This window comes from Spea bombifrons, chromosome 4 (genome assembly GCF_027358695.1).
Source record: "Spea bombifrons isolate aSpeBom1 chromosome 4, aSpeBom1.2.pri, whole genome shotgun sequence".
Taxonomy (NCBI): Eukaryota; Metazoa; Chordata; class Amphibia; order Anura; family Pelobatidae; genus Spea; species Spea bombifrons.
In genome coordinates, this window is record NC_071090.1 from 33,383,178 (window position 1) to 33,455,266 (window position 72,089).

General features: G+C 39.9%; 2 protein-coding genes across 6 annotated transcripts in view; one reads left to right on the forward strand and one right to left on the reverse strand.

The window, feature by feature from the left end:
* Nucleotides 1–16,827, reverse strand: part of LOC128491858 (toll-like receptor 13) — a 19,025-nt gene extending 2,198 nt beyond the window's left edge. Inside the window, exons 1-3 of one of the 4 annotated variants that reach the window (XM_053464216.1) lie at nucleotides 16,651–16,827; nucleotides 5,519–5,681; nucleotides 1–1,192 (exon numbers count right to left, since the gene is read on the reverse strand). The exon at nucleotides 1–1,192 is cut by the window's left edge and continues 2,198 nt beyond it. In XM_053464216.1, the coding sequence (XP_053320191.1) occupies nucleotides 1–826 (826 nt within the window). In that variant the 5' untranslated portion in view covers nucleotides 827–1,192; nucleotides 5,519–5,681; nucleotides 16,651–16,827. Of the gene's footprint in view, nucleotides 1,193–2,561; nucleotides 2,801–5,518; nucleotides 5,682–7,796; nucleotides 7,931–16,650 lie in introns of those variants that run through there. The other 3 variants (XM_053464215.1, XM_053464214.1, XM_053464217.1) reach the window with 3 other exon arrangements.
* Nucleotides 16,828–21,034: 4,207 nt separating this feature from the next.
* ARHGEF37 (Rho guanine nucleotide exchange factor 37) lies at nucleotides 21,035–46,268 on the forward strand. Of its 2 annotated transcripts, none has more exons than XM_053463357.1 (14): nucleotides 21,035–21,093; nucleotides 33,118–33,336; nucleotides 33,662–34,659; nucleotides 36,372–36,495; nucleotides 36,712–36,856; nucleotides 37,447–37,649; nucleotides 38,552–38,682; nucleotides 39,383–39,487; nucleotides 41,089–41,199; nucleotides 41,721–42,050; nucleotides 42,298–42,423; nucleotides 43,699–43,894; nucleotides 44,187–44,368; nucleotides 45,204–46,268. In XM_053463357.1, the coding sequence occupies exons 3-14, from the start codon at nucleotides 34,486–34,488 to the stop codon at nucleotides 45,417–45,419; spliced, it is 2,043 nt and encodes a 680-aa protein (XP_053319332.1). In that variant the 5' UTR covers nucleotides 21,035–21,093; nucleotides 33,118–33,336; nucleotides 33,662–34,485; the 3' UTR covers nucleotides 45,420–46,268. The 2 variants fall into 2 exon arrangements, with proteins under 2 accessions (XP_053319332.1, XP_053319331.1); XM_053463356.1 differs by lacking the exon at nucleotides 21,035–21,093 and adding an exon at nucleotides 26,789–26,929.
* Nucleotides 46,269–72,089: the final 25,821 nt, after the last annotated feature.

Below are 72,089 nucleotides of genomic sequence, written 5' to 3' on the forward strand. Positions count from 1 at the left end.
TTTGTATAATGCCGGATACTGTAGCTGGTGTTAGGTGCATCCCCTCCATGTTTAATCGTTTTAACTCCTTCAAAAAGCAAGGCACTGGCAGCTTCCAAAATAGTTGTTGCCGGGTAAATGACATATCCATGTATGTTAGGTTTTGCAAAGCACTGGTTACAATACTGACAGTGGAAATTGGGTTATTTGAAACATCAATGGTGTGAAGAGTGGTTGAAATGTTTATGAGATCATTGGTTGAAAAATGTTGTAAACTTACATTTGCAATATGTATCTCTTTGAGTCCACCTATTCGAAAGGCAGCATGCATTGCGTCCAATGTATAAAGAGGGTTGGATGAAAGACTCAAGATCTCAAGGTTTTGCAATCCCGAGAAAGCACTAGACTCTATAGTTGTAATGTTGTTATTATCCAGTAACAATGTAGTGAGATTCTTCAGACCTGAAAACATGTGACTTTTTAGAGACTCTAATCTATTGCTGCTGAAGTTCAGCATCCTCAATGACTGCAAATTCTGAAAAGCACCATTGTCAATAAAACTTATTTGATTACTTGATATATTCATTTCTTGCAGCAGAGTAAGATTGTGAAAGTCTTTAATGTTTATCCTGTTGATTTTATTAAAGGAGATATCAAGGCTGAATGTTATGTTAGGAAGTTGTGCAGGGACGCTGCTCAAACCTTGTTTGTAGCAAAGGACCTTCGGATGGTAATGTCTATGCACTTCACATCCTTGAATTGCATAACTGTCCCCTTTTTTAAAAGAAGCAAGAAGTACTAGAATCAATCCTAGTAATGAAAGCATGGTCTTAGGACACAGGGTCATCCACTTAAAAACAAGAACAAAATGATGTATTAACCAGCCAACCACCAGGAATTCTTGCTTGGTTTCCTCCAGACCATGTACTTCTTTGTAAGGCTATGTTTAGTTATATAAGTTAGAACAATGTGGGATGTGAACACATTTCTTAGTTAACAAGGAAAAAAAGTAAGGTTGCATTGTCATTTTAATGTTCCGTTTTTTAATTTCCAGTCATGAGAATGTAGGGCTTACACAATCATTGTTTTTTTTTTTTTGTGTGCAATTGTGGTCAGACTGATGCTTGCAGCCTTACCCAGAGTGGTCAGTCGTCACCTTCTTGCCAGCTTTGTGAAAATATCTTTATTCCTTAAAGTCATGTTTGCAGAGCTTCTGTAAAGTAAACACATAAATAAATAAATAGAGAACACAATACTTAAAAATTAATATTTTATGAAATCAATTTGTCTCATCACCATCGCCCTTGACAAGTTTAATATAGCCTTGACACTTCTAACACTTTTTGGCTTTTGTAATTTTTGGTTTCTTTGAGAATAAGGCAGATTTCCTCTTGCATCACTCTAGCACCTGACCACATATGGTTCTTCTTTTGTTATGATGTAGAGAGAAATAGTTCCCCTGCATACTGTAACAGATGTTGATTGTGGATTTTACACCCTGACAAGAACCATTTTGGTGTTGGACAGGAGTTGATAGTGTGTTTGAGCCTGTTGCCAAAAATGTGTATCTTGTTAACAGAAAATATGAGGTGGATCCCCTATTTAAGCACAGAGATAATGAAAGCATTGGAGCTTGATCATTGATGTTGGAGAAAAACATCTCCACTACCACCTTGAGGTTTGGTACTTTGATGACATATTTTGAGAAGTATGGTAGTTTGCCTTACATTTTAACACAAAAGTGGTTATTGCCTTACTCATTCAAGAGATAGAAGCTCCTGATTTTAGTGGACCAACATTCATAGAGTCACCAAAGTTTTGAAGATTGCGAAGGCTATAAAATAACACACACACACACACACATATATATATATATATATATATATATAATTATATAATATTGTTTGGATGTTTTTTAACACATTTATTAATGATCCATAATATTAATTCTTTGCTCACATGCTAATTAGAAGAATTCTGAAATCCTGAGAAGAAGGGCAAATTTTATTGAACAGATGCTTTTCTCTAACATTTCTCTTTTCAGATTATTATAGCATGGAATGTCTGTGCTCATACCAGACCAACAAGCATATTACACATGCATGTAAACCTCCTCGGGTTTGACTATGGGTGCACTATATATTTATATATATAATATATCTATGGAGTCTTCAGTCGGAGGTGATCCTTATTAATGGGTCTCTTCAGCTGAAGCGTATGTAAATCAGCACCTTTTTTTGGTTGGGAAGACTTCCAAACTCAAAACATTACTTAGTTGTGAAACAAATCTTTTTTTATTTTAATGTATTTTTATACTTTTCTTTTTAATACAGTGCAAGCATTTAACATTTCATCAACATATAAATTGTCACAATTATCCTTACAGTTGCCGTTTTACACTAGTATACATTAGATTTTATGCAAAATGGTCCAAAAAATAAATTTTTGTTTTTGTTTTTGGTCCATTAATTTTCAGACAACAAATTTCGTTTCCTGACCTTTCGAAGGGCTTTTTCCATTCATATACTTTGATTCACGCTCTCTTACACTATCATTCACTCTATCACACACTCTTTCCCTACCCTCTCCGACGATCGCTTCTGTGTCCCTGTCTGCCTTTCCGCTGTTCCATTTCTTCTCTTGCCTCTTCTTGTTCTTCATTGTTCTTTTTTTTACGCTTCTCCCAGGTATCAGCTCCGCTAAACAGGCCTCCCAGAGAACATCTGCATAAAGGGAAAAGACAGCCTGTTCCTCGTCCCTCCAATCAGGGGAGAGGGTGTGCGCGGAGGCTTGGACCATTTGTGGAAGTGCTCTGGAAGGTTAATGGAACTGATATCTGGGAGAAGCAGATGAAGAAAAAGGACAGAAGAACAGGAAGAGGCAAGATAAGAAGCAGAGCTACAGAAAAGAAGACAGGGACATATTGAGTGTGAAAGAGCATGTGTATGTTCAGTCTCTTCCACCTAATTTGTTTTGATGTGAAATAAACTCACTAAAATTAAATCAACCCCTTCAGTCCCAGGGGTTTTTGGTACCTCAAAGCCCAGAGTAATTTTGCCATTTTTGCGATATGTCGGTTCAGCGATTATTCCCCTTTCCTGCAAATAGTGTACCCATGTAAACTATATATTCATTTTTCAAGGAGAGATAGAGCTTTCTTTTGATACCATTGATACTCCTTTTTATATATATATATATATTGTGCCAAGGTAGCGGGGTCTGTCTATATCAGTGGCAGGTTGGAACGCTCTATATTCCCAGCATGAGGGGGTATATTGCTGGAAGTCAGCAGGTGGATCCAAATAACCTGCACTGAGATGTTTAAAGGGCGGCTGTTAGAGGCATTAGTTGTCTGAAAACAGGGAGAGAGGCAGTTAAGCCAGAGGCCCTAAGACTTTATTAAAAGGTACAGTCCAAACAAACGTGTGTTGTGCTGTAACTACTTTATGACTGGGACTAGATCAGCTGGCCAGTTGGTTAGTGAGATAATCATTTTATATTTATAGTCTCCAAGATGGAGTAGGATTTGTTTTTTTGGACTGCTGCTCTGTTCATCTGTGGTAGTTTTTGAGAGTTGATGTACAATCTCTTTTAGGACAATCCTGTCCTCTTGCTGTGCTTCCATCACAGCTCCCATCTGAGCAGTTATCAGCCAGTTGGTTTCTTGTTGCACTGTAGTAGAACGCAGGAGGGCCTATAAAACATCCGCCATGTTGATGCAGGGTTCAAACAGCAAAATCCCACTTCTGACACCACTTGTGGCAGGATGGCCCGGTCACCAACAAGAAACTCCAAACACCAGCAGAATAAAAGCAAAATGTGGTTTATTGTAGCTTTCTTTAACCCCTTCGTTCCCCTATAGACGTACCGGGACGTCCAAAAAACGCCCACAAAGAAACCCCTATGGACGTCCCGGTACGTCCAGCCCTTCGTGCAGCGTCAGGGACACATCCCTGCCGCTGCACGGGAGACCAGGCTGTCGTTTGACAGCCTGGACTCTCCACTGACAGCAGAAGCCGGCTTTCAAACGCGCGATCGGGCATTCCCTTCCGGGTTGTGTCACTGCTGACGTAACCCGGAAGGTCATCGGAGGACAGGATATCCCCTGCGGGGATATCCTGCCCTCCGATGAGGCACAGAGACGCTACGATCTCTATGCAGGTCTGTGAGGACCTGCATAGAGATCACAGTGTGATCGGTGCAGGGGATCGCGGGGAGGGGGAGTGAGAGACCATCTACGGGTTTGGGAGTTGTGAAAGGGGGCAGGAGGGTTATACTTTTAAGATTATGGGATGTAAGTTTTTTTTAATTATTATTATTATTTTTAATTATTTTTTATATATATATATTTTTAATGCACTGTTATCAGTGCAGTATGGTTAGAGGTCCTCTTAGGGACCTCTTGAACATGTTATTAATGCCAGTGATGTCACAATGACATCACTTAGCTCCTTTTTTTTATTATTATTTATTGTATTATTTTAGTGATTTTTTTAATTGTTAAAAAAAAAAACACTAACATTTTTTTTTTTGTTTGTTTTGTGTTTCCGCATGTGAGGAGCGTGAGAAACATGGTTTCTCACTCTCCTCCCTGCGATCCCCTGCACCGATCACACTGTGATCTCTATGCAAGTCCCCACAGGGCTTCAAAAGTGCCGCCTGGAGCAATTGCCCCACTCTGCTCCATGGTAGGGCCGGCCCTGGGTGTGGTAGAGCCTGTCCTGGTGTGTGTGTTTGGGTGTCAGTGTGGCAGAGCCTGTCCTGGTGTGTATTTGGTCATCTTTATCTGCCTAGCACTGATGTCATCTTTATCTAGTACACATGGATGCCGAGGAGTTAAGATTCTGTCTATTTTATTTATTTCCATAAAAAGGTCCACCAAAATCCTCAGCACCAGGCCCATGATGCTCTTAATCCAGCCCATGTGCCTTTAGCTCTACTGGTCATCGTATCTACTACACTCTCAGCAAAGCAAAACTTATTTTCATTACATCTAAGACTGTTGTTAATAAAGAACTAATATGATGTTACTCCCTGCTTAGCACTTCTATTTATAGGGAACGTTATACTAGTTAATTATTATTGCACTCACTTATGACAAAGAATTATGCCTACAAATGTCAGCAAATACTATCTTTACATCTTCCAAAGTCCTGTCTCTGCAGAACTGAGCTGTAAAACATACGTGCGCTATTATGTAAAAAAGATATACAACTAGCAGAGGTGACACATTGGGATAATATAGAAAGATTTATGAAGATATTGCAACTTCCCAGTGTATGATAGGTAAAACGCCTGAAATCTTGCTTGCAGGATATTACTAGTCATTATATAGTGTATATATATGTATATATAAAGTATATATATAAAGTATATATATATATATATATACACACACACCGTATTTCCCCATGTATAAGACGCACCCTTTTTTAGAAAAATTTGAGGTCTAAAAACTGGGTGTGTCTTATACAGTAGTGGTAGATTTTATTTTATTTTTTTACCGTAAATAATCATCTGCAGGGGACCTGCTGCTTACCTCTGTGTTGCTCAGCAGCGTCTCTTGTTCCATCAAGGCGACACAGGAACCCAGTGGAGCACGTGAATGTACATCATCTAACATGACTCCGCTCCGTTCCTGTTCGAGCAACGCAGAGGGAAACAGCGGCCCCCACGGAAGTCTGCGAGCGGCACCAGAAGATCTGCAGTTCAGGTAAGGGTGGGGGAGTAAATGAATGAATATATGTGCGTGTGATAGCATGGATCTGTGTGTAGGGGCACAGGGAGGCTGAAAGTGATGCGCATGTACTGGCTGCCTGAGCATGATAGGAATGTGATTGCTAACAACTGCTAGCAGCTAACATCAATCACACGCATATCATGCCCAGGCAGCCAGTACAATAACTTTATGTGCGTCTTATACATGGGAGCGTCTTATACATGGGGAAATACAATATATATATATATATATATATATATATATATATATATATACACACACACACACACACCGGTACATACACACATATACATTTCAATAAGATATACCGTATTGGCCCGAATATAGGCCGCACTTTCCCCCCCCACTTTAAGTCTTTAAAGTGGGGGTGCGGCCTATATTCGGGGTCTAGTGCCCGACGCCTGGGACATGAAGTCCCGGGCGCTGGGCAGGCAGTGGGGTTAGGATACAGATCCCCCGCAGCGGTGCAGGGGACCTGCATCCTACTCTCTGATACGCTCAGACAGCCTCCCCTGCCAGCACTTCCCACGGGGGGAGTGCCGGCACGGGAGATTGTCTAAACGCATCGCGCAGACGTTCACCAGCAGCGGCGATGCGCGTAAACAGCCTCCGCTGCCGGCACGTCTGCACGATGTGCTTTAAAAATCTCCCTTGCCGGGAATTCCCACGGGGGGAGTCCCGGCAAGGGAGATTTTTAAAGCACATCTTGCGGAAGTGCCGGCACCGGAACTTGAATACGCATTATGCGTAGATGTCCCCCGCCGGCCCCGGGGGACATCTAACTTTTAGGGTGCGGCCTATATTCGGGTGCGGCCTATATCCGAGCCAATACGGTAATAGTTGGAAAAGTACAACCACCAGTTGGAGTCCTAACAAAAGTAGTAAGTATAAAACATAACTTTTAATAATAAATTCCCCTAAAATTGAAACAATACTCACAATAAATAGATGCAGGCAAAGGATAAAAAGGTCCACTGGCAGGTATTATTTATGAATCATGTCATTAACTAGATGAGGGCTAAACCACCTGTAGCTAGTGACAATAAGTTAAATATCAAAGAGAATTGGATTTCTACACTCTCTGTCTGTAAATGAATCAGGTGGGAGCCCATTCAAGTCAGAAAATAAACACATGACTAAATAAACCACCAGTGATTCATAAAACGCATGCCTGCTATAGAGGCACACCCTCCTGAAGAGAGAGGGGAGAGAGAGCGCTTGATGCAGCTACACTGCTTAGTGTGAGCTAAGTCTGGTAAATACACGGTTCGCATTAGGCATGACCATTAGACAGTCACTCCAATACGTCACACAGTGCGCCCGATGCGCTTTGCCGACCCCCCCTTAAATTTGTCTGGGGCAAATGGTAGCAGAAACCAACATTATTTGGGTAGAATAGTCATTATATATACATTATACCATAATGTCATAAGTACCTGCTGGTCTTCTCAGATTTTTTTTTTCTACTGCAACTATTTACACATGGGATGCACTCGTTTTTATGGCGTCTAACGATCCAAAAACCATTTGAGCACAATTTTAGGTTTGCACATTTTCCACATATTTCTGCTTGCGAATCGTTTATTAATCAACCCCATACTTTGTAACAGTCTCAGCATTTAGTAGAAGTGTACATACTAAGTTTGTAAAAAAAAAAAAGGTTTCTGAGCTATCGGTAGTAAAGGTCACTCTGTACTCTAGTTTAGGATGATGGGACACACAGACCTTTTAGTATTGTGCCTAATCCAGCATATAGTTCCAGAAAACCTTAAAGGCATGTCTTCTTGAGCTGGTGAAGCATGTCTTATTGATACTTTAAAAAACAGTACGCGTGCTGACATAATCAGAATTAGCAAAGTAGTAAATACGTTACCAATGACTTTACAATCCTGTCTAGGTAGCAAAGAGTATAAGACCTGCTGCACACAGCACTTGCCGAACTTCTTTGTTTATTAACTTAAATTCATATTTGCCATCACTGATTTCTAGATTGTTGAAACCGTGAATATGTCTGTGAGTTAAGAGTGAAAGCTGTGACTCAAATCACAAAACCTTATGGGTTGTAGGAAGAACTTACCTGCATGTTTACACCTTCAATGTCCTGACAGACTGTTTGCAGTCACTGCATAGTGAAGCCAATGTATGCACCCACAGGAATGCTGGAGCAACAAGAGGTGGAGACTGTGCCTCAACAATGGCATTCTCGTAACAATGCTCAGCAATCTTTGAAATATACGGTGAACGTTTCTTCACTTTTTTTTTCATTGACTGCAACCTTAGCTTCCTGTTTTTTTTATAATATGGGTCATTAATTTAGAGTGCAAATCTGCTTGGTAGAAATATGAGAATTTTATAGACCTTTGGTTATCGGGGTAGTTATACTAATATGGATTATTTTTACTATATGCTAAACAATTTAGTTATCACTGGACAGATGACAGGTCAATTTTAAACAACCTTGAGCCTATAATAAGTTACAAATTACTTATCATTAAGTTTTGGTTTTTCTTTGTTTTTCTTTGAGTTTTTGTTTCTTGTTTTATAAAGAATTGCTCGTCATATACCTTATGAAGTATAAAGAATGATACAAATATGTTTCAGTACAGAATTGCAGGAACGTACTTCAAGACAAAGCAAATACACAATTGGATCGAACATGTATTAGCAATTTAACATGAGTGAAATAAAAAAAGTACAGAACACCAGAACAGAACTGCATGAGTACATGAGTACAAAACGATGCCACTGATGTAATGGTACAGACAGCCTAAAAAAAAATTTGCAATGATGTCGAAGACCCAAGATTATACTATCCAAACGGAGACCTTGTCTTATCCTCCCCCAGCCTTCCACTCACCCCTCAGCCAGGTACAGGCCACAATACATTTCCTCAATGGAATGTGATGTATACAAGTAGAGGAACACCCCCCCCCAAAAAAAATAAATAAATAAATATATAGATACAGTATCTCACAAAAGTGAGTACACCCCTCACATTTTTGTAAATATTTTATTATATATTTTCATGAGACAACACTGAAGAAATGACTAGACTTGTGCATTCGTATTTGGGCGAACATGAAAACGAACACAAAGAGTGCGTTTTTATGTTCGTCCCGAAGAAGCGAAGATGGCGGCAGTAAAACGTACACGAAGACGAAGACGCACAAAAAGAATCTTCCCCATCTAGCCTATCTTTTCCATGCAGCATCGCAGGGGTTGACGGAAGTGGAAATCCGTAGGTTCGCCGTGAGGGGTTAAAGGGCCGTGTGAACGACTCTATTGGTCGTCTGCAGGGTTTTCCTCTGGCATTAACCAATTGGTTGATGCCAGATGAGGACCCTGCATGTTACCAATAGGCTCACTCGCACAGCCATATGTTCGCTGTCAGGTGTTAACTTGGTGCAACTTGGCCGGCAGAGACCACTGGTCTCCCTGCTCCAACAGTTAAAAGTACGCACGACCAATAAAGTTGCTTGTACAGACCTTTAACTGTTGGAGCAGGGAGACCAGTGGTCTCTGCTGGCCAAATTGCTGGACCAGGATTTTAAAAGTCTGTACGAGCGACTCTATTGGTCTTCAGAAGGGGGCTCGTCTGGCATCAACCAATTGGTTGATGCCAGAAGAGGACCCTGCAGGCGACAAAAAGGCTCATTCGCACTGCCTTTTTAACTCCTGATGGCGAACCTACGGATTTCCACTCCAGCTAACTTGGTGCAACTTGGCCGACAAAGACCACTGGTATCCCTGCTCCAACAGTTAAAAGTCCGTATGAACGACCAATAAAGTCGCTTGTACAGACCTAACTGTTGGAGCAGGGAGACCAGTGGTCTCTGCTGGACCAGGATTTTAAAAGTCTGTATGAACGACTCCATTGGTCGCTAGCAGGGGGCTTGTCTGCCATCAACCAATGAAATACAGGTGTACTTCATTCGTTGATGGCAGAGGAGGCAGACATTTAACATCCTGGCGCAAAAGCTGCTGCGTAGCCTATGCCGCGCTAACCCTAACACGAAGAACGTGCACAAAGAGTTGGCCGGTGCCCAAGTCTAGAAATTACACTCTGCGACAATGTGAGTGTACAGCCTATATAACACTACAAATTTGCTGTCCCCTCAAAATAACTCAACACACAGCCATTAATGTCTAAACCTTGGCAACAAAAGTGAGTACATCCCTAAGTGGAAATGTCAGGAATGATGCGGGATCATTAATGACAGGAAGAGCTGTCATTAATGACTAGGGCTGCAACAGCGAATCGATAAAATTGATAGTAATCAATTCTGAAAATGTTTTTTTCAAAGCAAATGCTCTGAAAAACTCCCCTCCTTCTATAATCCAACCTCACCAGAGGATAATCCAGGTGTCAGGAACCACTTTTTTGCTGCCTGAACCATGGCTTTTTTTTATACCTGTGGCATTTAAATCTGCTACCACTAGTGGCCACCCTCTGGAGCACTCAGAGCTCAATTACTAGGATCAGGTGTGCCTTGTTACCTGGGTTGAGCCCTAGTTAATACATACAGCTGGGCCTTGTTACCTGGATCACCCTGCTCTTATGAACCTGCCCTGCCTTTCAGCCAGGCCCTTTGTATTGAAGTCTATGGACCTTTGTGCTGTGGCTCTGCACCTGTACCCTTCCTAGTTACCTGCTTTGTGTCCTGATCAAGTGGATTCCCTGCTTTGTGTCCTTCCAAGTGGATTCCCTGCTTTGTGTCCTTCCAAGTGGATTCCCTGCTTTGTGTCCTTCCAATCGGGCTGTGTGCCTTTCGTACCCTTCCAAGCAGGGTGTGTGCCTTTCATGCCCTTCCAAGCAGGGTGAGTGCCTTTCGTGCCCTTCCAAGTGGGCTCTCTGCCTTTCGTGCCCTTCCAAGCTGGCTCTCTGCCTTTCGTGCCCTTCCAAGTGGGCTCTCTGCCTTTCGTGCCCTTCCAAGCGGGCTCTCTGCCTTTCGTGCCCTTCCAAGCGGGCTCTCTGCCTTTCGTGCCCTTCCAAGCGAGCTCTCTGCCTTTCGTGCCCTTCCAATCGGGCTCTCTGCCTTTCGTGCCCTTCCAATCGGGCTCTCTGCCTTTCGTGCCCTTCCAATCGGGCTCTCTGCCTTTCGTGCCCTTCCAATTGGGCTCTCTGCCTTTCAAACCCTTCCAATTGGGCTCTCTGCCTTTCGTGCCCTTCCAAGCAGGCTCCCTGCCAAAAGACTTATTACCGTTATTTTATTTTGCCATACGTCCGGTTTCTTGCTTAGACTGTATTACCCTTATTTGCTGGCCCTGTTATATACATAAAATACACTGCATTACCTGGATTTCTGCTTGTGGTGTCTTTGTTTGCATAATCATGCACCGTGGGTTACAGACCGAACCCCAAGTATCCCCTGCACATGGGCTCCTACCCGACCTGACCACCCAAGTCCGGACACCAGGTCTCCTGCAGTGCTGCGGGGGGTCTGGATTATCCTCTGTCAGTGCTGCAGGGGATTTGCGCGATGTGCGCAACCTCCGCTACTTCCCTTTACTTCCACTTCTACCTGCCCCACCAGTGGTTAATATATCAACAGAAAAAAAACAGGACAAATAAGCACCACTGGGTAAGCTAAGCCTGGGGTATTATCTTTACTTTTATGCTTATTTGCCCCGTGTTTCTTCTTTTGATATATTAACCCCTGGTGGGGCAGGTAGAATTTTTTTCTATTATCTATTAATTATGTGCATTCTTTAATTTGTGTTTTTTATTTTTTGATTGCTGTAATATTTGTTTTATTGTTTGTATTGTCCATACATTTATATGTATTTATATTGTATTGAGTGTTAGCTATTCTTTTTTTTGTCTATTTATTAAAGCATATTTTTATACCTATTTTAGCTCTGTCCGTTTTTCTTAGGGGGGTATAAGGCATATCAGGGGGCACAGTGACATATCGGGGGTATAAGGCATATCAGGGGGCACAGTGGCATATAGGGGGTAAAAGGCATATCAGGGGGCATTGTGGCATATAGGGGGGTATAAGGCATATCGGGGCACAGTGGCATATAGGGGGCTAAAAGGCATATCGGGGGCACAGTGGCATATGTGCCCGCTTTAATCAGCGGGCATTTGCCCAGGGCCCATTAACCTTCGGGGGCCCACTGGCAGTCATACTGCCGGTTTGGGGCTAGGGTGACCACATGTCCTGGATTGCCCGGGACAGTCCCGCAATGGGACTTTAAGTCCCGGGCAACCTCAATCGGGGACAATGCCTTGTCCTGGAATGAGGAGTCTGAGTGAAGGAGGTCTCAGCCAATCAGGAGAGACTTCTCAACTCTCCTGATTGCCTGAGAGTTCAGAAGCCTCCTGATAGGCTGAATGCCTCCTTCACACCAACTCAGAGTAAACTGCAGCCAGCACCAGGTATGTTTGACTATGTGTGTAACTGTGTTTGTCACAGTGTTTGTGTGACTGTGTTTGTTTGTCACTGTGTTTGTCTGTTTGTGTGACTATGTGTGTAATGTCTGGTAATAGAGGAGTTAATTCTCTGAATCTACAGCCTGGTATTAGAGGGGTTAACATTCCTTATCTACTCATGTCTGTAATGAGTGTATGTATATTATTAAATCTGAAATCAACATGGTTTCCAAGGCTTCTTAATAATTAATATATAATTGTGTATATATATATATGTGTATATTGTGACACAGTACCCCTTAACTTGGTACTCTGTCCGGGAATCTTTACTCACACACAGTCTTCCAGGCTGCAGAGACGGCTCAGACACGAGGAGGGTTAAATAAAAGGCTGGGCCTGTTTTTATTTTTCACGACAGGATAACAGAAAAAATAAACAAATCAAATCAAAAAGCCTTGCTCTTGTGAGCACTAACTTAACATATGAATTTTATAATCAACTCATTTTCCCTCAGCCCCTTTTCCCCCACTATATTTTTTATCCCCCCCATACAGCACCTATACCCTCCACTACACTACCTACCCCCCCACTACAGCACCTGTCCCCCCACAGTGTGGGGGGGCAGTGGCTGTAGTGGGAGGAATAGAGGCTAGTAGTGGGGGGAACTGTCCCCCCACTACAAGCCCCTGTCTGTCCCCCCACTACAAGCCCTGCCCTCCCACCTACAGCCCCTGTACTCCCCACTACAGCACCTGCCCCCCCCACTACAGGATGGGAGAGGGAGGCCCACTATTATATTGTTTTCCCAGGGCCCACCAGAGCCTTGAATCGGCCCTGCCTGTAACAGACTGCATCTAGAAAATGCATAGAACCATTAAGAAGAGGGGCCAACAGACCAAGTGGGCCCCCACAACAAGCACTGTGTTCATGCATTTTTTTATGCAAGTTTCAGACTTACTTGCCTGACTGAATGTTGCTGGCCCTAGTGATGTCCGGATCATGAACGAATCGTTCATTTGATCCGGTTCTTTTTAGTGATCCGGATGAATCGGTTCACTAGACTGAACGATTCATTTGTAGCGGTTCAGTCTGTGAATCATTCAGCTGTAACCTGATCCTAGAGCTGTGAGTCATCTGAAGAGCACTCAGACACAGACTCTGGGGTCAGGTTACAGCTCATTAATTCACACAGGAACGATGACACATAGAGTCAGAGACTTGTTCGAAGAGTCGAATGAACCGAAGAGTCGAATGAACCGAAGAGTCGAATGAACCGAAGAGTCGAATGATTCGAATCTTACAAGGATCCGAATCTTACAGAGATTCGAATCATTCAGAGAATATTACTGATACCATACTTTTATAAATAAATACATTAATAATGTTCACACTGCCCCCAGGATTTAGATTCCCCTGAGTTTGCCCCCATTTACCTATAACTGCACCTACAGTTAACTTTATTAAATTAATTAAATTAACCCTCAGTCATCAGCATAAAATTAACCCTTATACCCCATCAACCATAACTGCCCCTGAAATTAACCGTAAAGATCCCATTAACCATAACGGCCCCTGAAATTAACCCTAAAGACCCCATTAACCATAACGGCCCCTGAAATTAACCCTAAATACTCCATTAACCATAACTGCCCCTAAATTACCGTATTTGCTCGATTATAAGACGACCCTGATTATAAGACGACCCCCCAAAATCTGATTATTAACTTAGGAAAAAAAGAAAAAGCCTGAATATAAGACGACCCCAAAGGAAAAAAAAGTTTTACCAGTAAATGTTAATTCATGTAAACTATTTTTTAAATAAAAGCTATGATTGAGAAAAATATTTTTTTTGTTTTTATTTCTTGTATTTTCCAAACTGTCCCCCAGTTACGCACATCTGCCCCCAGGCTTGCCACTCCAATATGGCACTGTGGCCCATGATATGCCTTCTAACCCTCTATATGCCACTGTGCCCCATGGTATGCCTTTTGACCCCCTATGTGCCACTCTGCCTCCAGAAATGCCTTATACCCCTATATCCCATTCTGGCATTTAGGGGGTTAAAATGCATATTATGGGGCAGAGTGGCATATAGGGAGGTATAAGGCATTTCAGGAGGCAGAGTGGCATTAAGGGAGTTAAAAGGCATTGTATAGAGCACTCTGCCTCCAGAAATGCCTTATACCCCTATATGCCACTCTGGCATTTAGGGGGTTAAAAGGCATATTATGGGGCAGAGTGGCATATAGGGAGGTATAAGGCATTTCAGGAGGCAGAGTGCTCTATTAAATGCCCCCTTAACGCCAATCCAGAAATGCCCTATGCCCCCATTTAACACACACACACCCTATACCCCCATTTAACACACACACACTCACACTCACTCTCTCTCTCCCCCCCTCTCTCACCCCCCTTCCCTCTCTCTCACCCCCCTTCCCCCTCTCTCCCCTCTCAGCCCTCTCTTACCGGTGCTTCCAGCCGGGGCAGCGGGTTGACGTCGCCTTCCACAGCAGCCGGAAGGAGGTGGAGTTGGCAGCGGGGGTTTGTATGCGTCCGTTGCGTATACTTTCCCCGGCTCTGACAGTCGGGGAAGGTCTACGCGACAGACGCAGACAACCCCCGCTGCTAGCCACACCTCCTTCCGGCTGCAGCGGACGTTGTCTACGCGGATCGCGTAGACGTCAACCCGCTGCACCGGCAATAGAGCAGGAAGCACCGGTAAGTGTGTGTATGATGGGGGGGGATGAGACAGGAGGATCCAGGTCCCCTGCAGCGGTGCGGGGGATCTGGATCTTAGTCTCCTAATCAGACCTCTATTTGAGGTCTGATTAGAAGACGACCCCGATTAGAAGACGAGGGGTATTTTTCAGAGCATTTGCTGTGAAAAAAACCTTGTCTTATAATCGAGCAAATACGGTAATTGCATATACTCCAGATAAATTACCTAATAAATTGGTATGGTTGATGGGGTCTTTAGTGTTAATTTAGGGGCAGTTATGCTTAATGGGGTGTTTAGGGATAATTTAGGGGCAGTTATGCTTAATGGGGTCTTTAGTGTTAATTTAGGGGCAGTTATGCTTAATGAGGTGTTTAGGGTTAATTTGGGGGCAGTTATGCTTAATGGGGTCTTTAGTGTTAATTTAGGGGCAGTTATGCTTAATGAGGTGTTTAGGGTTAATTTGGGGCAGTTATGCTTAATGGGGTCTTTAGTGTTAATTTAGGGGCAGTTATGCTTAATGAGGTGTTTAGGGTTAATATGGGGGTAGTTATGCTTAATGGGGTCTTTAGTGTTAATTTAGGGGCAGTTATGCTTAATGAGGTGTTTAGGGTTAATTTGGGGGCAGTTATGCTTAATGGGGTGTTTAGGGTTAATTTGGGGGCAGTTATGGTTAATGGGGTGTTAAGGGTTAATTTTAGGGGCAGTCATGGTTGATGGGGTGTTAAGGGTTAATTTTAGGGGCAGTCATGGTTGATGGGGTGTTTAGGGTTAATTTAATGGTGAGGGTTAATTTAATTAATTTAATAAAGTTAGCTTAAGGTGCAGTTGCAGGTAAAGGGGAATGTAAATCCTGGGGGCAGTGATTATTAATGTATTTATTTATAACAGTATGGTGATATTCTCTGAATGATTAGAATGCCAATGAAGGCAGAGAGACGTTCAAAGATCCGGATCTTACAATGATCCGGATCTTACAGTGATCCGGATCACTGTAAGATTCGGATCCCTGTAAGATCCGAATCTTTGAACGACTCTCTGCCTTCATTGACATCACTGGAGGCAGGGGGGAGGATTCATAATGAAAGGGGCGGGGCCAATCGTTAGTGTGCCTGCACAGAGTTACTGGAAAACAGTAACTCCGTGCAGGCACACTGAGTGATCCGAAGATCCGGATCATGAATCGGATCATTTCAGTGAACGAATCGAAATGATCCGATTCACTTTAATGATCCGAACTTCCCATCACTAGCTGGCCCTAGTCTGCTTGCACGTGTTTGATTTTTAAATATAGATCAACGTACCTACCTACCTGCAAACACAGCCATACCAGAAAATGATATTGTGTTACATTTTGTGTGACATGGAATAACCTGTTTGACTTCATTGTTTGTTTGCATTGGAGCTTGTTTTACTTGAAGGAATGGTAATACAATATGTTTGTTTAAATGTTTTATTTTCTATGTTTCCCTCTGTGTGACAATTGACACCAGTGGAAGGGAATAACTGAAAACGAGAGCAATTGTGTCTCATCTGGATCGCTCCCTGTGACCTCTTTTGTTCAGTATGTTATATGTCCAAAGAGGGACTGGCCAGTTGTTTTACAACACAAGGTGGATTACATTTAATAACATAAAACAAAAGAAAGACTTTGTCAGTTGAAGTACACTCTCACCCCCAACAGAACCTGAATCAATGATTGTGGTGTTTAACCAAATATAAAAATATCTCACAAAGGTTCGTCTACTTTAACAGATATTTAATAAGAGACAAAAACACAGTAACATTCAATAAATGAGTGACAGCCCAACATACAATGCAACACTTTCAAAGACTAACCTGCAACCTAAAGGTCCAACATAACCCAGCACACCACCGATTACCCCATCCATGCAGGATGGTGGGCAGAGAGAGACTGAACTAAGATTTTGCATTCAACAGGCATATTGAATCACTGTAGGTGTGCCCTCGTTAACATATCAAAAGACATGTGATACAGGAAGAGTTCAACTGGCAAAAACAATCACAACAATACTTATGTCACCACAATGATATGGTAAATAGTCAACACCTATGTGAGACCATTCTTGTTTATAGACCAAAATACTATATTAGTGGTAAATCATTTACAACTAACCTCTTTTCAAGCCAACTGGAAAAAAAAATAAGACGTTCATATGAACACCTACTAGTGCTTTCCAGATAAAAACAAATATTTCATTAAAAGGCAAGTGACAGCTTCAAGGAAGGACAGGGCAGATAAATATTTAGCAAACAATATAAAAAGATGTGTGCTTGACATTTTAAATTTCTTCTTTTTAGAACCTGGCCAAAAAAAAGTTTGTAATGTGATCAGGATACCAGGTTTGATCTGGAGTCTCTGGGTAAAGTCCTACTTCCCCAGGTCACATGGGTAGTACAACATATTTTAGTACCCCCACTATTATCTCCCTAAATCCAGCCTCTTTCCAGCTTCTAACACTTTCCCTGCTTCTTGTCATGTCCTGGAAAACAAGTAAAATCTTGATGGTCTTTCAGAGGCATATTAATCCTGACAAGAGATTGTCCTTGTATAAAGGATAGTGGTCCCTAGGATTTTAATAAAATATTCACTCTGAAAATCTTGTCAACGACTCATTTCCATTATACATACACTACTGTTAAAAAGTTTAGGATTACTGAGCTGTTTTCATGGAAGACATGGAAATTTCTAGCTGTAACATAATTGCAAAAAGGGCTTTCTAATGAACAATTAACCTTTTAAACTTAAACTCAGATTAGCTAACACAATGTGCCATTGGAACACAGGAGTGATGGCGGCTGATATGCCTATGAAGATACTCCATTAAAAATCAGTCTTTTCCAGCTAAAATTGTCATTTACAACATTAACATCAGGCACAGCCACCATAGACTACCTTAAAGGGTGCTGCAGACCTAAAAGTCACAGAGCACCTGGATATCCCAGAGCTCTGTAGTAGAGGACTACATTGGGAGGCGGGTCCCGTGGGAGCGCGGGCGGTCTTGCTGGGGTTGCGGGCGATCAGACACTGTACCTGCGGGTCCCGGTAATCCCGCGCAGTCCCGCAAGGCTGCCTTCTCGCTGCTCCCTTACAGTGTCTCCTCTCTTGCTCCACCCAGGAACAAAACGGAGTCACATGATGTGACGTCACTTCCCGTTACTCTGCCTTGTTCCTGGGCGGAGCAAGAGAAGAGACGCTGCGAGGGAGCAACTCGAGGGCAGCCTTGCGGGACTGCGCGGGAAATCTGCAGTTCAGGTAAGGAGGTGGGCTTAATTGGCCACAAATGTGGAGTGGAACACCCACCTTGCGGGAGTGGGCGGGATTGGGCAAGAAATCAGCGGGAGCGAGCAGCAGTGGGATTAAAAAAGCAGTCCCGTGCAGGGCTCTACTCTGTAGTGAGGGCAGTCATATAGAAACACCTTGCATTACTGCTGCAAAACACCTCGCGTCTCCTTGCTTAGTACTTTCTCGGCAAAGATACATATCTTTTTGTTCACAAAGAGTTTCCTATATTTATTATATGTATTTCTCTTTAAACAAGATGTGCTTTTGATGATTTTTTTTACATTTTCATAATTTTCATCTCGAATAATATTTATTTATATTCTTTAGTTTGCAGAGCGCATATTTCCATTTGTATTATTTGAATTTACTATTGGGGAAATTTATTATACTCCTCTGGGATCCATCTTATGAACTGCTGCTGAAGAATTGTCTCCTCTACAGAAAATGTTTCGATCAACAGGCGCCCGAGTACGATACATTAATTGTTTGTTTTTTCTCACGTTGCTTTTTTAATTTTAGTGCAGTGCATCTAGTTTATATATATTGTATTAAAGTATGGAGGGTTATAACATAAAAAACAATAAAAATTGAAACACAAACACACAGAAGAAAGCCCTGCGCTCAAACTCCCATCATTCTTGGGCGGCAGCAACGGCTATAGTATTCATCAGCCCAAAATACATAGAACAAACACCGAAAAATAGTTACCTGCGCACTTTTTTCTGTGTGTTTGTGTTTCAATTTTGTATCTCACAGCCAGGTTGCTATTGCTGCCGCCCACCCCATGTGGTCCCTATTAAGGGCTAATACATGTGTAGGGGTTTAGAGAATACCCCTACAGCTGAAAAGGCCATCGAGGTGAAAATTCTTTATACTCTCACTCAAGGTTGCTTGGTACCCTCAAGTAAAACAGTTTATTCCCCAAATGTTGTTTCCAAAGAGATTTTTGATGTGTAAGAATCATCATCCCATCCACTGTGTCTGCAGTACCGTGGGCTTTATTATCTAGTAAACCTCTAAGTTTCAGTTGTAAGTTATACCGTATTTCCTCAATTATAAGACGACCCTGATTATAAGACGATGCCCCAAAATCTGAATATTAATTTATGAAAAAAAGAAAAAGCCTGAATATAAGACGACCCTATAGGAAAAAGGTTTTACCAGTAAATGTTAATTCACATAAACTATGTGAACATTTTTTTTTAATAAAAGCTATGATTGAGAAAAATATTTTGTTTTTATTTCCTTTTTTTTTTCAACCCCCCCCCCAGTTATGCACATCTGCCCCCTGGCTTGCCACTCTGCCCCAGAAATGCCTTATACCCCCTATATGTCACTGTGCCCCATGATACGCCTTTTAACCCTCTAAATGCCACTGTGCCCCATGATATGCCTTTTGACCCCCTATGTCCCACTCTGCCTCCAGAATTGGCACTCTGGCATTTAGGGGGTTAAAAGGCATATTATGGGGCAGAGTGGCATATAGGGAGGTATAAGGCATTTCATGAGGCAGAGTGGCATATAGAGGGTTAAACGGCATTTCTGGAGGCAGAGTGGCATTAAGGGGGCATTTCACAGAGCACTCTGCCTCCAGAAATGCCTTATGCCCCCCATTTAACACTCCCTCCCCCTCCCTCCTCCAAACTTACCGGAGCTTCTGAGTCCCCGGTGCAGAGATCCCAGGGAACGCTGATCTCTGACAGCCGGGGAAGGTCTGCGCGATGGATGCAGACAACCCCCGCTGCCAACCGCACCTCCTCCCGGCTGCAGCAAAAGTTGTGTAGGCGAATCGCGTAGAGCTCTACACTAAGCACCGGGACTCAGAAGTACCCGTAAGTTGGGGGAGGGGGGGCAGAAGGATCCAGGTCCCCTGCATCGCTGCGGGGGATCTGGATCTTAGTCTCATAGGCAGACCTAGTTGAGGTCTGATTATAAGACGACCCCGATTATAAGACGAAAAAACATCGTCTTATAAACGAGCAAATACGGTACTTACTTTGTCAGACTAGCCAAACTGTCATGGCCTCTTTTTGTTCCATATCATGGATGTAATAGATTATAACTGGTGGATAGGAATGTTCGCCACTAACTTACTGTCAAGAAGGCTGTGTGTGTAAGCAATGAGAGCAAACTTTTTATTGGCGGAGTTAGAACACAGGGCTGTAAGGAACAAGGCAAGGCTGGTGTTCCATTTCTTAAAAGAGAGAAAGACAGGATAGGGTAGAAAGACAAAACAAGTAAAGGTGTAATCAAATCACCTAAATTGGATTGGATATAGGACTGGTTATACATGGACATGGACAGTTTATTTAACACTCTTTTTAGAAAGACTCTCCTCACCTGTTTTTCTCTAAATTAAGTTTAATTGTTTTGTTATATACTACTAGTCATGGCCTGTTTACGCATTGTACAGCGCTATGGAATATGATGGTGCTATATATACAACAAATAATGATTTGTCTTTTATATTAATTACATTTTATTTATAGAGCAACAGCAGCTCCTTTAACTTTATATATTTTTTGGCTGTTTTGGGGTTTATTTTTAAGGGGAGCAACAGCAGCTGATAGGAGAACAAAGCACTAAAATTTCAACATGCTTTTTGTCTGCTAACGATTTTTATTTGTTAAATCCCAAAAGCTAAAGGAAATCACCTACATGCAAAAATATGAAACTGGGTTTTCCCCTTTGCATAATACTACCATTCCTCTCCAACACTTAAATATGTAGATGCTGGTATCCTACATGCTTCACTGTTGCCTCTATGACTTTACAAAAGGTTCTGACTATTCAGAAGGAATGCAGTCTAGCAGGTTTTATGGGATGCCTAGAATGAGGAAACCAATACTTACTGATGCTATTTCATAGCATGGTTTGTCACAAGGTACTCACATGAACCTGTTTAGTCTAAAGCACTAACTGACCATGGCTGTAATCCGAAAGCTCAGCATTCAAAACCTGTTAACAAGAGCCAGGTGAGTAGGAATGATGCACATAACATAACAGCACCTGTGAAAATGCTAAAGATGCTAAAGATAAGCTGGTTACTTGAGAACTAAATAATCTTTCTACACATATTGGATGATAAAGGGGCTGCAGAAATACCTTCACCAAGTGCCAATAACATGGAAACAACACTGCCATGATAACCATCTGTGTACATGATGTGTGTTGTGTAGAGTAGGTTGGTGTTAATATAACAATCTTATATTCTACTAACTTTGCAAAGCCAATATGTAATGGTCCAACGTCCTCTCTGCTTTAAACATCAACTTGATGTTGCTTTATGCCATTGCTTTTAGTGATTCTTCATAGAGGTCATTGGGTTAGTGAAGTTGGATCAATTAGATAGTGTCTTTAGTCTAAATGAGAAAAATACAAACCTTATATAATCAAGTCTAATATTGTTTAGTGTGACAGAAAATCCTTATAAAAACTAAGAACTCCAAAATGATTATCCTGATAGGATTGTAGCGTTGAAGAATTTAACTGGCAAAATTAAATGCAAAAATTCTTCTGATTTCGTTACATATCAATCAGTAAAATAAATTAGCTGTTTATGTAGTCTGTATGTCTGTCTGTTTGCTACCGTTGTCTGTTTTGCAGATGCATGTGGGAGGAGGGTCTGCAGAATCCTTCATAGGTATTTGTCCCATTCCCCACTGACCCATCTATTTTCCATTAAGGTGATGTGTTCGGACAAACACATCCCCTTGAAAGTGATATACTTACCAACAGTCAGCAGGGGTCTCTTGAGATCTCCATTTGCATGCACAGAAAGTGATCCCTTTGATTTCAATGGAAAACACTGTTGGACTAAGGCATCTGTAGGGCTGCAGCTTTTACTTTAGATACGTGCTTGTTTTGCTTTTGAAGAATGCAAATGGAAGTACTCACTGTACTCAACTGTTCATTTAACCCCTTGATGACAATTGTCATGCCAGGCACATCACAGAAATGCATCCCCTTGACTGCAATTAATGTACCTGATACCTCATGGGGTTAATCAGGCTTAGAAACTGTGTCGATAACTGCTGGAGGGGCCCTGTGTGATCTCTCCCAAATTAACAATGTGCACTTTTTAGCCCCCACAAGACCCCGCTCCCGTGACCTGGAGAAGCAGTGCTTCACCCGGCAGTCACCCAGATTGTTCCCAGGTATGCATATTGGAGTGTTGTTTGACAGCGACATTTACCAGGAGCTGTAAATTCATGCCTGAAGTACAATGTGTGTGGAAAACAACCACATAAAAATATTACCACAAACTTTGGTGGTAGCCTTAGTGCACGGAAAGAGTTAAAATTCCACCACTTGAATGCATGGGGTTTCTAAAAATATATGATTTGATGGGGTAATTTGAAGTGGCGGGCTTCAAAGATGTCCCAAAAAAGGACATGGGGGTAGGACTACCAGATTTGAAAAAAAGGGTTTTAAAACGCTACTTGTACTTGACTTGCAAAATAAACGTCATAAAAAGTGTTTTTGTTTTACATTTTTATGATTTGTTGTAGCAAATTTGATGACATGATCTAATGAAAACCCTTCTTGTCCTGAAAAAAAAATTTAATTTGTGCAGGTACACTAAATGAGAGAGAGAAGAAAATTACTGTTAAACAGCAACACCCCAAACATGTTAAAACATCCATTATCACAAAAGATACAAAAACAGAAAAAACAATTCTGTCTTTAAGAGGATAATACATACATGAATTTAACAAAGTACAAGGGGGAGTATATATATCAAAGGAGGTTTACTTTACACCTGTGTTGGTGTACGATACAGTTAACTGTCTCCCAATGGAAGTGGCGGAGGTTAATAGTGCGAGAATGTGCATTTAATATGCTTTCTTTGTTTAAAAACTGTCCCTTTTAAACATTCATGACAAAGGCATTTAGCTATCTTGAATACATGATTAAGGTTTTAGTCTTTACAGTAGAAATAGCAGGTAGACAAAATGACTGCATGTCATCTGCATGTTTCTATAGCTCCCTGTTGCTCTCACCTTTACATGCATAAATTAGAGATGTAACTGTCCTTGACAGGTGAGAACAACGTGGTCTAGGTATAATTCAAACCAATGTATGTAGAAGTAGTAGCATTTAATCTGGTTGGGGAGTATTGTTTTCTTCACTCACTCTCTGCCACTTTTGCCCCCATATATTCTGTCCAATCCTCTTAAATCTACCTCTACCCCTTACTTCTCTCAGGGAGATCTCCGAGGAACCAGTCCTGGAAAGTTCCGTGGTGTGCTTATATTTTACTGAACTAGTGATCTAGGGGGCAAAATGAAGGGTTTGCTACTAGCAGTTATTCAGAATAAGTTATATATTTGCGTGATACGTCCTATTATATTTGAAATCTCTGTCTATCAGGCCTGGACTGGCTATTGGGGAAGCGCCCAGCAGGCCTGTGCTATCCTATGCTCCTTTATTGACGCTTGTACAGCAGATCCTGTCTTTAATTGTCCCTTGCAGTATGAATAAACCTGACTTTATGCTCCAAAAATGTAAAAGCATATCACACGGCCATGCGTATCCAGCAGGTGGCCTCACATTTTTCATTTATCTGTTGCTGGCCTTAAAGTGCCACAACAGATTCCTGGTCTGACCCCGATTCGGCCCCTGTAGTTGCTTGTTGGGCCCCTTGTTGCTATCAATGTACTTATTTACCAGATTTGTGCAAGGTATCAGAGTATAAATGGCTTATTGCTGTAAAAAAGTGGCATGATGCATTTATTTACCACACAATATAACACATAAGCACGTACCCATTTTTCAGGCGCCATAACATGTTTGAGATACACAGGTTTAGATTCAATGCACGATACATACATACAGAGTGGGCTCTCAATACAGCTTGCAGAGGGACCCCAGAAAGTTACGTCCCTTAATAGGAAAACAAAGACTAGTTTGCTTATTAATTTCAGTTTACCTGCTGTTTAGATTTAAGTAACCGTCGGGCTCCAAATAATTCACAAAACTACTGTGCAGCCTAAATTTGGACTTTTACTTTACTATTAACCAGTTTTTTCCAAATGACTTAAGGGAATGACTTATGATTGAGGACCACAAAAATGGGCTACTATAGCATACCCCCACCAACATGTCTGGTGTCCAAAACAGGACACCTGTGTTGGGGTGTGTGGTAAGAGTCAGCAGTGGGTCAGAGTCATGACAACCTGCTGACCTTACCACTAGAATCACCTTATGGGCATACAGTACCTGGGAACTCTCCGGGTTTCGCCCAGAGTTTCCAGGAGAAGCATTGCTTCTCCAGGTCACCACCGGAAAATTCTGGGCTCCCGCGCACCACTCCTCACACATTTCCTCCTTAATCAGCGATGTTTCTGTCCCACAATCTGCAATGTCAGCTGGACCACCCACCGACGTCAGCGGGATCTCTCCAACTGGCCCAAGCGTTACAGCACCCCGGGTATGATTATATAGTATTTTCTACAGCCAAACATTTAAAAGAGGGCAACTTCTGTTCCCGGGGGTATGGTCAAGCATTTAGAAAAATAATTTTTTAAACCGTTTATTATCTCAATACATTTCTGTTGTTTCTATAAAGATTAATGTAGCTTTTAGGGTGATACACTTACATCCAGCAAACATTCAAAGTTCCTAAAACAGAGGGTCATCAGGGGAGGAAGAGAGGACAGAGAGTTTTTGCACGATGCTGAAGTTGGCATCTTATTCGAACGGCTTCTTATTCACTGAAGTTGGCTCCTTATTTGGCCAGGTTCTAATTCAAAACAGAAAATATTTTGCTTTATAAATAAATAGCAAAATACAGATACTACAACACATCCACGATACATATACACTGCATACATTGGTATGTTAACATAAAACATAAGGTTTGAATAAGTAACTGAAGACTCTGAGGGGTTAATATCCATTGGCCCACCAACATTATGCTATGGATATAAAGGGTTCACTCCCCTACATAAAAAAGTGCCATGTGTGCCAGCCCCCCAGGTAATCATTTTGAATAATTAATTAAGATTTTTGAGGGGTTAAAATCCATTGGGTCACTCAGACCGATACCAAACCGATACCAAGTGCCCAACCGATCCTACATTAAATTTAGCTGATCCCAGCCTGGCCCAAAAGCGGTTCTGCCCATAAAAAGGGTGTCTGGTTTGCAGCCCCGGGTTGTAAGCTTTTTGAATAAATCACAGAAGATTATAAAGGGTTAAAATCCATAGGGCCACCTACATTACTATACAGATTAGAATAGCCCATTCTTCTACATAAAACGCAGCTGATTACGGTCTGGCGCAAAAGCTGTTTTGCCCGTAAAAAGGGTGTCCAGGTTGTAAGCATTTTGAATATAAGTTACTGAAGATTATAAAGGGTTAAAATCAAAAGGGCCACTTACATTACCTTACAGATAAGAAGAGTCCATTCCCCTACATTAAACACAGCTGATTGCGGCCTGACCCAAAGGTTGTTTTGCGGGTAAAAAGGGTGCCCAGTTTAGCAGCCCTCAAATTTTTTTAACCCCTCAAAATCCACACTTAATCGAAATGCTTACAACCTGGGGCTGGCACACTGGGTACACTTATTCTGGGTAGAACTGGACCCTTTTTATGGGGAAAAACTGTTTTGGCCCAGGCTGGTATCAGCTGCGTTTAATGCATTGGTATTATCAGTATCATAATTTGGATGGCCCAATGGATTTTAACCCCTCCAAAATCCTCCGTTACAGATTTAAAATGCTTACAACCTGGGCCTGGTACACTGGGTTTTTCTTGGTAGAACTGCGTTTGGACCAGGCTGAAATGGGTTTTGTGTTGAGGCGTGTACTAGTCGTGTCTGCAGCATAACGTTGGTGGCCCAATGGAGTTTAACCCCTAAAAAACCCCAGTTTATTCAAAATGCCTCAAACCTGGGAGTTGTCAAACTCAGAACCCCTTTTATGGGGAAAAAACAGTTTTTGGGCCAGGCTGGTATCAGTTGTGTTTAATTTGTATCAGTATGATAATTTGGATGGCCCAATGGATTTTAACCCCTCGAAAATCCTCGGTTTACATATTTAAAATGCTTACAACCTGGGGGAAGGCACACTGGGTATTTTTCTACGTGCAAAACAGTTTTTGGGCCAGGCAGGAATCAGTTTTATGTAGGGCATTGGACCCGTCATATCCATGAGGTAATGTTGGTGGCCCAATGGAATTTTAACCCCTGAGAATCTTCAGTTATTTATGCAAACCTGTAAATTCACACCTCGCATGCCACCTTTTTATTTTAACATACCAATGATTTTAGACATGTTTGGAGTGTCGACTCATCGCGGATGTGTTGTAGCACATAAAAAATATTGCGGTGTCTGTTTATAATACAAAATATTTTCTGTTTTGAATAATAAGCCGGGAGAATAACAAGCTAACATCAGTAAGTAAGAAGCTGGTTGAAACCTAAATCCTGCCTCAATGTCTGCGTTATATTATATAAAGGTATGATCTAGAATCCCTTCCTTGTTCTACTGATCCTGCTACACCTTTATCAGCGAGTCCCCGCACCTAGAGCCACCGCGACCTTTTTATTGTTCTCGCACTGATTAGGAGTATCCTGCCTTTGTTATTCTAGAACAAACAGGCTGAGATGTGATCTCCATAAAATGGTGCTGTATGAGCTCAGCAGTGAGTTCTCCTCCCCTCTCCAACCATCGCCAGAATGGAAGTCACACAGCCTAGGAGGCTGACCCTGTCATATTACCAGCTGCTATGACATCGCACATCGGGGTTATTATTAACCTTCCCAGCCAGAGACGATACCATAGCGTGAAATAGCAGCTGTTTAGAGGTAAGGACTGGGAGGCTTTTCAAAGGAATTTCACATTTAAAGCTGTCTTGAGAAATGTCTTTAATCCCTGCCATAATAAGCAAGTGCAACCTGTTTATAATGGGCTATACTTTCAGCAATACCGGCTGTCTATTCTATGTTATGGAATATTACACTTTAATGTATAATCTTTAATAATCTATATTTTTAAATCCAAAAACCACAAGGATAGTGCCATTATGAAGATATTCTATGTATTGTATCTGCCTACTAAATGTCAATTGCGCTGTGCATACAATTTTTCAGACACATAGCATTCCTGGGCCATAGAGCTTACAATTCACATACAGTGATCCGCAGAAGAGCCTGTTCTTAAGATACTGACTTCTGCTCATGCACTTATAGTGTAATGACAGTGTATAAGGAAAAGCTTATTGTTTTGTTGCATAACATCATATTTATCATACCCTGAGTCATCTCCGCCTTCTGATTTTTATTAATGATAATGCCATATAGTTATGTGACATATTTGCAGTGGAATGTAAAAAAAAATATATGTATACATATCTATATATCCCTTTGGTACACCTGTTACCAGCATGACCTTATTTATATCAAAAGTCAGTTTGGCCCGTTAGCCAAAGGGTTAATCCTTTGATCATCCCATCAAAAAGTTGGTGGTTAAAATGACCAAAGAGTGCGTCCTCAGGGCGAGTGATGAAAATATTTGACAATAAAGATAACAGAATACCGGGTAATATGAGGTCATGACTATGTCAGCAAACCATTTTTTTGGTTTTGTACCCATGAAGATAACCCCAATTTGTCCTGCTGAAGTGGAACATGGGTTTAATTTAGTTATATTATATATATGTGAAGCCGTTTACTAGGAGAACAGGTTTGCTAAGCTCATATTATATTGATCAATGTCTCAATAAACAAACAAAAGAGGAAAAACATAATAAGCAACGTTCTGTTAATTAGTTATTAACTGACATTCTGGCTGCTGTTAGAATGACTTTTAACCTGAAAGACCTGTTCGGTTGGTGGCTGGAGGACTAGATTTGTGGAGCCCTGTCGTAGACCCTTAATAGATCGACACATTGGAGGTTACACAGAAATATAGAATTTGATGGAAGATTAGAACTGTTCGACTTGTCTAGACAGCCCATTTTTACCTGCTTTAAAGACTGAAGTCTTAATCAGTCCTGGATCTCCTTTTAGATTTAGAATTCATATGCCTAGACCATCCATATTTAAATTCCCTTACTGTATTAATCTCTACCACTTCTGTTGGGTGACCGTTCCACCTGTCTACTACCATTTCAGTACAGTTAAATGTACTTAAATCTATTGTTCCAACATTTATACTCCTTTGCAATTCCCTCATGTACATTGTTAAATCCCTTTACGTTTTCAATCATTTCTATTGCGCCTCTCGTCTCTCCTTCTATAAAATTGATTTTGATAAAGACATGTGGAAAGTAGTCTGGTCACCAATCAACTGGAGCATTGCATTGGCTGCTTTGGGTATAAAAACATAGTTCAAATGTTGCACATGAACTGTGCTAAAATTATACTGATTATATATATATATATATATATATATAATATTTATTTATATATATATATAGTTTAGCACTATTGATTTACTTAATTGATGATTTATTGATTGATGTAAAAAAGATTGGTTTGCTTGCCTATAACAAGAAACTTTTTTTTTTTATCCTCAGCTATTTACAGTTGACAAAAATAAAATATATATTACAATAAATACAATATATTTACCTAATATCTTTTAATACAAAGCCTAAAATTCCTGTTAACTATTATTTTTTCCTGCTTCTACTTCATGTTTTGTGCAGGGATACTCCTTGTATCATTATAAGGGACCCACGAGGGTCCACAGAGCATAGTTTGAGAACCAACTGGGCTGAGTCCTGCCAGGTTGGCAACCTGATTTATGGACAGCCTGGCAAGCACTGCCCTGGGCCAAAGAATGGGTAGGGCCACCACTGCCCCCTCCACGCCGCGTTCCTTAATGCTGAGTGCCGGGATACTACATGGTATTCCGGCACTCTGCCTTTTAAAGACGTGGCACCAGGCAGAAGTAAGCTATAAAGGCTGTCCAAACTCAGCACTTTCCTCCATAGTTTTAGTGGGCCGTTGGGAAGAACTGCCCCGTGGAGTAGTGGTGCTACAAGAAACTTGGTCCGCCTTATGGGCAATTAAATCTCCCCTGAACCTGCGGCAGTTTTAGTGAGCATGATGGCAAAATCTGCCATTGTCTTCAACACCAAGCCTTTTCTCACAATATGACCTCTTGCCATTGGCAGGCCTATACCTCTCTGGAGTTTGCCTATTCAGGTTTCACCTGCCCCAATGACTTTTAACCACGTGTCTGCAGTACAAGATATACCGATAATACAAGAGGAGGGACATGAATAATGTATTAGGCAACATAATAACCAATGGTTGGAGCAATATCCCTAAAAGCTTAAGGAAAAGCTGGCCAATTTTTAACAGCAACCGAAAAAGGTTAGAACATGTTCTTAGTTCAGTAATTGTTTCAAGCACTATCCACCCAATGATTCATAAAAAGTTACTTTTTAAGAGCCGCCTTCCAAACAATTTATGCACATTATGCATTTTTTAAGTGCCCTGCATTTCAGAGGCATGATGGCTTTAAAAATACTCCATCCTGAAAGAGCTATTTCTTTGTTATTATAAATGCGTATGTTGTAGTAAAGACTAAAAGAGTCACTTTTACTATAAATTGTGTGTGTGTGTTGGGGAGGGGGGGGGGATAAATGCTCTCCTCAGTTTACTAACCAGAAGGTGTTCAAAGTCTACGGTACTTTCATCCTGGTAATAAATGATTTACAGATTAACAGATTAAAGGCACAGTCCAGAGCCCCCATACAGCCTCATTCAAAGATTATTTGCCTGTTTTAAAAAAAAAAACCTGGTTCGGTCTTCCACCAGTCTTCGTTATTTATGTACCTTAACATAAATGATGTACCTTAACATAAAAGAGTGCCCAGTTCGCCAACCCCCAAGTTGGGAGATCAACTTCCTTGTAGGGAGAACAGCTTTAAAGGGGTAGAGAGAGAGAAAGCGGTGTGTTAGGTAAGGGAGTGCTAGGGAGGGTGGGTATGTATGTATGTACGTACTGTATGTATGTATGTTAGATTTCTAAACAAAAAATAAACCCCAAATATGATTTTTTTTTTTAAACATTTGCAAATTACTTTGTAGAAACAGTCCTCCCTTGCGTGCTGACATGATCACAAGTTCCTTTGGTTTTGCGGAGGAAGCACAGCTGTGGACAGTACAAACCATTGTTAACAAACAGCTCGTTTAAATTCCATTGCTCGATGGTCATGAAAATCAGAGACTGATAGCATTGTAATCCACATATCAAATAGCCTTTTCAATTTTACTGCAGGCTTGTCAGCCTGAAGTCATAGCTGTTGTTGTTATGTGATCAATTGTGCTATCTGCATTTGTCTGACTGTAAGTTATCACATTACATTTTCAGCCTTTTGATTAAACTGGAATGAAATGTTTGATTTTTTTTTATTTATTTTTTATTAAATTTCCATTTGTGGCATGTAAATGTCTTCTGACAGCCCATATGCACCTTGAACCTTTCACACCCCTTTCAGCATGTGTTCAAACAGTAACAAACTCCACAACCCCTAAAATACAGATTTCACTGTTTGGTAGAATATCATGTAGCCAAGACCACGATTCCTCATTTGGCACTATGGCCAAATGGACTGTGGATTTAGGATGTGCGTCTTGAAATTCTATTTATTTTTTGTTTAGAATAAAAAGGTCCCAAGTTTGGAAAATAGACTTTTGGGAGATTGGTTGGGTGTCTGTGGGTGAAGCCCTCAAGAAGCCGGAAAACATCATAAACTTAATGCTGTCAAGAATCACTGAAGATACAGTTATGACAAAATGTACTTACGTGTAGTGTTGTACTGAGTTTGTGTGTTACAATGTGATTGTGTGTATGTTTTGTTTTGCATGGTTATGCAGATTTTAAAATGCTTTGGCAGTATGGCCAAGTGGACTGAAGATTTCGCATGTGTATCTTAGAACTGTATTTTTTGTTTAGAATATATTTTACAGCGAGAACACATTGAGATTTCTCTCATTTTGCAGTATGGCCTGGAGTGTATTTACAGTAAAGCAATACAGTTGACCAGAGGTTGTAAGAGGTGTTGGAGAGCTGAGCAAATTTCCAGAGAGGTCGTTGTGTTCTAGACAAGAAAAGCGAAAGGTGCATTTCACATCAAGAATCCGTTTAGATCTTTTACTGTATCACAGCGATAGGTAGATCACACAGGAGAACAAAGCAACATTTGTGTGTTGCCCACATCCCTGTGGGAGGATGTTATGCAGAATCTCCCCAAATGCATTTGCCCCAACTCTTCCCCCAGCTTGTTGCCATGAGGAAGATGTGTTTGGTTAAACAGATCTCCTTGCAAGGGATATACTCCTATTGATTTCTATGGGATCACTTTCATGCCACTTATCAGCACCAGTAATTGTTGGACTGTGCAAGCAGTGCAGTCTTAAGGCATGGACACACTGGGCAGTTGCCAAGGGGCCCTGTGTTCTAGGAGCCTTGTGGTGACTTATATTGCTGCCAGCAATATAATTTACCATGGAGCCCCTCGAACAGTAGCATATCTATATCGTGGCGAGCAGTGAGGCCTATATGTATGTGTATGTCTATATGTGTTTGTATTAGCAGGCGTATGTAAGGGCAGTGTATGTGTATATGTGTATGTATGGGCAGGCGTTTGTAAGGGCAGTGTATGTGTGTGTATGGGCTTCCACTGCGCTACATCATATCCTTGCCTGCCATCAGTTAGCCCTCCCCTGCTCTCCCTTACATGTACACACATATACATGTTTCTGTTGATTCACCCTTGCCTCACATTGTGTTTTTTGTGGGGGGTAGGGGTTCCAGTGCATTTTTTTGCAGTGTGCCTTCAATGCTGTTAAGATGGCCCTGTGTGCAGGAGGAGGGCAACTACATACTGCATTCTTGTTTGACAGAAATGATCCGTTTAACCTGTCAGAAGTCCGCTTGCAATGTAGAATATGTTGCATTTGGTTTCCAGCAATTAATCATATTTGTTATTCCCACTGCTTCCAGAAATACAGTAAAAGGCCCCGACATTTGTGATTCCACCTGAAGGCATCATTCAACCTTCTTATTCCTGTTATTAAAAAAAATGAATGAATTTGAAATGCTCTATGTTGCCTAGAGCCCAACTACTGAATATCTGCATACCTATTTCATTTGAAATATTTCAAGTATTACTGGATGCCACCACAGCTGGGTTGCAGCAAATATCCTTCAACTTTAACCCTTATCGCATTGCCACTAAGAGGAACATTGTTGTCAACCTGAAACTACCTTCCAGAAGATCAGCACTCATGTGCCCTACTTTATCCTTCTGATTAGGAGCGCTAGTACCACACACAGAGTCTGCACAACCCCTCACTGAGTTCTACGTTTTAGGGAAGACTGTAGCACTTTGTGGCACAGAGAAAAGGTTGCTATGGGCAACCATATTGCCTGTGCCAGCAGGTGAATGACCTGAATGTCTAAAAATATAAACCATTTTATTTTGGCATAAATCCAAGAAAAGAAAACACAGTGCTCCAGGGATGTTGCAAATGAATACACTTTCCCAGCTCAGTCACCACATTCAGCTGCTTCTTTATGGCAACGCTATCAAAGTCCAGCTTGTACAATGAAATCCTTTCCGCCATAGACTTTCATTAGTCAGAGTGTCAGTCTGGGTGATTTAAGGCTGAGCCATACTATTGTTATGCAACAGAGCTAGAACACATGTGGGTTGCAAATATGTAGCTGCTTGAAAACATTATGGTATGGAAACACTGGAGCAAAAAAACAACCCAGCATATTACATTCAGAAATTATTTTTAACCTGCTACTAGAAATAAAGAATTGATCAGCACTCCCATCTAAGTGTTTTTGTTCTCTAAAATGGACAAGGACTTTTGTATTGATGGATAAAGAAACAGAGCGAGAGATAGAAAGCAATCTAAGTAGGTTTGCAATGTCACAGTTCCAAATGGTGAATTGAACACCTTTTTTTTAACATCATTTTAATACAGCTACATTGATATACCTCATTATGTCTATCTTGAATTGACAGGTCCTCTGATTCTAAGCACAAATACAAGTCTAGCACTGCAACTTCTCGGATAATCTCTGTTGGAGACCATGTAAAGAGAGACATTAGCATTGTATCGCATGACCATATTTATGAGGAGTTGCCAGCACTTAATGGAAAGCTCAACAGCCCCTATGTTCACATGGAGCCAGGAGATCATATGGATAATTTGGAGACAGCATTGAGTAACTCATCTAAACAGTAAGTGAGCTTTTTGGCTTCTTAAGGGAAGGGTTTTGCAAGGACCTCATCTTATGTCTGTTCTAAAAGGTTCAAGAAATTACAGATGATAGGGGGATGTATGAATTAAAAAGGATAAACATCGTCAGACAAGACCAAAATGGTACAATAAACAAACCCGTAATTGGTCTTTTGTGAAAGCTGACCATATACTTTTTGCTTTGTTATTTAATAGATAACTAGTACGTTATATAAGTGTTATGGGGTTGACTGATCTTTTTTTTTTTAGCCTGGGAAAAAATACGTGATGTTATGTTTTAATTATATTATGTTCTCTTTGCAACAGGTCAGTTGCTTATGATGAAAATTCTATGTTACGTTTCACGGATGATATTCATTCACCTTCTACACAGAGAAGTTATCAAAGCCACAATGCAGTCCAGAAAAAGAGTTTTTATGAATCCGCCTCAGAAGTGTCCAGTGTTTCTGACCAACTTTATGATGAAGTATTTTCCGGAGAATGCCTCACTGAAGACTCCTCGCCTGTTCATTGGCAAGTCAAAAATGTCAAAAAGGGAAAATGCAAAGTGACAATGTGGCCTGTAGGATGGATCTATAATGTCCACTGCTGAGGTTCCTGGGGGGTTGCTAGGCCTAGGACAAAGGATTTGAGGGGTCCCTATACTGAACATTCTTTGTACCAGTTGCATGGTTCTCCTAAGACCTGTGTTTTTTTTGCTATGAACAGAACATCCCTGGTGTCCACTGTAGTTTTTGCGTGGCTATTATAGTTATGTTGATTCATATAAAACAGACTGAGTGAATTAGAAGGAATAAACATAGTCCATCCTTCTATCATAAACATCGACTGAAGATCACTGTATCTAGAGACAAACACCATAACATCATATATTATGAAAGACTTTTAGTCACAATCACTTAATACAAAAAATATAAAGACACATCAAAAAAAGGAAATTAATCTACCAGTATTTCTGCAAAAAGCCTTTATTAAGGGATTATTCCCTAGTATGGACTTTTTGTTGTAGCATGGACTGCAGGTTCCTGGACCATCGCGTTACTCTGCAACTTCTGAATACTCTTATTCACCAGTGGTATTAAAATTTACATTTATTGCATTGTATATTTATTCTCTCTTCTAGGCATAAGATGTCAGATTCCAGGGCTATATCCCTCACCCAAGATGATGTGCCACTTTTATGCCTAACTAATGATCAGTACAAGAAACTCCATGGTTCGGTAGCTGAACTTATCAAAAGTGAAGAAATGTTTGTCCAGTCCCTGCAGTTTTTGATTTGTAATATTCAAATAAAATTGAACAAGGTACAAAATCTTTAATATAATTTGACACATCTATGCACATTTTGCTGTTTGTTATTGTGAGGTTTGTATCGATATGCAAGATCTTTCGCTCACACAAATAGCCAGAAACTGGAAATAAAATTAGAGTTTAATAATGTAGGGTTTTTTTCTCGTTAAAAACACAAAATACATAAAATGAAAACAAAATCTTAACTCCCACTTGGAGTACTAAATAAATACCAGAATTGTCCTTACTGCCATGTTAGAAAGCTAGCCTGTTTTCTTCAATTCAAAACGTAAAATGTAAAGCCCTCTTTATTATTGCAGACAGTATTATCAATTTGCAGTCTTTAGCCCCTCAGCACAGAATGATGATAGGTAAACACCTAAGAACATGCTGACTCCTTAATACCTTCCCTCCAGGACTCTACCCTTGACTACATTACCTATTTCTATATGTACACTGGGTCCTAAAAACCCACCTTCTACCATATTGTCTTTGCTAGGATCATAGCACTGGTAGATCAGGGGGTGTGTGTGTGTGGGGGGGGGGTCAATGAAGCAATTGTTCTCCTTCCCGAGATAGCTGTTGTGCCCCAGGAGTAGAGATAAAGAGGCAAGTCCCAACACCTGGACCTACCTCTTTATCTCCCTAATTTCCACGAAGAGACAGGGTTGCATTGCGGGACCTTGCTGTATTAAAGACAGGCTGAGGCTTTGGAGGATATGTCAGTTTTTGCTTGTGTGTGTGTCTGGGTATGTTAGTATGTGTGTTTGGTAGCAGTATGTTAGTGTGGGTGTCTGGGTATGTTAGTGTGGGAGCAGTATGTTAGTGTGGGTGTCTGGGTATGTAAGTTTGCTGTGGTAGTGAAAGTATGTGGGGTATCTTAGTACGTGGTGGGTATTTCTGTGTGTGAACATGTGTCTTTGTGTTTGTTAGCGTGTGTGGCTGGTTGTGCCAGTATGTGTGTGTCTGGGTATGTTAGTGTGTATGTGTGTAGATGGGTATATTAGTGTGTGAACATGTGTCTTTGAGTATGTTGGTGTGGTTGGTTGTGTTTGAGTGTGTGGGTCTGTTTCTGAGAGTGGGAATGTTAGTATGTGTGTTTGGATTAGTATGTTATTGTGTGAACATGTTAGTGTGGGTGTATGGGTATGTTAGCGTTTGCTTGCTGTGGTAGTGAAAGTGTATGTGGGTCTGCTTCTGAGAGTGACTGGGTGTATGTTAGTGTGAGTGTCTGGGTGTGTTTTATTGTTGAATGTCTAGTTGTGTTGCTGTGAACGTGTTATTATTACTGAATGTCTATGTGCATGTGTGTTAGCCTACGTGTCTAGATGTGTATTAGTGTGACTTCCCCTCCCGAGGTCAGGCTCTGAAGCCAGCCTTCGACGATAGTGTTGATTATCTGGTTTCCTAGTTTTGGTCTTTTAAAGTTACAAGGAGGTTGAAAAAAATGTCACACACAGCAGAACATGCTGTAGAAAATTGAAAGGGGCAGCATGAACGGAGGGTAACTTCTTTTGCATTTGCAGTTCAAAGCTTCCAAACAATTATAAAACACCAATTCCTGAGACATCCATTTCATACAGATTATTGGAAGGTTATTCTTAAATAAATGCTCCCCATTATGCCATTTCAGTTGTCAGCTTTCTTTCTGTAGGTTCCTCAGTCAGTATCTCCCTTTTTTTCCAGAAACATTGTTACCCACTGTGAATTCTCTTTGATTGTCTAGGTACCGGAGGTAGATGTGAGGAGCCTTTTCTCAAATATTGAGGACATTTTTGCACTTGCAAGCTCCTTCCTGGAGGGATTACAAGAGGCAGTGAAAGATGAACAGAACCACCTCACTCGGATAGGTATCAGGAAAATTTGAACTCTATAAACTGCATTCTTACCCTTTCTAACAAAAACTGTGATAGTATTTTGGCTTTCACACATACCAAATCAACTTAATAGTACTAAAAGTTCCCCCAAAATAAATACATAAATAATGTGAAAGTCTTTTTTTCTTTTCATTAATTACATTTCATTACTTAACTTAATTTGGTTCACTTGGATTCACTTTTTTGCAGGGTACCTCTTTCAGGAGTTCAGTAGAGACATGGAAAATGCATATGGCCAATACTGCTGGGCATATCAGAGAACTCTGTCACTCCTGGACCACTATAAGGAGACGCATGTAGCTGAAAAGATTCAACAGGTTCTGCTCTCTGAATCGTGAGTATGACAACAAAAGAGCTCTACCTACCAGTTATCAAACAGTAACACTGCACAAAACAAAATGGAGTTGGTTTATAATGGTGTTGCAAGCCTAGATTTCTGTCAAATTGATGGAAATATGCACTTGCACCAACCTGCACCAACCTGTTTAATCTGCCATTTTCTGTGTGGTTAGTTGTGCAGCATATAAAAGGCACATTGTTTTTTTTAATCTGAGCTACTGGCAAGTTTCTCTTTTTACACTTACATTTATTTACATAGCTCCAGCAGATTCCATACCCATAATTAATTACAATAGGTGGCAGTACAAATATTAAAATAATTATTAAAAATCACGCGCAATAACACGTACAAAAGAACAAAGAGAGCCCTACTCTTGCGAGATTACAATCTTGTCAAATTGAAATTTAAGGATGATGTAAATCTACTTGCAAAAGTTTGTCCCTTTGTAATCCATAGTGACATCAGAAAATTGGAAACCAGCGCTTTACTGATTAACACCTAAAACACTCAATGCACTCCGAGGTACAATACTTTGCCTTTTGTAAGTTGTGTTTGATGAATAATGACATTCTATCTTTACACAGGTCCTCTTCACACAGTTATCCTGATATCAGCTACTACTTAATTTATCCTGTACAGCGTATCACCAAATACCCCTTACTAGTGCAACAAATGCTGGAGATCAATTCACTCAGTACAGAGGCACACGATTCACTACAGAGAGCACTGCACATAATGGAGGCTGTGAATGCTAACATAAATGAAAAAAAAAGACATAAAGAAATCGGTAAGACATATGAACTTCAAACCAGCCATTAAAGTAGGCAAAACGTAACTCTGAAAATCTTTTAAATATAAATTATGACAGTATCATAATTTTTTAGTAGCCTATTAAGCGTTAAGTTTAGTTGACATTGCTTTGAAATGGTTATTATTGTTTATTGTTTTATTTAGCCCATCAGATTCTGCAGCATTGTACAAAGGGTAGACAGGACATAACATTTAGTATAACATAACAAGATGGCATACAGGAAGAAAAGGTGTAGTGTGGTTTATTATGATATGAGTTTCAGATCCTCCACCTTGTAGACTTTAAATTACCTATATCAGAGGGGGATAGTGTGTGAACATTTGTATCATCATTCTCTATGTTTGCTAGGAAATGTCTGCAAATGTTGTTCCCTCACAATGTACAAACATGTTTTATTGGAGACAATGCTACTGGGTTCTAAAGTTATTTTTGACATTTCATACATCAATTGCTGGCATCAAAAAGAGAAGATCTGGGCACTGTGGTAGACCTTTTATGTTTCCTAAACTTTTGGAGGATACAGCAATCCATTTCTCAACAGCTAACCAGGGCTGCCATAAGGGGATGCAGTCAGTACAGGTGTGTGGGCCCAGCCTCTTGAGGAACCCATGGGCTCCCTTGGTCCTACAATGACAATGCCTTATTTTCAAAGAAGGGGCATGGAGGCTGGAGCTTCACATCTTTAAGTGAGGGCTACTTGGATGACATTATGGGGGATTACATGGTGTGGTGTGGCCCTGCCACATAACAAACCAAGGCTTAATGATGTTATGACCTAATTCAAGATTAGTATATTGTGTTTTAGAAATGCTTATTGCTTATGAGCCTATTAGTAGCCCTTAAGCATTAGCCTCTACTCCAAATTTGTGTTTGTACAGCCAGCAAGTATGTACACGAAAACCAGCGATCGCTGCTTGAAAAAATGTCCCAACTGAATACCCACACTCTCAGTAAGAAAACACAGCGCTTAAGCCAGATGTTGAAGCATCATGCAGGCATAGTGCCCAAGGTAGGAAGACACCCTGGTTCCACCACAGTCTAAAGGAATATGGGATTAACCCCTTGACTCTAATGCATCTTTAAAGCTCAGTGTGATCTAGGATGTGCCATGTTTGAAACTATCTGGAAAAACTATCTGTTAAAGTATAGAGGGCAATGTCAAAGTTTGACAGGATATTTAAAGTTGTAGGCTGTAGAGTAGGAGACATTTGTAGCATAAAGGTTATGCACTTTAGAGATCACTGACCGGACCTCACCTATTATATTCTGTACAGTATTAAAGACCCTTTTATCATAAAGATATAGATATTCTGGAGCCAGTCTATACAGGGCTACAGGAAGAATTAATCCAGTGAGGGATATCAAAACATGAGATGTACATAAGGATATCATGGAATTCAGACTAGGCTAAACACAAGTAAGATTGGAAAAAAACATGGAAAAAGGAGCAGACTAGATGGGTCATAAGGCTTTTATCATGTGGGTTTTGTCTCTTTAGTAGGTTATTCACTGTTGTGTAGCATGATTAACAAAAACATTTTCATAGGACAATTGGGCATCAGAACAGATTAATTCCTGTTAATTCCAAAATTAAACAGCATCTCTAGCAGTCTCTATTAACACACATGGGTCATGTTACTTTTTACATTGCATTCTGACCTTTGATGCCATCTAAAGGCTTGATACTATTCGGATATTTTGCTTGGCAGAGAGAAGACAAGGAATTTGACGGTTTGGCAGAAATGTTTCAGGATCTTGCAAGTGGGGTTTCTCAGCTGGAGCAAAATGTCTTCAGCTATGTGAAGAGTTTGGAGGTAAGCTTGTGGTTTATGATCTGGGATTTAATGCTGAAGGAGTTTATACGAACAGATCAGAATTATTCATTACAACACCAGATCTATGATCTTTAAACTCGGCCAAGTGGTATTCTCTGCTATGATCAATGACACTGGGACCATTATATAACATTGTTTGCTAGACAAAATGATTCCACATCAACTAATGCATATTAAGATTGGCAGCGGCCACCTGCTTTAAAAGAGTTTAGGAGACGATTGTCTATGGCCTCCTAAGCTCAAACATTGTTGCTAAAACGCCTCGATATCTAGGCATCTAGCAACCATAAAAACCCATCCCAGGACGCACTGACGCTCCGAAAGAGATGTGATTAGTAAAATAAAAAAGTTAAAAAAATGTGGTAACATGTAAAAATGACTCTCCAAGTCCAAAATCTATATATATATATTGTAAGCTTGCGAGCAGGGCTCTCTCCACCAAATGTATCGGTTTGTCTTAGTCTGTCAATTCTTGTCTTGTCATATCCCTTGAATTTATGTATTGTATTAAGCGCTGCGTAAACTGTTGGCGCTATATAAATAAAAGATAATAATAATATATAGTAAAATATTTTTATGAGCAAGTCCTAAAATTAGTGCTGTATTTTAAAAAAAACATGGCTTGGAAATAGTTAAAATACTGGCATTTGAAATACCCATGGGGTAGTTTTCAAAAATGTATGCTTTGATAGGGTAAATAGAATCAGATGGCTTCAAAGACAGGACATGGGCACCGACTGTCAAAATTCCAGCAAAAATGTGCACCTCCCAATTTTGGCATTTTAGCCCCCAAACAACCCAACAAATCTATGCATGGGTGGTGTCACTGTTCTCAGGAGATGCTGCTGAATACATATTGGGTTGTTGTTTGACTGTGGCATGTACCAGGGGCTATAAATTCATACCTGACATACATTTTGTGGGAAAAAAACCCTCAAAAGATTACTACCACAAAGTTTGACAAAGGTTGGTAGTAGAATTAGTGCATGGAAAGACTTTAAATGCTAGGTTTTTTCTTTTTAATAGTAGTGTTCTTGTACTAACTAGCTATATGGTAGACTTTTATAGCATTTCTAGCATTTAAGTAGCACTTACTAGTCTAAAGTATTACAGCCTATTGTTGGCTATAGCTCTGACTTTCATATAGTTTGTTTATACACCCTGATATTTTTGCATGTTGTTTCATGTTGTACAGTATGTGTGCTTGAAATAAAAAGAAACGTGATGCATCAGGCCTTTTCACATTTCTCAAGCTTTATATTAAAAAGTTATTTAGCAAATACTGTTATAGCAATAATGCATTCCATTATTATACAGGCTGCACCAAATGAACAGGTGGTTATAAACATGTCACCAAGTATTTTAAAAAACCTTTATCGCTGTCATTGGTGAATACATCTTTATGAATTGGGTAGCAAAAGCCTCTAAAGCTTGTGTTTACAGCTCTATGTATCACTACATTTAGGGCCATCTTATGGGCTTGCAATGCAATTTAATGCTTAAAATACCTTTTATGAGATTCCTGACTTGTTAACATGTGATGATAGTAATTATAACTGTGGCATTAATTCTCTCCCCAGGAATTTCTATGCAGAAAGCCTAACTCATCTTGCCTGGAGGAGCTACCACAATCAGCCTTGAACAAACCTAGTTTTTTAAAAGAATTGTACGAGAATATCTACCCAGTGTTCGTAAGTGACTTATCCTTTCATAATGTGAAATACATTTCTACGAATTATTTCTAATTTTCCCTCAATTAACAATTTATTTGTCACGATATACAAACCCCTTTAACTACAGGTTGTCTTCAGTTAGAAACTAGTAATACCCACAATAAATTTTACATTGTGATTGGTTGGTCAAATGTGCTAAATTATGTATAAAAAAATATTTTGTTTATTAAAAACTAAATAATCATTCTTATCAATGTTTTGTTCCTGGTTTTAATAACAGCACCGTTGTGCGTTAGATTGCATTATATTGTCTTTACTTAATTTTGTTGTGAGTACTTAGGTAAAGCATTTCACATCCTCGCTTTGCCCATTTGTCAATTTATTTTACGCTTTTTGAGTGATTGTACCTATCATGCTACAAAAGTTTCACCCCCAGTGGTTTGTGGAGCTTAACTCATTAGCCAACATTTATTTTATTAATGAAGAGGAACTTGTAGATTTTATATAATTGTGATATGACTTTCATCATCTCCTGTTAGAAAAGAAGACTGCAATGCCTAGTCCTACAGCCACTTAGTAACCTGTCCGAATGCTTAAAAGGTCCTAAGAATCTCATAAAGAAGCGCATGGATAAATTGCTGGACTATGAAAATCTGGAAGAGAAGTATAGTGAGACAGGGAAAATGACCCTACAGGAAGAGGAAATCATGAACACTTATAAAGGCATCCATGCCATGTTGTTGAATGAGCTACCATCTTGTATTTCTTTGTCTAAACAGTGGGTTCATCAGCTGTTATTAAATTTCATTGCTCTGCAAGTAGAAGTGACAAAACAATGTCTCCATGCGGCTGCAGCAGAGGCTTTTCAGGTAAGGCTGAATTTCAAAGGAATACAGTTGTGTGCAAAGTAGAGATAGAAGCTTTGTGAATGCTTCTCGGAGTGCATTTTGTGAAAGGCTAGGCGGTCATAAGCTTTTGTGAACCGGTGAGCTTACACAAAGTAGTTAAAGCTGGATAATATGAGTAAAGCGTGAACGGTGGCAGCTGTGATTGCAGTCATTTTTTGGCTTACTTTTGATTTGAATTAATGCGACTGAAAATTTAATCTCCACCTAGATGGATCACAGCAGGGTTCCTGAGGCTGCGTTCAAACAGTGGGTGGAAGACTCTATAAGACATTCCATGTCCCAGCTCACAGATCTTACCAAGAAGTTTGAGGAAATACCACCTCCACCCATACAGGTTAGTATGTATATATGCACTTCTTATTAAACATTCTAGGAGGCCATGTGTAGGGTGACCACATTTTATTTCTGCCACTATGAAGCGGAGGTCACACACACACACGGGCGTATATTATATAGATATATAAATCTCACAAACACACTGATTCACATATACACACCGTCACATACACATAAAATACATTTTATATATATATATATATATATAAAATCACATACACACTGATTCACATATACTATAAAATATGGAAGCCATGTTGATTTCAGATTTAATAAAATACATACAATCATTACAGACATGAGTAGATTCAAAGAATTAACCCTTCTATTACCAGGCATGAGCAGATTCCTCTAACTCCTCTATTAGCAGACATCACACACACAGTAAAACAAACAAACACAGTGACAAACAGACAAACACCGTCACAATGCACACAGTCACAATGCACACATACATGGTGATGGCTGCAGTTTACACTGAGCTTGGTGTGAAGGAGGGACTTAGCCTATCAGGAGAGGCTTCTGAACGCTCAGGCAAGCAGGAGACTTGAGAAGTCTCTCCTGATTGGATGAGACCTCCTTTACTTAGACTTTTCATTGTCAATGCATTGTCCCAGATTAAGGTTGCCCAGGACAATCCGGGACATGTGGTCACCCTATCCAGTGCCAGATGACTTTGGAAACCTTTAACAAGAGTTCTCTGAAATAGATTCTTTATGAGTCTTCCTTTCACATGGCAATAGTATCATCTCATTTAAATCCAAGCATATAAACTAACCCAATTTACAAACTTACAACTGTAACTATAAATAGGAAAGCACACATTATGTAGGGTTTTGTAGCCCGTGGCCCATCAATAATGGCACGCAGGCTGTGTAAGAGTGCAGCCCCCGGCATGAGATTGTCGGTGTAGGAGGACCGGTGTTACCTGAGCTCCATGCAGGCTCACTGACCATTCCCTGTATGTTTCATATAGGATTTCCAAGGCTGATTAGTTAATTAGTCACGAGATAATACTAGGTATGGAAGAAAGTAGCCAAACAAATACAAATCATATAATTAATGCAAACCCTTGAGCCAATAAAGTAATGAATTGGACAATAATTATAATTGGTTTACTGCTTTAAACTCAGATTAAAGTGGGTGTCTTGCATGCCTTGATTGGTGAAAATAATTATGCGCTGATTTTTATGGTTAGATGATTAAGATCAGTAAAACATACTGCTTATGACAAGTAACATTATGATTACTTCAATTTTGCACTCTCCCATAGGACAACAATCCGGCGATGGAGCGCAGGGTCCAGCAGCTATTGGACCGCTACGAAGCAGAAAAGCTGTATCAAGTCACTCAGAACGTTAGTGGAAGTCGGAACATGGACCTCACCGCCCAACGTGGTGATGTTGTGGCTGTATTGCAAGTTTCAGACACGAAAGGGAACAAAAACAGGTGGCTGGTGGATGCTGGAGGTAAGTCAAGCTAGCTATTGTCCCATCTTCAGTGATTCACCACTGTTGGTGGCTAAAATACTGCATTGAAAATACAGAAATGGTAATTTGTTGCTCTATATTGACTGAAAACTATTTAGATGCTCTATTTTTTCTATGTCTTAATCTCTTGTTCCTTGGGCAATAATCAGTTATTGTAGCATATTTTTAGCATATTTTGCTAAAATTGATTTGCATTGTCTATATATATATATATATATATATATATATATATATATACAGTATTTTTTTTTCGGTTGTGTCTTTATGTCAGGATCAAGAGGTTATCTGCCATGCAACAAACTCCAACCATACCAGACAACACATGCTCAGGTGTTCTCCCTTAATTCCCATTCTCCAAAAACCACAGTTGAAAATAGGCGGCAGTCCTATGCAGCCCCCGAGTGCCCCTACCCCATCTATGCAGAAGCCCCATACACAGCACAAGTCTTTCAGGTATGTGGAACTCACAAGCCCTTGGCTGAATTAAAGATTTTTATGTTCTACAATATTGTAAGTATGTTTTAATGCTCTTTAAGTGATATAACAACAAGAGCAAAATATGATATTGGGTAGCTATTCAATCTGTCAAAGAATATAAGTTGGTCACTTCCTTGGAGAGCAGTAAAAGAACACTAAAGGATACTCTTATATATTTACATATTCTACATCTGTTAAAACAAATGCTCCTACTATATAGAACATTGTGCATGGTGATATGTCTCATATCTGGTGATGGTAATTTTAGTGCCCTCTGGTGGCAGTCTGTATATATTGCATGCCCCTTCTACATAGCGCAATGCTACTATGTTCCAACATTTGTGGACCTTTACTAAGGGATAGGAAATGCTATATTGTGTCCTGTGTCGAGTAAGGCTGACTTTGTAGAAATACTTTTTGATAAAGAGTATGTATCTCAATTGTGTTCAACCTAGAATGGCTATAGGTAAGTAGTCCCCACTCATGAGCACTTCTGCTGTATTTCTTAGCTGCGTGTAACAGAGGAAAGATCAGCATCAGCGTATCAGCCTTATTTTACCTACTAGTGTAGTCAAGACTTAAAATGCAATCCACATTTCCTCTGCTCACGAAAACCAACAATGCCAACCCTATGTTTCAGCCTTTTCTGAGCCTCAGGTCAATGAGGTGCCTGTGTCTTGGATTCTATTCTACTCTTCAACTGTGTCAGGCCATCTCAACTAAGAATCATCTGTATAAAATAAACTCTATGAAACCGTTTTGTGTTTTACATGCTTTCTGAAGTATTTTTCTCATATTCCTTTCATTGCAGGATATTGCACTTTATGCGTTTTCTGCCCGAAGCAGTTATGAAGTCAGCCTTATAGAAGGAGAGCCAGTAACTGTTCTGGAGCCACATGATAAAAAGGGGAGCAAGGAATGGAGCCTGGTTGAAGTGCGAGGGCAGAGAGGATATGTTCCTTCTAACTATATATCAAAAGTTCCAGTGCTGAGCAGAAGCCTGTATGTTCCATCAAGTTACATGTGAAGAGAACACTCGCAACCCATTATATGGGTATATCTTTAAAAGGATGTCACAAATCAAAAATAGTGGTGGTGACATTCACAAAGATGCCACGGAGGAAAAACTGGAAGAAATGAGCCAAACTGTGATTGCACAAATACACAATGCATACAGCTTTGTGACGATATATAACTTACCTTTAGGAAAAGCCGCAGCTCCAGAGCTATAGCACATTGCCCTTTCCATAGTCCTCTTTTTGCACATTTAATGTAGGCAATTAATGGCAGGATTGTGCGGCCATTGATATCAATGGGAGTTCTAGCAGCACATGTACACAGAGGGCCCCATTAGAACCTCATATATGCATATGATCACTGAAGTGTCCTTGTAATGTTCTTAGGAATATTAATGAGAATGGTTAAAACAAATTAAAAATCGAAATTTAAAAAAGCAGAAAAATGGAAAAAATACACCTTTACAGTATAGACAAAGAAACAGAAGTGTAAATTTAACTCTTGTATCCGATTGAAAGCAGTCACAACCTTTTTATGTTTTAAAACCCCATGGAGATTAAAAATCACACAATGATTGTTAACGCTATATTTAATTCTAAATATGAATGTGCATTTATGTAGCATGGAAAGCACTGCTTTCATGAACAAGGAAAGACATTCTGTTTGTAGGTAAGTATAGTGCAGCCCATCTACTACCTGTATGTACATTTGCATCATTAATATTTAATGTAAAGGGTAATAAGATCATTTGCTGATGTGTAAATAATCGTCAAGAAATTGTTCCTATGAATTGTAAATATGTCAAATAATATTAAGTCTAATAATTTAAATATACTTTATAATAAAAATATTGACTTTACCCTACCATGTCAGAATTTATTTTTCTGGTATCTTTATATTTTTTTTTGGACAGCATAGTTTAATCCAGTGATTTTAATACTTTTTAACAAAACATTACTATGCATATTAAAAATAAAATATCCCAAGTTAGATAATCATACATGTAACTTATAATACTGGGAAGGCAGACACCTTCTAACCTGGGGGGGGCCAAATATACCTTGGTGGCCCCTCAGCCCCTTGCCCCTCCTAGTAACTAACATATGCACTAGCACACACATACTTATACACACATACTCTGGCCAACACTTACATACATACTCACTCCAGATGTCCCTCCCTTACCTTGCCAGGACACTCTTCCTTATGTGCTGGCACACTGTGCAAACTGCTGCACTATTAACCGCTGGGTCATGCGGTTGTGCCTCCATGAATGGACCAGTCCAAGCTAGCCAAGCCTTGTTTGCAGAATTTTGGACAGGCCTAGGGGGAGGCAATTGCCACCCTGCCCCCTGGGCCTGCCTGTCGCTGCTTAGTTATGTTGGTTGGATGATCTGATCTCATACAATGACCTGGAATGGTATCTCTGGAGTATTCACAAAGGTTAGTGCAGTACCAAGTTCATAGTTGAGTTGTGTAGTGCCATTGCTTGATAGATTTGCGCCAGGTTTTCGTTATTTTCCTTTTTATACTGCCTTTAAAAAAGGAACATATTTTTTATAGTTCACAAACATTGCCCTAGACATTGTTATTATAATAATTCAGCTCTCCCTGCTACTGTAAACGACACAATAAATAACCATAGCGAGTAACATACCAGACTGTATTGTATTCTGATCTCATTTATCTGCCACAGATGGAAGCTGTGTTTGTTTGCCTATTGGTATAAACAGAGATCTTAGCTGGAATTCATGTTCTCCCTTGTTAACCCTGGATGCATCAACAGTGTTTGTGGTTAACAGTGCTAACCACAAACACTGTTGATGAGAAATGTAAGTGACTGTCTGTCTGTCTTTCTATTTATTAGTCCTTCCTATTAATATTATCTTTTATTTATATAGCACCAACCATTCTCACAGCACAATAAATATATTCAAAGGGTATGAGAAAACGGACAGACTAAGACAAACCAATACATTACCTGACAGAGCCCTGCTCGCAAGCTTACAATTTAGGAAGACTGAAGTGGTGGCAACCCCTAGTCTGCTTATCAAGGGACAGGTTCCCTATTGGAAACAAAATCACTTTCTTTCCACCTCTGCTCTCCTCCCTTTCTAAGTGCTCAGAATGTTTTGATTGTTTAGGGTATCATGGTGTTCTACACCCCTAAAGTCACAATATTATTACAATATCTGACGTCGCTCATCCTCCTCTGATGTCTAGGTTGCTTTTCATGTTAATTTCTCCAGACGCCAAGATCCCTTGTTACAGCTCTGGCGTATGACTAAGGAAGTTATTAATATCTCAATGGCACTAAGATGACAACGGGGTCCCATCAGATTAATTAATTGTTGGCAGCTCATAGCTTTGGGTAATTTTGTTCAGCTGGTCTGAGCAGCCTTCAGTCGGGTGAATTTAGACAGGCCAGCTTGGATCAAGTAAAACAAGCCAGAAAACGTTAATATAAATATTAATATAAATATAAAGAAAACAATATTCTCCTTTTAGCAGGAACACTTCCACTGTGGCCTCAACTCCGGATGTCAGAAAGAACCAAGAGTTTCTCTTATTCAGCAGCTCAAGTAGTGAGATAAGAACTGAGCGTCTCCACAGAGACTCAGGTGGACATATGGAAATAGAGATAAGAAAAAACATACATAATACAGAAACACAGTTTAGTAAAAAAAACAATTACACATTATTAAAATTCACTCACATGGCATAATTACACTGATAATTGCTATCATCAAAGCTGCATCCTAGGATTGACTTTCTATACCGGAAGAAATCTAGGCTAGATCCCCCTTTAAGGAAATGTGTTGCGCTGCAAATGTTAATGCTGGTGTTAGGCTATGGGGACATAGTTTACCGCTCCGCACCGCAGACCCATCTCAGTAATCTTGACATGATGTAGTGCCGATTTGTCCTCCAGTGCGATTATTACACACATCACTGCAAAACGTTAAAAGGGCTAAACTGTCATGGCTCCCTTATATAAATAAACTAGACTCCCACACAAAGTCTTTACTTCTCAACCCTTTCCAATACACTAGTTGGTATAGCGAACGGGTCCACAGTGACAGACTGTCGCCTCCTGGGGACCCTGGGGGAGGCCTTGGTGTCAGTGTGCGGGATAGTTAATTTTGTAAGTGTGGGTGGACACCGTGGTCACACATGCAACTCACTTAACTGTGTTTATTTAGTTATTGTTTGTTTATTTTGGTTTAAGGAAAATGTAGAAAAATGGGGTTGGTGTTCACAGCTTGATTGTTCACTTTGCTGCTGAACTTGGGTGGCTGGGTGAATCTTTCTGCACTGTATGGGAGATGACTATTGTACCATCCGAGAATTATGCTTCTGGAACCTTGTTATATTCTTTCCAATGCCTGTGAATAAAGAGATTTCCAAGGCAAAAAAAAGAGCTAAACTAGCTGATACTTGCCTCCAAGCTCACTCCCCACCTAGCTTGCTTAGTGCATAACCACTTCGCTGGAAGGCTTCCCATCTACCTAAGCAGCACTCACACTGTTACTCCCTGCATGTCCTACAATCTCAGATCCAGCACCAGCCCCATAATAGCTGTCCCTCACTTCAAATAGGAAGCAGGCCGAGGTGCATTCTCTTTCAGAGCTCATGTGGAGTAGCTTCCCAAAGTCCATCAATTCATCAGATAGCCTAAAATCCCTGAAAATGAGTCTTCCAACTTCAGAAGGCACCTGTTATTAGATTAGAAACTCATATCTATGATTTTCTATTGTTGTTTTTTCTCTTTTTTTCTATCAATAACTGTAAACCTTGTATGTAGAAGTCAGTGGTCTGGATTTGGTCCTAAATCTCAGTTGGATTTGGACAGAAATCTCAATGTATTCTTCATCATAAAACACGTTCTAAATAAAATAAAGTGCTATTAAAACTCAGTCAGGGTTGCCGATAGCTGTTCTCCATTTGGATGTTAGTGCCACAGGAACTCACTCTCTGTTACAAAATGTAGATGGTTCCAAGATGTGTATGGAGAGATCCTGAATGTGTTAAAGATTGAACGACCTGACTTATCAGAAAGATTATAACTCTGAAATCCACCTACAACTTGGCATTGTACTTGGTGATGTGAGGCTGGCATTAATACCCCTGGAAGTTTGGAACTCTTCAGCTATGGAATCAGCGGAGCGTTGGTGACTTTTACGCCTCAGCACTCTGTGACCCCGCTCAATGACTTTACGTGGTCTTCTGTTTTGTAGCTGAGTTGCTGCTGTTCTTAAATGCTTCCATTTTCCAATAATACCATTTAACCATTGACCGTGGAATATCTAGCAGGGATGAAATTTAATGAACTGACTTACTGCAAAGGTGGCATCACATTACCACGCTCGAATTGACTGAGCTCTACAGAGGGAGCCATTTTTTCACGAATGTTTGTAAATGCAGACTGCATGAGGAGGCCAGAGCCACTGATTTATTTTACGTTATAGGAAAAACGACCTAATATTGATGCACCTCCTCATAATATACTTCAAATCTGTCTGCTATAAATGACTTGGTCATTCAGAGCTTATACACTAGAGGGTGCTAAAGTGAAACATAGAATGGAGGACTGGAAAAAAACAAACCAGAGCTAGCAATCACGTCCCATAGAGCAGGTTCGGCAGCAACCAGCTCAGCAGGGTGAATGTTTTGATAATAAACAGAGGCTGACAATTATCTGTTTTTTTTTGTGGAGCAGAGTAGGTCTGCTCAGACATGAAGGGGTTTGTGAAGACCCCAACTGGCTGAAGGAAAATCAATGTTACCTCATTTATTGCACAGGCAGAGAACCTATGTTTGTAGGGGCCTGTTGCATTGAATTATTGATTAGGAAGAAACAATCTGCAGATGTTCTCATGCATAGATCATTGAGCTATCTGCTTGACGATATAAACATGGCACATGTCTCACAAGTGTCTCTCTTTAGGAGGGGCAATTCTTCTTTGGAACCCAAACCCCACTGTCTACCTATCCAGCTTTTGCTCTCTCGCATAGCTCTGTTAAATTGTTTTCTTTATCGCCAACCAGATTAATGTTTTGGTTAAAAAAGTGGAAACAAGTAAAAAAGTTTGGGTTATATTCAAATGCTGGTTTACAGGAGTATGTCGAAGCAGGCCCAGTGGGGTCATATAACATGCATTACGTGCATTTCTGCTGAATAGGACTTCCATAAGTGTTAGTCCTTTAGTTGGCCTAGTGGAATGTGCAATAATTCATATTGTACAGTAACTGAAGTGAAACTCATTGACCATCCACATAAAGTCTCCTACTTTGGTTGGCTGAACAATAAACTTACCAAACCTGCATTTTTTCATGTGTCTACACACAAATCAACATTTGCATCTCACACTGATGTTCAGTGGACATCTATAGAATTGAGACATGGATAAAACAAGAATAGATTAGCACTCCACCACCATGTTCTCCCCTACATTTGCAAGGAAGTTCATGAAGAAGTATGATGACATGGTAGCCCTAAGGGTCAAGAAACCCCAGTGCCAGCCCTGAAGGGCAGCAGCATAAGCAGATGCCTCGGTAGGCTTAGATAAGTCTGTCTGTGATGTTCAGGCATTCTTTACGCATGTCTTCTGCTTTCTGATGTACGGTGTGTCTTGCTGTTGGTTCCAATCCCTTTCAAAGTAGCCTTCAATATACGTATGCTACTTGTTTTTCATACAAACAGTGCTCTGAGCAACTGCTTAGTGATCTTTACTGGAAATAATAATGTATTGTTCAGTAGACATCAACACAGATACACCATATCAGTTTAATATTTATTTCAAAGACAATCATTGCCTCACAGTCCTGGATATCAGTTTTGGTCTCAAGCAGTTAACGGTCTCTGGATCCTTGCCAACCTCATACTGTCAGCAGACGTTACTTTCTCTTAACAAAGGACGCTGGTTTGTAAGAAAGTAACAATGTATGCATTGCAACAAAAGTATGTATTGTGACAATATGTATATACGGTGGAACATTTTAACTAAATATGGCGTTAAACAAGAAATCATTTGAAGTGAGAAAATATTCTCCAAATTGATGTTTCATTTTCTAAAAATGATAATTCCAATATATAGTGAGAATTCTGAAAATAATCAGGCTTCTCACATTGCATGTGTGAAATAACCAGTAGGTGACAGAAGAGCAAGGCCCTCTATGTCTTTTGTGTGATCATGTTGTTAATTCTCTACAATGTTTATTTTAATGATACTGTTTATTTTGTAAAAGCATAATTAAAGATGACACTTTATATCATATATATCATATAATAACATTCTCCCTGCTCCCTACCCGCAGTTATAAAGTACCATTTTTAATTGTGCTATTACAAAATAAACAATATCCTTAAAATAACAAATAAAGAGAATTAACAACACGAACATGCGTTAGACATAGAGGGGCCTGCTCTTGCAAGCTTACAATCTATTAGCAGTTTGAGGGGAATGAGACAGAAAGTGAGGGATTGCTTGGGCAAGGATGATTTGATTGAAGCAAAGGTCATCTGCAGAAGTCAGTGGCCTAGAGATCTCAAAGTTTATCAGAGGTCAGCGGCCTAGAGAGCTGTGACTACCAATACAGCCCCCAGAGCAACTTTATCTGGTGTTTCACATCCTTATGAGATGGATCACAAAGACGTGGCATCATTTTTTTGTACTCAACAATGAGGATAGTGCTTGGGGGGTAAGTAATATGGGAAGTGGTGTCACTGGTCTGTACTAGAAAGGCTTACCTACACGCATTTTGCGTATTGAACATGCACAGCTGGAAACAGTTTGGAGAATCAGGACATTGGTCGGGATAGTTGATATTTCAGACAGAATCTCTGTCCAAATAGGGACAATGCCACCGTCTTCTGTCTTAAAACATTAGCACTACTTTCTGGACACCAATATATACATCAAGTGATTCTCTAAGGAATGGTGGCAACATTACGTTGTGGTATAAGGCAGGCCTCTTCCCAAATGGGTGGTCGTGTAACTGAAAGTTATACTGAACTGCAGTATTATTTTGGCTGTAGAAAGGATTCAATTATTTTTGCTCTACTGCTCTGCTTTCTCAGCATTCTATTATTGCTCTATTCTATATGTATGTATATTTCCCTGCTGGCATTATCTTTATTCATACATGACAATGTAAGGACCTCATAGTGAGGTCTAAACAAAGGGCTTTTAGATTGTTTTTCTGTAGTAAAAAAGAAAAAACACAGGGGGTAGAATAACACTCTAAATAGTTGTTGATATTATCTTAAGCTCTTACAAAAGTATCGTATAATCGATAAAGAAACTGAGATTTTACAATAGGGTAAAACTGGGGTAAATGCCTTATGGATATGTTGATTCAAAGACCAGACGTTGCTATTGAGATTAAAAAGTCCATAGGTATGCTTCATGCCCTCTCACCTGCACCACATGACTTGGGAAGGGATTGCATTAAATCCTGCCATACATTTAAAATGATGCAAGACATCGTTCTAAAAAAAACAAAAACAAACATGGTCTTTAACAAGTATTTAAAAACTATATGGCCCAACAAATGGAAAATAACAGGGCTGTTCTTAATTCAGTGCTATGAAGAGAAATGTTAATGTAATAGGGCTTTATGTTTGTTATTACTTTTATTATTGTGTATAGGGACCTGATCAGATGATGAGCGAGAATATTTACAAAACATCTGTAGCTTAGTAATTCTATATCTCTACACCTAATTTCCTTATCCCTTTTATTTTGTTTTTCGTTATATGGATTTATTTTTTTGGAATAAGACAAGTGGTTGAATTTAGTTTTGCTACAAAGTTATTAACTGTTGTACAATGATTTATATATATATATATATATATAAAAAAAAACCTTCACGTCAACACATGTGTGATGAAACAAATCTTTGAAGTGAGCACAATGGGGCTAAATGTAGTACCACAAGGCTGTTGAGACAGAACATGGCTCTGTATGATGGATGAGGTAGAATGAGTCTCTACCAAATAAAAGAGGCAGAACATGAAGGATGAAGGAAACAGAACAAGAGTCTGCAGACAAAGAAGCATAACGAAGCTGAAAGGGAGGTGTAGCTCATGCAAAGAAAAAAAGGTAGAAGTTCCTTTAGTACATGGAACTCAGTAGCAGTGTAAGGAGAACAGAATGAAAGTACTCAGGAATAGGCCAAGGTCAAATATCAGCATATCAGATGACAGTTGGACAAAATCAGGAACCAATAGTGTCGTTAAGAGCATGCTGAGACAGAAGTCACAGAACCAAATGAAATCCAAAACAGGCAAAAGTCACAATGGCAAAACAGGACCATCCAAGGTGTCAATCCAAAGAGACAACCAGGGGCGTAACTAGAAGCCTCAGGGCCCGGGTGCGAGAATCTGTTATGGGCCCCCCCCCACCCCCCAAAAAACATGATTTTTACACAACAATTTTTTTTCCAACAAATTACATATTGAATCATATTTGTCAAATTTTTCAACTTTTTACAATAACAGAATACCACATTACAATCCCAGGAACCAAAAGTGTTAAAAGGCCAAAATAAGTAGCAGGGAATGGACAGAATATTAACTCCTCACCATCCATGTATGCTAGATAAAGATTACATCAGAGCTCGGCAGATGTATGAGATAGAATCTTTTGTGATGGGATTGGAAGTACATCGATACACTAAAAAAGTAATGTCACATCTGAAGCCACAATTTAGTGCCACTAATCATTTTTAATAAAATATGCAGATTGAATATTTTGTCCACTGAAGTGACTACAAATTCAGAAAGGGCGTTTTATCTCTGGGTAAAAAAAATTGCCTAACATTAGGGTGCAGTCTTCCCTCCTTCTGACCCTGACCATGGTACTCTCCCCCTTAATCATCCCCAGAGTCCCCTTGTCCCTCATTCACTAAACCATACCTCTTACTCCCTGTAGTTCGTGTATAGATCAAATAAACAACACATGTAAACAGTACGTTCATGTATAGATCAACTGAATAAGACATAAAAACCCTGTATTTACAGGTATACATAAATAAGGCTTAAAAACAAATATAGATCACCCTATCACGTGATATGTGTTCAAATTAAAAAGTGAAAATTAAAAATAATAAACAAGACTCCCCTAGCAATGCACTGCAGCAACCCGACAAAACACTCCTCAGGATGTTCAAGACCAGACGTAATCAAAGAAAAAGGGACGCATATACATAGGGCATAATCAAAGAAAAAGGAGCGCATGTACATAGGGCATAATCAAAGAAAAAGGGGCGCATGTACATAGGGCGTAATCAAAGAAAAAGGGACGCATATACATAGGGCATAATCAAAGAAAAAGGGGCGCATGTACATAGGGTGTAATCAAAGAAAAAGGGGCGCATGTACATAGGGCCCCTTTTGTACATGCGCCTCTTTTTCTTTGAATACATAAATAATGTATGGAAGCATAGCATAGCGGATATAGATCAACAGAATAACACACAAACCCAGCATTGCAGGTATAGATTAATTAGAATTCACATAAAAACACGGCATTAAAAGGTATAGATAAAACCCACTAAATTACAGGCATAGATCACAGGTTGCACACCCCAAAACCAGCCCTGGCCTCCACACTGTCCACATAGAACCAGACCAGCACCCAGATAACACACGTAGGGTTTGCCATCTTTGTCCCCAAACAGCCCATCCTGTGCCTGGCTGGATGGGGACAAAGGTGACACTGGGGAGCTGAACTCGTGTGTCTATATATAAGTGTTTATATATGTGTCTAGACAAATATATCTATATAAAAAGAAGTCTAGTAATCTCCATTTTTTTAAATAATTAAAAAAAAACTTTATGCAGTTTGTCCCCCTCCACAGACACACAGATAGATTTCTTTTTATATTTATAATTTAATTAATAATTGAATAATAATTTAATGACATATACACACATACAATTTTTTATTTTTTTTAAATACATTATTTTACTGACCTACCTACTTCTACTTTGGGGCCCTGATAGATGCAGACCGCTGTATTATTTTTAAACAGAATGACAACATCTGGTGCTCCAGCTCCAGCAGTCTGTGTGAGGGGGCGGAGCTTTCACCCCTCATGCTGCTCTCATTACGGTGCTCCTGCAGTCTGAGCATGAGGGGGCGGAGCTTTCACCCCTCACACTGCTCTAATCACTAGGTGGCCGTTGCCAGCTCCGTGACACGGCTTGCCTTATTAAAAAAAAAAAACAAAAAAAACGTAAAAAGGTTTCGGGCGGCCCCTTGGCTTGGGCCCCTCTTCCACCGGGTCCCGATTTCGGGCGGCCCCTTGGCTTGGGCCCCCCTGCCGCTGGGGCCCGATTTCGTGCGGCCCCTTGGCTTGGGCCCCCCTGCCGCCGGGGCCCGGTCGCAGTCGCGACCCCTGCGACCCCGGTAGGTACGCCACTGGAGACAACTAGGAACACATGCAAAATCAAAGTCAAAGGGTCAAGTAACAGGACATCAATGCATCAGCAGCAGTCCAGGAATAATACATTGTGTACGCAAGCAACAGGATACCTAAGAAACATACTAATGCCACTGGGAGAGGTTTTTACCTGTTTAGGTACCTGTTAGGTACCTGTTAAGTACGATGGAGAACATGCACCTGAGATCCTGAGCAACAGAAACGCCAGCTGCAATGTCCTGGAGTCACCTACCAGGACATGATTTCCACTGTCTTCCCTGGGCATGCATCTGGGGAGGAAAAGGAGTATTGCACAGATCCCTGATATACCATTTACTACGGTAAATAATTCTTGGTGCAAATTGTAGCAGAAAACAATTAAAATGAATTGCGTGGACTTTTGTGATTGTAATTCTTCCTCCCCAGCTTTTTTCATTTATGTACCCTACAATCATGAATTACCTTATCCTTTCCTTTTGTATTCACGGAGAAGCTCATAACCTTTTTTTGTATTTGTATTATATTACCATTGAGGGTACTGTACTTTTGAGCTTTTGAGCTAGGTGTCCCTAGATCCAAGTATTAATGGATTCAAATAGTGAGTGCTCACCTCTATACTTATGCCTATATTACATTATGTATAAGGATGCAGCTTGGCAGCTGTATTTCATATGAAGCTATAACAATGAAAACCAAAATCTTGAGTGCAGTTAATAAAATGAATATCATAACATTCTTATAGATTAGTACCTGTGCAGAAAGTCTAGGAAAGGAAATAGTCAAACTAGAAGATCTCATTTAAGTAAAAATGCGACAGATTATTCATCAAGTAGTGCATGCTGTGCCTACAAGGTTAGAATGATCAAGGGTTGATTTTTGTTTTATTTTTAGCCATTTATTTATCTAGGTCTTCAGGATAATGGACTAAGAATAATTGCTATTTTAATTTGTTTTGCTTCTCCCCGCTTAAAAAGGTTGATCATTTCATTTTAGCTACTTATTTACAAAGGCAATTATTAAACAAAACAAACGTGCTTCTCCAACAGGCTGTTTTAATTGCATTGTGTCAATTGAAATAATTTTTCTTAGTTTCAAAGCTGTTATGTGTTAATTAAAGACTGGGCAATTCACTGGGCCCCAGGCTATTGGCAGGTGCAGAAGAATTAGTGGTTTCATGGTGGCTGTGGTTTTATAGTCACATAGGCAGCCAGGGTGATTATAAAGACATTTATTAACTGAAATGTGTCCGAGTGACACGACATATATATATACACACACATATATACATATATAACTAAGTAGCTGGTAATGGTGAAGTAAAAAAGCAAATTCTAAGGCCTGTTGAATTAAAGTCCCTGAAGGTGTCTCTGAACCAGACCCCCCTGATTTTTATCAATAAAACATTTCAAAAAACAAAAATGTGAAGGTGAAAGGTATACAGAAACCACTATCTACAAGAAAAGAACAGCATTTTGAAGAAAGAGACACAAATAACAATAAAGGAAATATAACACCGCTTTTGTCATCATGAGGAACTAAGACCCGTGAAAAGAAGGTGGCATCTACTCAAACTGCTCACCATGACATTCATGGTCTATAGGACTCTCAAACCACAAAATAAGACCATGTTTTACAAAAGTAATTTATCTATTTAGTTTAATTTACATGTATAAATACCAAAGGGGGGGTTAACTATCTTTTTACAATTGTAATACTCACACTAACACAGATCCTGTGTGGAACACGTGCCAATATTGTTTCACTCTTTCTGATTTTATGTTTGAAATAATTATTGAAGAAATACGTCAATTTATTGACCAGGAATTCTGATTCAAACAATTTATTAATCCAGAAGAGGTCACTATACCAAGGGAATTGGAGGTTTGTTTAATCGTGTTATTATGCAATGCTATTTTGATCATAAGTTTAGATTAGGTTGGAGACATATTGCATGCTCCTTATATTTACTAGCAAAAAAAAACAAAAGTGATTTGCATGCCCCTACCCTAAACTAAGTAATGTGACTGACAACAGTTCCTTATCTGCAACTCTCTTTATTAAGTTCCATGCATCGATAAACACATCAGGCAGTCATACAAAGAGCAAGGTCCCTCCAAAACAACAGATCATAAACGTAAAGTTACATATATGCCATGATGAGTGCAATGCGGAATATTGTAGAGTAATGTATTAAATGCAACAGAGTCCACAGAAAAAAAAGAATATGTAAACTTTTTTGTAAACAGGTGTTTCTCAGTTACATGCATCACGAGTGAGTCAGTGCTGTAGCCGGCCTAGTGTTTGTCCACTAGAATACTAGCTCTCAAGTACTGACTTGAAGTATAACGCACTCTTAATTTCATTATAATGTTATCTTTATTTTACTAATGTTGCTCCTGACTACAGAACAACTTAGATTTGATGCTGGGCCAGGTACTTAAATTCACACAAAAACTTAGCTTAGATATAGACCAAACCCATACAAAATATTGTTTAATTTTAAGGGGCATAGTTACAAATGGTTTCACCAAAAAAGGATCCTTGTTGCAATTACCTAGCTGTGACGGGACCGACTTGTACCCCGACTGGGTATACCCCTACAGATGCTGTTTCCTTCTCCTCATAGCCACCAGGAATACAAGACTTCAATCGTCAGGTGGAATTGAAGACAGCAGGAAACCCGTTTCTCAGGAACCTTGGTGGCACTCTAGCATAGCAATACAGTGCTTTACTGTCCTGACAAGGACAGCATCGAGACTTACCCCAATAACAAGACAGAACAGTGGTAAAATAGGAACTGACTTTATTGGGAACAGCACATATATTTATACGCACAACATAATTGGATCAGGAGTATAATCCCATCAACAACCAGACAGCCCGGCGCCTCCATACAGTTCTATGGCCAACACCGAACAAAAACTCACTATTACAGGGTGATCTCAAGGGAGCAGCACCCGGGGTACAAATGGAGAGCTCGGGGTCTGAGGATGTTGTGTTCCAAATTGCGACTTGATCCAAACCCTGAGCGACCCCGTCGGAAACGCCCCTGGGAAAAGTCCATTTGGTAACCGGGCCAGAGTTCCATAGTCGTGGCTGGGTATACCCGAGTCCTAAAGATTGGTAATAAAACCAGGGTTCCCAAATAAGCTCCCTCTCCATAACCACCTCTGAGTGTTGCCCATCAAAAGCAAAGTGTAACCCCAAAAGAGTGACATGGTGGGACAACTGATGTCCATAGCGACACAGTTCCAATTGTCAGCGGTCATCGCCGGGGTTCCAGCCGCCATACAGTTCCATGAATTTGCGGCTAAGTCCCGGTCAGGCACATGAAGCATTTCTGGCCATGTAGAGCCCCCATAGCTGGCTAGTCCTTAGGAGTCTGTTAGGGCAGACCAGATGGGGTTTTCCTGTCACCCTATGCCTCCCAATGAGCACAAGGCGACTTAGACATAAGAGAGGGCTGGGCAGGCAGGCAAGGAGTCTCCCAAGGAATCCATCAGCGCTCCCCTTCCAAACTAAAATCTACCTCCATGTGTCCTCATCCTCGGGGGGTCAGTTTTTGATTGGCTATCACTAGTATAGCCATTTTTGGGTCCTGTTTTTTAAAAGGGGACTATGCATGCTGCATAGTGTCAAAATATTCAGTTTTAAAACTCATACAACACTTCCCTTTACATTTTAGAGCAGCAGAACGATACCTAGCTCATAACTCATGAAATCATTAACTAGTTATAAAAAATTAGTCTTAGCATAATTGACACAGACCTAGAAAAGCCAGTTAAAAATGTTCGTTGAAATCTCATGTCACTTCCTGTAACATTCGGATGTTATTTGACGCTATTGATATCTTAATACAAGTATTTGATCAATGCGTTAATGTGGATCCATCATAAAAAATGGAACAAGAATTTTAAAGCACAAAAACCTTACATAAAGTATATTTATTGTGTTCGATATTTTCGAGGGGGGGGGCGCCAGAGGAGTAGTCCGCACAGGGCGCCACAACGCCTAAGGCCGGCTCTGCATACCAGTTGGAGTTTGTAATACTAATGTCTTCTTTAAAATTGTTATAAAATGTTTGCTTTGCAATGTGTTAACACCGCACATACAGTTTTTATTTTTAAATACTTTGTTGAGTCATGTAAAGTATTTCAAGTCGCAGATTTAGCCTTCAGCTTCCTATAAACAGAAACAGAGTAGATGATTTTAACGTGATAACATAACCATTACACAATGGCATTTTTAAATCAAGAGAATAACGTGACATTCTTTTTTAAATGATATATATTCTGTCACGTCTTGAGTGAAACCTTGTGGATTTGGTTGTGCAAGAACTAGGCCATAGGTGAGTTATGCACACATGAAGAGGACCTGTCACGTCGATAATGAATTCATAATTGAAACATCTATCACTTGGGCTAAAACGGTTTTTAATTAATATACGGTACTATTGTTAAATTGTATATTTGTAGCTCTGGCGCCTCCTGAAGACACAGTAAGCATGCTGAATGCAAATTATCGTTAATTTCCCATGATCCCTCAGTAACAAATAAATGAAATCCTCCCATCAGCCCAAGGAGGAAGTTGTAACACACTTGCGGGACTCTACCCGCGTAGTTTTAGCAGACTGAGCGTGACGTCTAGCTCTAGTGTGCTTTTTCTCTATAGTGTGGCAGAAAGATGGTTGCCCTCCTCTACAGCACAACAGAAAATGAATTTGATAATTTTATATGGAAAATATGTTGTATACATGTGAGAATTAGGACTATTGATAATCTAAGAGCAGAATATTACCTTTAAAAGAGATATCTGTATCTGAGGCAAAATTTTAATCTAATCTTGGGTTGTCGGTAAAAATGAGCAGATCCTCATTCAGTCTAGACCCGACACCTTCATATTCAACACCCATTTCATGACACCTTGTCCTCTCAATAAGTGCTTTTGTTACTATAAGCATACAGTTAAAATCCATGTTTGTGTAAAGCTGGCTTGGTAAAAGTGAATTACTAGTGGATTTAATTTCTTTTATTTCTTTTATAGCAGAGCAGGTTTTCCCGTCATCACGTTTAGCATAGGAACAAGAAAAATATCAGCGTATACAGAATATGGAGAGAGGAGACTCCCTCACCCTCCACCGCCTCATTGAGACGTCCGCCATGATTCCCAGAAATGCCCTCTTATATCTGGATTTCCTGACTCAGGAAAAGAACAGCTAAAACCTTAAATAACCTTACTTCCTTTGTCATTTGTATTAGCACTGGAACCTGTAGAATCTACTGCATGTGATGTCAAGTTTTGAGTGAATCTTCATGTTTCTTAGCAAACTAATTCGTTTTTTTGTTGGCTGGTACAATTAATATTATGTTTTTGTTTTTTTTAATCATACTAGCTATTAATATAGACGACTGCTTGATTTATATTTTCTATAGGTAATTGTTTAAATGAAAAGCACCACGTCACCTTGTTTGGGGCTGTTATTCAACTTTATGTGGTTCTACATTCCTCTCACTGATGAAATCATGAGCAATAAGGGCTGATTTGAGGCATGCCGATCAAAATCTCTGGAAAGGTCACAGGGAAATAGAGCTCAGCTTTCAAATCTATCCCTTGCCAGACTTAAGGGGGACTGGGCTGTGAGCCTAGTGTCTCCCTGCTAGAAAACACTAACCGACCCTGTCTTTTCCCTTCAACCTGACAGCCCCCGAACCTTCTTTGTCTCTGCTATATTCATTAACTGGACCCACAAATGCGTCAGTGGACTAAGCATTGCCAAAATTGTGTATATGTTTATGTAGATTCACTTAAGCACTTAGGCATATGTCTATATATATGTCGTCTAACTTCATAATATACACTGGCAAACACGCAAGCACACTTTACCCAATATATGAAGAATATTATTTTGAATTGACGCAATGTCCACTGTGTCCATCCGGTGTAAGAGAGATAATTGCGGAGGCAGATGGGAGGCATTGAAGTGTGTAATTGTGTAACACATGGGGCAGGTTTAATGATCTTCTGAACGCGTCTTAATATAGCTGTCAGTGTACTGAATTAGCTTGTTTTGTAAACACACACAAACATAAACATTACCTACTGAATCCATAAATAAACAAGCAGTATAGGACAGAATCTGTGTCTTTTTGCAGACTATTTTACTGCACAATAGCAGACCCTCTTTGTAGAATGTAAAAATGGAGCATATCTTCCTAAATGTCTTTTCTACTATACGCCTTCATTCGCCGACAGCCCTTTTTTAAAAGAAGCACGTTATGGCACAGTTTTAATAGGTTGGACGGAGAGATCAATGATTAAGTAGTGGGGTTACAAGTCACTTGAGTGCCTAATGGGATGCCTAATAGGGCAATCAGGCTACCTGGACCTGCTGCCCTCCAGCACCTGCCATCCTAGGCTTCTGCCTAATTGGCCTAGGCCAGAATATACAGTTCACAGCTGTTCATTTCATCATGGATTTAATTCCATAACCTATATCGATTAAAACTACCCCATAGCTTGGGCTTTTGTGTTTAGTAATCAGTTGTTTTGGAGATATTTAGTATAAAACTTCGCCCTGTGAAATCAGAGATTGGCATGAGCCTGTGGAAGGACAAGAATTATTTGATCATTATCTGATCCCGTCCCTGCACCCTCCCTTACAAAGGCTGTCTCAGCAAAAACAAGCAATTTAATATTAGGACAGAGATAATATACGGTAATTGGAGGAATATTCATTTAATAAATAAAATGTAAAAGGCAGAACCTGAGAAATGTAGGAAACCTTCCCCCATGGTCAAGCTCTATGGTGGGTTTTAGTTACATATATGATACACCTTATTATTTTCCCACCTAGCCCTAGGGCTCTGGCTATAGCTCAGCCATTTTCATATATTGCTGACCAGCACAGGTAAAGTACTGAATGCAGTGTGTTGGGTGCATTAACCGGAAGGGAATCAGTTACTCACTTATATGCATACCTGGCGCCCTAGTTCTGCTACATGTGTAACCAGCAGATAAAGTGGATAAAAAGTAAAAACCAGTTTCATTTCAAATCAATCTTCCAGACAGCATGTGCATTACTGCCCCAGCTACTATCTACTTAAATTACATCTGGAAATGCAATTTTGACCTCCTTACTTTTGTAACTTATACATTATTACTTTAAAGTAGTGCCAAACTTTCTTATACTGAGGGTTTATTAGAAGAATGATTTTGTGTTAAGCTAATAGTACACACTCAGGTTAAACACACGGTACTCAACTGTCTGAGATATGTCATTTTCCTATTGGTGAACAAGTGGATGGAAGATGAGAGCTGTTGGTTATGTCTCTTCATCATCATCATAATATATGTTCTTATAATCATAAGTAAACCATAAATAGCTTCCATATTATAAAAATTGAAAGCCCATTAAGACTGTCGGAGAACCTTATTCCATATGAGTTAATCTCATTTAATTGATGTACTGCCCTATGACCTTGCCTTCCTAAGCATGTTCAAAGAGTAGAAACAAGCATCATTGTACAACATAGTTTTGATTCTAAAGATTGTAGCACCAGAAGGTGCTAATAGCAATTGACAGAATAAGAATATCAAATATTTAACATTCCTGGATCCTTTCTATGCTCCATCTGTGCAGTTTATCTTTAGTGGGTGAAATCAGTTGACAAATGTTCAATGATTTTTTTCCAACTTCAGCCACTGTTTTTTTTTTTTGGGGGGGGGGTGCATTTAGCTGAGCTTGGCCCATATGGTTAAAGTGTGATCTGGCTGAAAATCTTTTGCTGCTTTACTGATACGCAAGCAATTTAAGTTACAAATCCCTGTCAATTTATATGATAGGTCACAGAACTGAAAGACCAAAGTCATGTTGTTGTTGTGTGGGGTTTTTTTTTTGCATGATCACCTAATGCTTCTTGGCCTGGAATTTGATTGACATCAGTAGCTCCGCTAGCAGGGGTGTCACAAATAGAAGAAGGCATTCACAGCCAAAAATGCTTACTAAAGCTTTTAATAAATAACAGCTTTAAATCAAAACAACAGGCTAAATCAACTTTAATCCTTCACATTAGTTTATGGTGGGCATTGCATCATTGATTTTCCTTGATTACTTTGCTTAAAAAAGGCCAGTTTAATGTTGAGTTTTGCACACATGTAAACTACCCTCACGTTTTATAAATATTCTACTTCTGTCGTTAACATGTCGCAAGTTATATATCATTCAGTGTTCGTTCATTATATCAGAATTCTGAGAGCTCCCCGGTCTCATGTGAATGAGCAGGCAGATTTCCATTGCTATTTGTGGATCGAGCAGTCGCAGAGGTCCATTCTCTGGCAGAGCTCTTAGAACACACAGTCTCTCAGATGGGATACTTGGCCATTTTTCCAGGAGTAACATCATGCTCTCAGTTTGAAGGTCAAAGAGACACTTTAGTAAACTGCAGGTATCCCTAGTGGAAGCAGGCAAAGAAATAAAGGTCATACAACTTATACACATCAATACACGGTGAAGATATACAAACAGATAATGACAAAGTAAAAAACTACAAAAGACTGAAGGTCACACAGCATAATGCACACAATATCTTGAATCTTAAAGCTGCAGTCACTGCCAAATATAAAAGACACACAAATCCTGATTTATGTCAAGTTTTAACTTTCATACAGAAATAAATAAATAAACGTGAGGATGAAAGCATTGAGCAACTTGCTTAGGTCCCGGTTGTCCTGGCAAATATTCAGATTTTTGGGATCTTGGTCTGGGATTTAACGCCACCACCCATTTAATGTCACTAAGTTGAAGTTTCAAAAGTGCTCATAAGACCGTATATCCTGCTGATTGGGCCATCCCACTGGTTCCAATAGTAAATAAACATTTTTCAAACTGGAATCTCCTTTATAAATATCCCACCCGCTGATTTTTCCCTGAAACGAGGAAAGAATATCATTGAGATGTGATTCACGTTGGGGCTTACAGTATGACGGAACACCAATAACTTCAAGAGATGCCATACAGTCCCTGTCCGTTTGTAGGCGATCTCTCTTCCCATCCTGTAGCAGACTGTTAGTTACCACAGTGTGCAGTGTATTACTTTGTATTTGGCATCGCACCCATCAGACACTCCAATGGCTTCAGAGAATGCAAATAAACTATGTGCTTCACATTACATGAGGCGCTGATACAGGGTGTCAAGTTGTCTCTCCAGTATCAAACCCATGCTGATAGCATTAGGCTCCCACCTACTGTTAAGCGTATTATCATGTTATATGTGATGTGTATGTCACTGATACGGCCCAGAGATAAATGCAGCCTTTGGAGCCCAGCTGCAGAAGGCCGGGCTGGCAGGCTGTGCTGGGGAATGTCATGGTGAGTGACAGCAGCAGGTCCCCTTTTCTTCTGTGATGGGCCCCTTGATCTCCTTCCAGTTCTGAGGAATGTGGGTCACAGGTCACACAAGCACAGTCTGTCCTTGTTACTTATGGGCGTCCTCTGGAGATGAGGTGCAGCTGCCTTGGTTTATGGCACCTTACGGTTTTTTGCGTTTTGGAAGCAATCAGGCATGGATGCTATTTATTAAAGACGTTGAATGTTTTTCGTGATTTGCAGGCACATATTAAAGGACTGTCTACAATGGCATATTGCTTTGAGGACTTGTCTGTACACGACTCGGCCAATTCCATTTGTCACAGCCTAGGAGGATTAATGAAGTTTCTGACAATGCTTGATATGAAATGTTTTTTCTTGAATCATTATTCTTAAATTCTAAAAATCTGTTGTGGAATGGCCTTCCTTGATGCACACAGCAAAGCTATGGAGTAGTAATTAATCTTATTCATAATGTGCCTTTTTCTTGAAGATTACATGATAGTAACTGAGGTTGGAATTAACATTTTTTTCAACATCATACAATATTATATATATATATATATACAATAAACCATCTTGCATTATTACACAATACGCTGTTTAATGGAAATCCATGGTTGATGATTTGGTATTTTTACCATATGCTTTTTCAAACATGATTAATTCTTCTTCATTTTTAATGTATCAACACACATTATTATTCTTTTTTCAACGATGGATACAGCTTTGTTAGATGTGTGGTCCAGATTTTAACACAAACATTATCAAAATTAAGTATTTGGGGGGGAAACCACATTTAAGTGACCCCACTACACTCATGCCTCTATCTAGCCCAAGCTGGACCATACCATGACCCTGGGGCCACCTTGTTAGAATGCTGGTTTGTAATTTTAGAATAGCAAAGTAAGATCCCATGAATGATATGATATATGAATATCAGATTGTATCAGCATTTGGTACACATACCTCATGGGGAATTTCTGCCTGGCTGAGAGTATGCCAATACCTATATAAACATATATAAGTATACATTATTTTTATTTAAGGGATGTAAAATACCCCATTGTAGCAAAATTATTTTTCATGAATAAATATCTTATATTAAACATTCCGTTTAGGGCATTATAGCATTGACATTGCACAATACTGACAAGTCATTGCTGGTTCCTATTACAGAATAGTTACATCATGTATTCGTTTTATATGTATTTATGTATGGATCTGTTTGAAATCTGTATGTATATATATAAGTATGCATCCCTGTCTATCTCAGTCAGGACATATACCCATGCTGAGAGGGCAATCATTCATTTGTTAAGCTGCCTTTCTGCTATACAAGAGTTTGTGCCTTACAATTAGAAAATGCAGCTTATGTTAAACCAATGGTCTCTTCTTCTTCTGTGTTGGAATACAAAATATTGGTTTGGCAGCGGTGTTGAGAATGGATTGAAGGGGTGAAAGGCAGGAGAGAAAAAGTTGTCTAGATACTATATCCAGGGCTGTCTTAACAGCATTGTAGGCCCTGGGCAAAGCGATGCACTGGGGCCACTACTCCCCAAGAAATGACAAAAAAACAAAAAAAATATGTACATATATATGTACACATACTTATACACATACACTGCCCTTACAAATGCATGTCCATACACACATATATAAACATACACTGCCCTTACAAATGCCTGCCCATACATACACATATACACATATCGGTTTGTCTTAGTCTGTCAATTCTAGCCTTGTCATACCCCTTGAATATACTGTATGTATTGTAAGAAGCGGTGTGTAAATTGTTGGCGCAGACCTCTACTTTAGTGCTTTCTAATCATCATATGCTGCTGTTCTAGGGCTCCCTGGTGAATGTGATTCACCACTGGGCCCCTACAATTCAGTGGCCCAGGGCCACTGCCCTGGGTGCCCATGCGTTAAGACTCCACTGGCTCTATCACAACAACATTTATTGTTATGTTTGTTATTTCTTGTGTGTGTGGAAATTACACATTTGAAGAAGAAGGGCTTGGCCAGCATGTGAATATGAGGGTGAAGAAGACATTGGAGTCAAGCATACTGTAACATCAAAGCACCTACATTGATTTATTAGATAGAGTGTGAAATTCTCAAACGATGGTGATATCAGTAATTGTGGATAACAGGGAAATAACGAGAAGCTTGTTATTTGAGATATTGAGCTTCAGGTAGGGGGGGTGCCATCCATGATGTAATTTCAGAGAGACAGAGAGATTAGAGGTAAAGTAAATTAGCATGCCATTGACATAGAGGTGTTACTGGAATTAAAAAGAACAGTCTTGTCCAATAAATGAGGTGTAGATTGAAAAGAGTAGAACCCTGAAAGGAGATATTATAAGGTTGCAGGTTAGGAGGTGGTGGTCAGACAAGTGTGTGTGTGTGGGGGGGTGAAAATTGGGAGACAGTATTGTGGTGGTCATCACAGTGTGTAGAAGAGGCGGGACATTGTGATAGGAGAGGGATAACAATTTGCAGGCAGCAGGGGAAGATAATTTTAAGGTCACCCAGGGTTAGTATGAGGATGATAGAGGAGAGGAAGTCAGAAAGCTAAGCAGTGATGTAAGACCAGGGGGTCATTTAATTACGTACATGGCAAGTTGAGAGAAGATATAGATAGAGGCAGGCTTTGCTGTTATTAAGGTTTATATAAAAAGAGGAGCAGGGAGATAAGATGTTGAATTGGGTTTCTTATTATTTTTAATTATCATTTAAGGGGGATAATTTAGCAAAATACATTAAATATCTAAAATACATTTTAGGGATCTTTGCGATCCAAGTGCAATGGCAAGCTAATGTTTGAGCATTTTTTCTATGTTTATATGTAAGACCAAGGGTTGATTAGGGTTGAGTCTTTACTGTAAGAAAAATGGGCCAATGGCTCTTCTCTGCCTTCAGATTATATGTTTCTATGTATAGAGTTGTACCATGTTAGGGGGACTCAATTATTCCATTGTCTGTTGGTTGTTCTTTTATCTTGCCATCTGTCAATGTAGCATTATATCCTTGGGCAACAAAGTTCTTCTTGAGGTCCTTTAGTTATGTGTCTCTTTCTCTGGGGTCAAACCAGATGCAGTTGTATCTTATGGACTGGTTGTAAGTTATAGGTTTTTTGTGCGTTTGAGGTGGAAGCTGTTGAGGTAACTGGGCACCCTCTATTGGTTTGCAGTATAGAGGTTGGAATGGTGTTGTTTTTTATACTAGTGATTGTGTCCAGGAAGCTGATGTGGGTGCTGGAGTTGTAGCTTTTTGTGGATTTTTCTAAGTTCTTCACTAGGTGTCCAGGTAAATAGTATGTTGTCTATATAGCGTAGGTAAATAAGGGGTTTGCGATCACAGGTAACCAGGAATTGTTCCTCCAGTTGCCATGAATAGGTTGGCATATTATGATGCCACCCATGTTAGCATAATCTGTAAGTAAAAATCCTGTCTGAAGATATAGTTGTGTGTGAGCATGAACTCCATGAGTATTAAGATTGCTTCACTTGGGATGTTGTCTTGTTGCAGGTATTTTAAGAATTATTCTAGTCCATCATAGTGGAGGATGTTGGTATAGAGCAGCAATGGCGAACCTTTGGCACGCGTGCCACAATGGGCACGCAAAGCCTTCAGTTGTGGCACAAGGCCAGGTTGACTACTGTCAGGGCCGGCATTTGGGGTGCACGCACTCAGGTGGCAGGGAGCGGAGGAGAGAGAGAGAGGCGCCGAGCGGTCGCTCATGAAAACGTTTTCAGCAACTGTTCGATGCCCTTCTTTTTCTTCCCCAAGAATATGAAAATAAATAAAACGCGAGAATGAGTGAGGGTATGAATTAATGTGTGGATGAATGAGAGAACGAATGTGTTTGTATATACACGTATATAAGAATCGAGAGTTATGGAAAATGCCTTTTAAGTTGTATTATCCCATGAAATCATTTTATAGCGGACAGAGAGATCATCATCTATGCTTCTGATCACTGGCTGTGACTTCAATCATAGCTGTTTTCTGTTGAAATCTCATTGAAGCCAATAAGATGAAAGTTTAGATGTCAGTTATTTTCTACTTTCTTTATTTGTCTCTCTTTACTTTTTGTAATGTTGCTAAAAAGTTTAGTAATGTAAAGTTCTTGATCCTCATGTAGAAGAGTTGGCAGACTATGCAGGACAAGTACTGTGAATTGTTAGGCTCCATTTATTTTTGTTATACACTGATATCATTTCAGTACAAATGCTAATGTTATTTAATAAAATTCTTTTTACGAATAGATCCTCTTTTCATATGTTTTTCTGCTTGGGCAGATAGATGGACCAAATAGTTATTATTTGCTGGCACATTCTATGTTTCTATGCTTAAAAAACAAAACACAATTTATATGGGCAAATTGATGCACATGTTGTGTATAGTAATTTAGTACTGAAAAAAACTTCCTTTCCATGTTTAATATTGAGTGTTGGCACTTTGAGGTCTGCAACTTGGTTTCATGCTGAAATTTGGTCACTCAGAACCAAAAACGTTTGCCATCACTGGTATAGAGGATTTCAACATTCATAGTGGCTAGAATGGTATCTTCAGGAAGTGGACCATCAGCAGCTAGTTTATTATTGAGGTCAGTGGTGTCCTGGATATAGCTTGGGGTTTTTTTTTAACAAGAGGTTTCAGGATGTTTTCAACCCACCCAGAGATGTTTTTTGTGAGTGTACCAACTGCTGATATTATAGGCCTTCAAGGGTTACCTTTCTTGTGGATCTTGGGGAGCATATAAAATGAGCCTATTTTTGGTTCTCTGGGATTGGTTGTTTTAAATATTGAATGTTGTTAGATGGAAGTTTTTGTATGGTTTTGGTGAGATCTATTTTGTAGGGCTCGGTGGGGTCCTCCTTCAGTTTACTGTGGTGTCTGTTGTCAGAGAATTGTCTATGTGCCTCTCTTATGTAGTCACTCATGTTCATAATGGCTACAGCTCCTCTTTTAATGGCTGATTTTATTATTATGTCTTGGTTAGTTTTTAGTGATTTAATGGCCTTTTGTTCTTCTGTGGTTAAGTTTGCTGCTGTTTTGTAGTTTTTCTTTAATATTTCTGAAGTCATCCTGTGCGTAAATTCTGATCCCGTATCGAGATTGGGATTGTGTCTTGGTTGTGGGGACCAGATGGATATCTTTGTGGGTGTTCCGCTGCTGTTCTTTTGCTCTGTGTTTATACATGGATTGTTATCCTTTTTGTTGCAAAAGTATTCCCTGAGCCTGAGTTTTCTGATAAATTATTTCATGTCACTGCAGAGCCCTCTTTAGTCCATGTTTTTTGTGGTGCAGATCGACAGTCCCTTGGACAGCGCATATTGTTCCTCTCTTGGTTTTTATTTTATGTTGCAAGAATAATAGTTCTGTTCTTCTTCTGGTGTCGGTTCTGTTTCATATCCACACTTTTTCCTCACAATTTGTGGTTGCTTAGTCTTTTTGTTTTATGAGGAGTGTTTGCAGCTTGTTTTGTGGTTGTGGTAAACTCCCGTCAGGTGGCTCCGTAGCCTTTCAGCTGTTGTACATAGTCCGTATTGGGTTCTTCAAAATGAGGCCTTTTGTGAATGCTAAAAGTTTGAGTGAGTGAGAAAGTAAATGAAACAGAATACCTGCAAATGACAAAGGGAGATGGTGTTAAAATTCCAATTCCTCTTCAGTCTCTAGTGTAACTCTTATCTGTCCACTTGTCAGAAGTTCACTAGGAACTGGCAAACAACATAGCTGTTTTAAGGAAGCTTGTTTCCAAGCAAGGCTTAGGAATGTACAGGATTGTCTAACCTCAGATCAGTTGATTACATAAAGGAAGCAGCTGTTTCACACCTAGTGTGTAATCATTACACTCAAACTAGACAGGTAAAGTGGAAGTTAAATTTATTAAGTGTGCATTTTATTAACAAAAAAGAACACTTTTTGTGTTTTTTTTTTCAAGTCATTTGCTTACCAATGCATTGCTCACCACTCTGGCATTTGAAATATTAAATCTCATAACGCAGCCTACTGGAAACTCCAAAGACAGCCAGTTGTTCCAGGGTGTGGTTATCACCATTTCCTCTTTATGTTCCATTTTACCTTTTCCCATTCAACAACCCTGGCATCCCATCATCAATAAGTATCAACTACAGCTCTGTCATCTATTGATTAAGTATTCAAATAGTGCCCTTTTCATCGACAAATTATATAGGTCAGGCGCTATTGATTTTAATTTTTACAAAACAAAGATGTGACTGGAAAACTATCGCTGAGGTCCACATGGAACCTTTAGTCAAGTAGGGAAATTGTTACACAGGCATGCACTATACATGTTTATAAGGAACCATTACTCACAAACTCCCTAAACTGGGATGGCTTGGCTTTGTTATAGTATCCTTACTTTGACATAATTTGATAGGATGATTTTAGGACAGAATTCAGTTGAGAAAACAGTTTTAATAAAAACAATGATCTTGGTATGAACCTAATTTGAACATTTCTGAGGAACTTTCATGTCTGTTGGAAATGTCCTAGAGGAATGTCGATCTCCCATTAAGTGACAAGCTGAAATGCCTGAGGTTATTGTTATTGTTTATAGAAGCATGCTAAATCTGAGAAAGAACTACCATAATTTATAGAACTAGTGTATTCCCAGTAGGTAAATGCAAATAAATACACTGCTTAATAGGCTTGAGGCCCAAAACTGATTTGAAAGCAAGGCTCCAGTACTTGGATAGGGTTCTGTTTTAGCAAATAAGCAATAAACCTACAAACGTTCCTACCAAAAAGATCTTAATGGTGGGACTGAAATATCAGAGACAAACATGTGTTAATATTTAAATTCATGTCACACAATCTCATGTCACAAATGTCTATTTGTTTTGAGCGGTAAAC

Coding starts and splice junctions, on each gene's coding strand:
- ARHGEF37 (XM_053463357.1), top strand. CDS start 34,486: ATGTCAGATTCCAGGGCTATATCCCTCACCCAAGATGATGTGCCACTT. Junction 39,488..41,088: donor GCTATGTGAAGAGTTTGGAG/GTAAGCTTGTGG, acceptor TTCTCTCCCCAG/GAATTTCTATGCAGAAAGCC. Junction 43,895..44,186: donor GTGGCTGGTGGATGCTGGAG/GTAAGTCAAGCT, acceptor TCTTTATGTCAG/GATCAAGAGGTTATCTGCCA.